The sequence below is a fragment of the Ambystoma mexicanum genome, chromosome 11 (assembly GCF_040938575.1).
Source record: "Ambystoma mexicanum isolate Mex_15411 chromosome 11, UKY_AmexF1_1, whole genome shotgun sequence".
In the NCBI taxonomy this organism is placed as follows: domain Eukaryota; kingdom Metazoa; phylum Chordata; class Amphibia; order Caudata; family Ambystomatidae; genus Ambystoma; species Ambystoma mexicanum.
Genome location: NC_090934.1, coordinates 1,324,974,564 through 1,325,046,652, shown reverse-complemented (window position 1 = coordinate 1,325,046,652; position 72,089 = coordinate 1,324,974,564). Strand labels below are relative to the sequence as shown.

General features: G+C 46.0%; 1 protein-coding gene across 1 annotated transcript; it reads left to right on the top strand.

Annotated features, from left to right (window-relative positions):
• The first annotated feature begins 14,656 nt into the window (after nucleotides 1-14,656).
• On the top strand, nucleotides 14,657-54,389 carry BCL2L10 (BCL2 like 10). Its single transcript, XM_069624841.1, has 2 exons — nucleotides 14,657-15,228; nucleotides 52,495-54,389. Exons 1-2 carry the CDS (start codon nucleotides 14,824-14,826, stop codon nucleotides 52,624-52,626), a joined length of 537 nt encoding a protein of 178 aa, XP_069480942.1. The 5' UTR covers nucleotides 14,657-14,823; the 3' UTR covers nucleotides 52,627-54,389.
• The last annotated feature ends 17,700 nt before the right edge of the window (nucleotides 54,390-72,089 follow it).

The following is a 72,089-nucleotide window of genomic DNA, read 5'->3' as shown; positions in this document are numbered from 1 at the left end:
AAAGGACCTTTAACCCAGAAAGAGCGGGAAAGAAGAAGGCAGCTGCAATTATGCCTCTATTGCGGAAACTCAGGACACTTTCTTCGGGACTGTCCAGTGAAACCAGCTAAGAAGACTGTAGGAGCCGTGGATACCAGTACCACAAATTCTGAGCAGGGAAACAACCTCGCCCGACAAGAGTAGAGGTCCTCTTGCCGAGCGTTAAGATCTGTCCCGTGACCTCGCATTTCGTGATACCCATGGTCCTCATTAGTCCTGAACGTCCGGATCGTTTGCATGCAATTGAAGCTTACATTGACAGCGGAGCAATTGGTAACTATGTGGACCGTGAAATGGTATCAAGGATGAATCTACCCCTTGTCCCTAAGGCAGTAAAAGACGTCATCACTACTGTGGATGGCACGGAGATAGCCTCCGGACCAGTAACGCATGCCACCCAAGAAGTGACGCTAGTGAGTCACGATGGACACCGGGAGAGAATCGTGTTCGATGTAATCAAGGCCCCTCAGTTCCAGATCATTCTGGGAATCCCTTGGTTAGAGAAGCACAATCCTCAGATCGATTGGCGAGCAAAGACGGTTCAGTTTCCAGAGTGTTTTACCACTTGTTATCCTCGGCCTGATGTTTCACTGGCGGCGATCTCTTCTGAGGAGGTTCTCAAATTACCCCCCGAATACCAGGAATTCCAAGACGTCTTCCGGAAGGATCAAGCTAACACCCTGCCTCCTCATAGGTCTTACGACTGTCAAATAGATCTGATACCTGGAACAACTCCTCCTTGCAGCAGGATCTATGCCCTCACCGAGCCAGAGAACCTTCACCTCAGACAGTACCTGGACCAATACCTAGCTAACGGGTTTATCCGTCCTTCAAAATCTCCAGCTTCATCGGCTTTGTTCTTCGTTCCGAAAAAGGAAGGAGACCTTAGGACTTGCATAGATTTCCGCGCCCTGAATCAGATCACTGTTAAAAACAGATACCCGTTACCTTTGATCCCTGAACTCCTGGACCAAGTCAAAGATGCATGTATATACACAAAGCTGGATCTCAGAGGAGCCTACCACTTGGTACGGATAAAAGAGGGCGATGAATGGAAAACGGCCTTCCGCACCAAGTACGGGCTATTCGAATATGAAGTGATGCCCTTTGGACTGTGTAATGCTCCTGCTGCTTTCCAACATTTTATGAACGATGTCCTTAGAGAACTCATAGACGTGTGTGTAGTTGTCTACATTGACGACATCCTCGTCTATTCATCATCTGAAGAAGAACATCAGAGACACGTTAAAAAGGTTCTCGAGAGATTGCGTCAACATAATCTTTTTGCTAAGCTTGAGAAATGCGTTTTCAACGTAACGGAAGTCGAGTTCCTGGGATTCATATTGTCACCTAACGGAGTCCATATGGATTCAAAGAAAGTTGATGCAATTATCAAGTGGCCATCACCAACCTCTGTAAAAGGAGTTCAAAGCATGTTAGGATTCGCTAACTTTTACCGCAGATTTATTCCTGAATTTTCTCGGATAGTCCAGCCCATCGCCGCTCTGTTGAAAAAGAACAAACGTTTTGAGTGGTCTTCTGAAGCAGAACAAGCTTTTCAAGACTTAAAAGCTAAATTCATTTCTGCACCTGTTTTAAAACATCCTCGCCCAGAACTTCCTTACATCATGGAAACGGATGCTTCTAGTCTTGCTATGGGGGCAGTGTTATCACAAAGAGATCCGGTCACAAACCAACTACATCCGGTTGCCTTTTGGTCCCGCAAGTTTTCGCCTCCCGAGATCAACTATTCAATTACAGACAAGGAACTTTTGGCCATCAGATCGGCCTTTAAAGCCTGGCGGCATTATCTTCTAGGAGCCAGACACACAGTCACCGTAATGACTGACCACCGCAATTTACAATATCTAAAGACAGCCAAAGCTCAGTCTTCCAGACAGCTTCGCTGGGCTCTGTTTCTAGCAGAATTTGACTTTATAATTACTTATCGACCAGGCAGTAAGAACGGAAAAGCGGATGCCCTCTCCCGGATGGGAGTAGATGAACATTTGATCAATCCAGATCCAATACCCATAATCCCAGAACAAAGGATTTTGGGTTTGGTCAGCAATCAATCTTTTGAAGACATCAAGACCACGGTTAAATCACTCCTAACTCCGGCCGATTTGCAGGACTGGCAATTAAAGGGAAAAGAATTCTCAGTAGATCAAGACCTACCATATTTCCGAGGACGATTGCACTTGCCCTGTGAGAAACTACAAAAACAAGTAACCTCCTGTTATCACGATTCTCTAATGGAGGGGCACCCTGGCATTACCAAAACCATGGAAAAGATTAAAAGACATTTCTGGTGGCCATCGTGGAAAAAGGATATTAGAGACTTTGTAATCTCCTGCGGTGTGTGTGCCCAGAATAAAAGTCAAAAGCAGAAACCAGCCGGCCTATTACAACCACTTGACATCCCTCCCTGTCCATGGCATACCCTGTCCATGGATTTTATCACGGACTTACCTCCATGCTTGGGGTATACGACCATCTTAGTAGTCGTGGATCTATTCTCCAAGATGGCTCACTTCATACCCCTGAAGGGTCTGCCTTCAGCCTCAGCATTGGCCCGAGAATTCTTGGCAAACATCGTTCGCTTACGCGGTTTTCCTTCGGTTTTAGTCTCCGATAGGGGAAGTCAATTCATCTCCCACTTCTGGCGCAGTTGCTGTCGTCTAGCCCAAGTTGATGTAAGACTTTCGACCAGTCACCATCCCCAAACTGACGGACAAACCGAAAGGACAAATCAGACACTAGAACAATATCTACGTTGCATGCTCCAACAAACAGAAAACCCCTGGAAGGACATTCTTTGGATCGCTGAATACGCTTACAACAATTCGACTCATTCTGGACCGGGAAGACTCCTTTTTTCCTATTATACGGACACCATCCTAGAACCTCCAACCTGGATCCTCCCCAAGAAATTGAAGCACCTGCTGTGGATCACTTGCATTCGGAGATCACCTATGCTTTTAAGGAAGCCACTGCCCATCTGCAAAGAGCTAAAGCTCAATTCAAAAAGGCAGCCGATCGGCACCGTAAAGAGGCCCCTCACTAAGCTGTAGGAGATCAGGTCTGGTTATCCACTAAGCACCTGCCTTTAAAAGGACCCCGCACCTTCATTCCGAGATACCTTGGACCCTACCTCATATCTGCCATAATTAATCCGGTGGCTGCCAAATTGGAATTACCTACGCATATGAAAATACATCCAGTATTCCATGTCTCCTTATTAAAACCAGTACAACCAGAAACCCGATTGACTGAACTCCCAGAACCCGTTTTGGTAGACGGAGAACTCGAATTCGAAGTAAAGAACATCCTAGACTCCAAAATCTCCAGATCTAAATTATACTATCTGGTTGATTGGAAAGGATACGGTCCCCAGGAAAGGTCTTGGGAACCCTCAGAACATGTCCACGCACCTCGTCTGGTCAAGAGATTCCATCTGAATCACCCCGACAAGCCAAAGCCCCCGGAGAAGACACACTTAGGAGGGGCCTTGAGGGGGGGTACTGTCATGATCACTGCTTCCAAGGAGCCAGGATCAGCCCAACGTCCTTGGAAGCAGGACCCTAACCCTAATCCTAGGCACCAGCCGGTCCCCACAGGGACCTTTTGGACCTTGTCCTGGCGCCGGTGGCACCAGGCTCATCAGAAGCATCGGTCCCGGCACTGGAAGCGCCGGGCTCATCATTGGTGTGAAGGTGCTTGGGTGGACTTACCTGCGGCAGACCATGCTGCTTACTTACCAGCCTCTTAGAAGCCCTCAGTGAACAGGGACTACTTTCTTACCTGGGTGGGGCAGCTCCACTCCCTGGATACAGCACTGGAACTCTTCTGGAAGCAGGAACTCTTTTCTTACCTAGGCGGGGCCGTGGAAGGAGACGCCTCATCACTCCAAGGCTATTTAAACCACACCCGATTGATGAAACGTGCTTCGCGTTATTCTGCATCTGCAGCAGAACGCTCACCGAGTCTGTTCCAGCCTTTCTTCTTTTGATCCTGAACCTGCAAGAATTATACTTACCATTCCTGTACCCGATCAACATCAGCACCTGCAAAAGACCAGAAACAACAGGTTAGCAAGACGAACTTTACACGCAGTGCTTACTCACCTGATCCATCGGCAGCGGCCGTGTCTCACGCTGCACCTTCGCCTGCAAAGATAAACAGCATTATTATACTTACCGCCACGCTGTGCATTCCGTATTCTTCACGCTGCATCTTCACCTGCAAAGACAACAGCATTATTATACTTACCGGCACGCTGTGCATTCCGGATTCTTCACGCTGCATCTTCACCTGCAAAGACAACAGCATTGTTACACTTACCGGCACGCGGCGAATTCCGGATTTCTTCATTCTGCATCGTCGCCTCCAAAGACAAAGAAAGAGACATTAAGCAGGTACTTACTCACGCCCATCACGCTCATCGCAATCAAACGCCTGCGAATACTCCGGCGCCTCTTCAACACTAACTAATCTGCAAGGAAAGAGACAGTTAGAGCGCTTGCCATACTTACGAATTTCCAGACGCTTCACTGCCACGCATTAAAAGACTATAAAGACAAAAGGTGTCCAGAAACTTACCGGTCGTGCAGACAACGACGGTAACCATCCTCTGAAGTCAAGAGGCCAATGTTTCACCAGTGAAGGAACTGGCAACGGCACCCTGCACTAGACGCAGATGGAGAGCCCAGCATTCACCTATCTAAGGTGAGCACGTTGACCTGGGAGGGGGGCTCTACAGACAAGCTGGGAAGAGAGAGAGAGATAGGGACATTCAACAACCCAGACCTTTAATCCCCATATTCTTTCACCTGCAGAAACCTCACCCTTCGAGTTCGACACACAGTGCGAAGAGGTTCGACCCCAGAAGCCAATCGAGTCCTGCACATCACTTTTCGAGTCACAGACACCTTCCTGCCAAGACCCGCGCCTCCGTGGGAATCAGGTGAGCGTTACACCTTCAATGCCTATTGGCTAAAGGGGGACCCTCCGGGGCAGACTTCTGTAAGGCTCAGAGAGAGTGCCACTCTCTCAAGGGTCTGAGGAAACAGGCCCTGTCCCAGGCACAGGGAGAAGTGCCTAGGATATTCCGGATATATGGGGAGGGTGAGCTCCTTGTCAGTGAGCCCACTAAGCCTAAAACTGGTGCCCTCAAGAGATTGGTGGTACCCCAGGTTTACAGGTCCTTCCTACTGCAGTTGGCGCATGAGGTGTCCTTAGCTGGTCATCTCGGTACCAAGAAGATTAAGCAAAGGCTCTCGGGCCATTTCTACTGGCCCCGGATGGGAGTAGAAGTGGAGGCGCTGCAGGACCTGCCCAACTTGTCAGTAATCTGGCAAGACTAGAAGCAGTGTCATTGCCCCACTGCAGCCATTGCCAGAGGTTGGCACACCATTTGAGAGGGTGGGCATCAACATTGTCGGTCCCCTTGATCCTCCCACTTCAGGTAAATATTGGTTCATCCTGGTCTTGGTAGATCATGCACCAGGTACTCTGAGGCTATACTCGGGCTGTAACTGCCAAGGTGGTTGCCAGGGCTCTCCTGGCCATTTTCACCAGGGTTGGATTCCCTAAAGAGGTTGTCTCTGACAGAGGATTCAACTTCATGTCGAGTTACATGAAAATGATGTGGAAAGAGTGCGGGTTAACCTACAAGTTCTCTACTTCTTGCCATCCCCAGTCCAATGGTCTGGTCGAGAGATTTAAGAAAACTCTCAAGGGCATGCTAGGTGCTTTGGAAGCGCCCCTAAGGTGGAAGTGGGATCTCCTCCTCCCATGCCTGCTGTTCGCTTGTAAAGAGGTACCTCAGGAGGGTGTTGGTTTCAGCCCCTTTGAGTTACTCTGGACATCCTGGGAGGGGGCCCCTTACCTTGATCAGACAAGGTTTGGAAGCCACCTCTTCAGGTCCTGCCGAGCAAGTGGGGAGCTATGTGTTAGGCTTCAGACGGAGGATGACACATATTATGGGCCAAGCGACAGTGAACCTTAAGGCAAGCCAGGAATTGAATAAATACTGGCATGACCTTAAAACATCACAAGTGGATTGGACTCCAGGACAGGAGATCCTTGTGATGGAGCCTACCAAGCCTCGAGCTTTGACAGATAAGTGGACTGAACCCTTCAGGATCATCTCCAAGATGGGCAAAATCAATCATCTGGTTGACATGGGAGTCCCTGGGGTAGACCCTCAGGTATTCCTCCACATCAGCAGGCTCAAACCTTTCCATAGGCGAGCAGAAGTTTCATGTCTCTTTCTGGCTTCAGAACAAGAAGAGGGTGAGAGTGATCCCCTTCCTGGTTTGCTGCATAGCAACCCTCAGGATGGCTCAGTGGAGGGAGTGCATCTCTCTCCAGATCTGACTCCAGAACACCAGAGGGCCTGCAGGGCTTTGCTCCAGTAGTATGCGCCTCTGTTCTCGCTAACACCAGGCGCAGGCATGAAATTGACACTCGTTACAGCGTACCTGTCAAAAGCAGATTCTACAGGATGTCAGAAACTGTGAAGAACCACGTCCAGGCTGAGGTTGCCAAGATGTTGAATCTGGGTGTAATTGAACCCTCAACCAGTCCTGATCCAGTCCAGTGGTACTTGTCCCATGGCAAGTTCCCAGGCCGGTACCAAGGATTGGCAGTTCTGTGTGGACAACAGAGGAGTCAATGCTGTCACCAAAACTGACGTGCACCCATTGCCCAGGGCTGATGAGCAGTGAACACCATAGGTGCTGCCAAATTTGTGAGCACCTTTGACCTTACCTCAGGCAATTGGCAAATAGCTCTGACTGACCATGCCAAGGAAAAGACTGCATTCTCAACACCTGAGGAGCTCTACCAGTTTAGAGTCATGCCTTTTGGGTTGAAAAATGCACCTGCCACCTTCCAGAGATTAGTCAATTATGCGTTCAGTGGGCTGGAGGCCCTTTTGTGGCCTACCTGGATGAAATTGCTGTCTACAGTTCCACCTGGGAGGGGCATTTGACTCACTTAGATAAGGTGTTGCAGGCCTTGAAAGGGGCTAACCTCACTATCAAAGCCACCAAGTGCCAGATAGGTTAGGGGAAAGTCGCTTATCTTGGTCATGAGGTTGGAGGGTGTCAAATCCAACCTCTACCCAGTAAGGGACAGGATGTACATGACTGGGAGACTCCCACTACTCAAACCCAGGTGAGAGCCTTTTTGGGCCTCACTGGGTATTATCGCAACTTAATGGCGGACTATGGAACCATAGTTGCCCCACTGACAGCTCTGACTTCGCCGAAACAACCAAGGAATGTTAATTGAACGGGAGTCTGTGAGAGGTCCTTTTGTTGGTTTGAAGGAAAGCCTCTGTAGGGCACCTGTGTTGTGTGTGCCTGATCACAGCAAACCCTTTATCGTCCAGACGGATGCCTGTGACCACAGAATTGGAGCTGTCTTGTCTCAGTTAGATGACAAAGGAAGGGAACATCCTATCATATTCATCAGTAGACAACTCAAGGGTAGAGAACTTAGGTGAGCTACTGTTGAAAAGGAATGTTTTAGTATAGTTTGGAGCTTTAGGCGTTTTACGCTCTACCTTCAAGGTCGAGACCATAAGCCCTTAAAGTGGCTTATGCAGATGAAGGGTGAAAACCCGAAACTACTCAGGTGGTCAATTAGCCTGCAAGGGCTAGACTTCACCATAGAGCATAGATCAGGCAAGAGTCATGATAATGCAGATGGCCTTTCCAGAAGGTATGCTGACCATCTGGATGAGGGTGCCAATATCGTGGGCGATTGATTAGAAGCCCTAACCTCAGTCTGGGGGTGGCAACTGTAATGATGGAAATGCTTCGGAGGGACAGGGCCTCCGTATCCTTGTCATTTATTGCTTTATCATGTATGTTCTGTCTTGTTTTCCGCGCAGGAGTTCATGTGGGATTCATGGTGGTGCAGCTCTTCTCCTTTTTGGTTTGGTGAACAGACCCTTGGGATACCCTTATGGCACCCATGGGTGGGAGTACGACCCTGTACTCCTAGTGTATGTTTTTGGGCACCTGTGTGTGGCCCACAGAGCAGGGTATGGGCTGGTGGCAGCTCCATGCTGAACTGACAGGTGCTCTGAGTATCCTCCATTTTGGGATATCCAGGCCCTGCCATTGGAATTAGTTGATTCCTGATTTCCAGATAGGAGACAAGATGGCCCCTGTGGCCTCTTGATTTCTATTACCTTTTACCTTATTTTTCCCGAAGCCCCGGGAAGCCCTTACTCTGTCCCTTCCCCCTGACTGGCTGTTGGGTGGAAGTTCCATTTGGTATTGTGGGGAAGTCCAGGCCAAACTGACTGGAGCCTTCCCAATGACTGTATGTTGTGGGTAAGACCGTGGGTTGGGACCTGGGTGAATGGAGAGTGTGCCGACCATGCATTTCATGTTGTGGGTGTCTAGTATCTGGTGTTTGACACAGTGACGGAGACAGCCCTGCCCAAAACTGGGATGAATGCAGTGTGGAGTGCTGAATGGCAGAGTGCTTGTCTGAATCCACATTATGTGTTGTGAGTGTCTGGATGGAGAAGAATGGCCTGAATGCACTGTGAGCCTGATTGGCTGCCTAACTGCCTGAATGACCTTCTGTATGATTGGTTGCCTGCGCTTGACCCATCAGAGTGAATAGGAGATCAACAGTATATCTGGGGGCCTCTATCTGATGGAAATCGTTAAGAAGCTGAAGTTGATACTTGATGCTTGACCTTGAAGCCCACTGGGAAAAGAATTGCTGCTGCTGTCCTTCACCAATCTGAAAGCTGCTGTGCCTTTAAGGAACTGATCCAAGAGAGGACCTGGCTGGATGACCTCTCTGCGAGCTACGAGGGACCATCGTGCACCAGCTCACCTTCGCTGAAGCGCCCTGGAAGTCAGTCCTCGAAAGGCTGCCGACTGGAGAAAGGGACCGCCACGGAATCATGAAGTGAAGCGCCCGGACATTAAAGTCCATCACTGTCGACGACCGCCGTCGCCGACCGAAGCCGCAGTGCTCTTTTGCCTAAGACATTTGATTCAAGAACTCCCTTGCTCATCAAAGTTGACTGCTTTTGTCCTGCCAGAGAAAGTCAAGGTTATCGATGACTGAGGAGAATCCGCCGGTAGGTTTCCTGCCACCCGAAGACCACAGAGATGCTGATGACCCGATGCCCTTGCTGGGCCAAAGTTCTTCATCGACTCTTTGTGGCAACGAACACTCATCGTTGAGGTGCACTGCTCGTCTCAGCTTGCAGGACGTTTTGGGCCGATCATCAACGAGCACCGCAAGAACCGAAGCTGCTGCCGCAAAGACAGTGTTCACCCTTTTTCTTCACCGACTCTCAACGATCAGTGGCTCCTGCCTTAAAGGGAGTACACTCAAGAAGGGCCTGTCACCGACTCATCGAAGAACTCTATGAAACCAGGTACTTTGGGGGCATAGAACCTTTTAGAAGGAATCGAGAATATATTAAGCATAATTGGACTGGGCTTGTCAATACGCTTTATTTACAGGTTGCCCTGGTGGGGCACCCTCGCACAGAACTGTCCCTAGGTAGACCAGGGACTGTTCTGCCACTGCTTGATTTAACTTGCTTTCTTTCTGTGGTCTATCGTTGATTCATCTGATAATCCAATTCGTATGCCATTTGAACTGTTAGTAGTTGATGCATTTCAAAGGAATCGATAGTTAAGAGTGTGCCACGTAGACCTGTATATATCTGCCATTATATTTATTGCCAGAGTACAAAATGTGTTATTGTGTATATAACCTTGAACCTTATTTATATAAATACTGTTTTCACTAACATAGTGTGTGGACATTCCTTTGTGGGTGCTTGGGGAGTACACTGTACTTAAGAACCAGCCCGCATCACCTCCTGAGAGCTAAGTCTTGATTGCTTGCCACATTTTACCACTTAGAGACTGTTGGCTGGGGTGCTCTGTGCTTCTCCTCTGCCATATAGAGAGCAAGAGTACAGACGCCCCCTTCCGGTGCTTTACACCTACACATCCAAGCTGATCAATGCTTGCAGACGCTTTCTCTCTCCGGACAGTCGCATTACTTTAGTCAGAGCACTCATCATGTCCAGATTGAACTACTGTAATGCCCTCTATCCCGGCATCAATACTCACAATATCAAAAAACTACAGGTTATACAAAATAATGCCCTCAGAGCAGCTCTAATTATACCCCAAAACTCCCATATCTCTACGACAAGAAGGAATGCCCACTGGCTCCCTGTGCAAGAGTGTATAGTCTTTAAAACTCTCATCCTGACACACAAATGCCTTCATAAATCAGCTCCTACTTTCCTAGCAGACAAAGGGCTTGATTCATGGAAGTGTTTTATAATGGTACAATCACATAGGAAAACATTCCATGAATCAGGCCAAAGGTCTCTAGATCTCAATCTAACAGGCCCACGCGCTCAGCACATATACACCTACTCTCCACACCGAGATTCAAATTACAGAAAGCCAGAAGCGTTAGCTTCTCTGCAATAGCCGCTACACACTGCAACACTCTACCAGCCAAATTAAGGTCTGAAGATTAATTCTGGACCTTCCGAATACAACTGAAAACCTGGCTCTTCTCACAAGAAATATCAATCTAAGTTACGCTCGCCAGTTAGTAACCCAGCTACACTTGTAACACCATACCAAGATTACTTTACAGCCTAGCTAGTATTATCATACTATCTGTCATGCATATGTGTAACTATGTAACTATGTTTGTATAAATTTTTTATCGTGCACATTTGTAACTATGTAACCACCGTATTAACTTTTTTTCCACTTCTGTAATAACAGCACCTAGATGCCTCTGGGTTCGGTGCGCTGTACAAATTGCAATATAAATAAATAAATGAACTCAGCACCTTTAAGAGTTTGTTAGCCATCCCATGTGTAATTAATATTAAAACTCGAATGTGGATGCAATTCACTGTGAATCCAAATTGTAGACTGCACTGGAAAGAGCCCAACACAATATAAGCCTGTCAAGGAATTGTGTGAGAATGTTAGACTCTGTTTGCTGGGGTTATGTGAGAGATCGAGTCACATTAAAATTTTAAATCGGATCTTTTCGACCCCTGAACGGTTTGCGGAGAAGAGGTATGGTGCATAATGGTTATTCAGGGGGGTGTTGGCGGCTGCTCCGGGACACCGGGCAGCCCCATACTTGGGTCGGGTGGCACCCGACAAAAGACTCACTGATGCGGCGCCCATGCCGCAGACTCAAGGGTGGGGCTTGAGCCCACCCGCTCCAGATCACTGGAGCTCCGCACACGTGGCCAGGGGGCACCCGGCTCACCGCAGCCCCAGCTCTGGGGGCACCCAGGCCGGGGTCGGCTCCCCAACCCGCCTCACATGGTTGGGGGACCCACAAGGACGGCGTTGCCCTGCAGGGGCACCGTCCGGACGGCGTTGCCCGGCAGGGGTACCGTCCTCAAGCTGGGCCCCGTCCGTGGGCCCAGCACCTGCAGTGCAGCACCAGCATGGTGCAACAAGAACGACGCTGGAGCCAGAACGGGAGTGACTGGCGAGCCGGAAGTGGCTTGCTTCTTTTATTATGTTGGTCACGTGGCTAACGCCACGTGACCCATTACAACATCCTGGGAGCTACCATGCTCCCAGGAGGGTTCACCATGCAACACCACTCCATTTTTTAATGAACAACAAAAACAAAACTTGTGCCACTACACACTACTACTATCACAACTTTATTACCCTGGGTTAGTGGTTCAGCTACCACACAAAACACTAGTGCGCACAACTGGCACCACACAAAGCATTCTCTGGGTAGAGGTACACCACACAGCATTGTCCACCCACTGGGCCATTCCACACCCGGCAGTGTCGGCCGGCCCTCAGACCTCACTGAGCCGTCGATGATGAGGCACATCCTCTGCACTGGTGGAGCTGCAGAAGACCAGTTAGGGTCTTCCTTAGTGTTCCCCTTACCCACCATCAAAAGTCACAACGAGGGCCGGCAAAGCCACACCTGGGGAGGCCCAGGGGCCACATCGGCCAAATCCATGGTCTAGGTGCTCCTGTGATGGCATCAGGGCACCACTGGCGGCATGCTCCTTGTTGCACCTCCTCCTCGCAGGCCCAGCTGGAGTCGGGCCCGCCTTTGTGCTCTGTGACCCGCGGGTGCGGGAGGGGCAGACAGTGCACTCCTTCCTTGCGGCCACAGCCGCTTCATGTCCCCCCCCGGGCGGGGTGCCCATTCCCTCCCCATCGCAGGAATTCTCCCCCCCAGGGGGGCAGCAGCACCCCACACTGCCCCTGCAGGATGCAGTCCACGCTCTGGGCTGTGTCAGTTGATAGGCGGCCCCGGCTCCACTTTGCCTCTCGTTGTTGTTGCGTGGCCAGTTGGAGGTGGGCCCGCCCCACTCTCTGCTTCGTGGCGCCCATCGCTGCTTTCCGTTCCGTGGCTCGTGGGCGGAGTAAGGCTTCTTTGTTGGCAGGCGGGGGGGGCAGCACCTTACTTCGCCGAGTGGGGAGATTCGGCGGGAGATGGGGCTGGCAGTTCTCTCCCTTTGTTACTTTTGCAGGCCCCGGTGTATTTGGGCCTGCATCTTCCTTTTGTCCCCCTTTTTTTTTTTTTGCGCGGCAGGCCCATGTTCTTGAGGGGCACTGCCGCGGGCGTTGCGCCAGACTTTTCCCATTCTTACTGGGGTGTGCTGGGAGCTTGGACCTCCCACCCCATATCACGGCCGACGCCGCACTCACATCTGTTGCGGCCATGCCCCCTCCACGCCATTGCGGCTGAGGCCGCCGGGCAGGTTCCTTTGTGTATTGTGTGGCCGAGGCCGCGGGCAGTCTCCCCGTCAGATGGGGGATGGGTGGCTCACGCGGCCACCGCCGCCCCCTACAGTGTGGCCGCGATGCCGCAGATTACCTCTCCTCCAAACGGGTGGCGGCAGCTCCCTCCTTGTTGCCTTTCCTTGCTTCGATGATGGACGCTCCCTGTTTGCGCGGCATGCTGGTGGGGGAGGGGCAGTGTCTCCCCCTCTTGCGGCCGACGCAGCAGGCCAATCTCTTCGGGCCGCCTCAGCTGTTTGGCAGCCCCAACACGCCTCCCGCGCAGCGGCCGACGCCGCGGACGCTCTCTCCCCTCCAAGGGACAGTCCTCCCCCAGGTGGGAGGGGGGGCAGCCCTCGCGGCCACCGCCACACAACCTCCTCCCCACGGGGAACGAACCGCAGCACCTCCGCAAGCAGGTCGCCACGTTGTACCTCTTCTCGCTGGCCCTGTTGAAGTCGGGCCCGCCACACCTCCGGCTCCCATGCGGGCACCAGGTGCCCCGCATCTTGGCCACCCGCAGAGCCATCTCCACACCAGCGGCCGACGCCGCTCTGCGCACGCGGGCTCCAGCCCTCGCCGCCATTGTTGGGGGCTGCTCCGGGACACCGGGCAGCCCCATACTCAGGTCGGGTGGCACCCGACAAAAGACTCACTGATGCGGCACCCATGCCGCAGACTCAAGGGTGGGGCTTCAGCCCACCAGCTCCAGATCACTGGAGCTCCGCACACGTGGCCAGGGGGCACCCGGCTCACTGCGGCCCCGGCTCTGGGGGCACCCAGGCCGGGGTCGCCTCCCCAATCCGCCTCACATGGTTGAGGGACCCACAAGGACGGCGTTGCCCGGCAGGGGCACGGTCCTCAAGCTGGGCCCCGTCTGTGGGCCCAGCACCTGCAGCGCAGCACCAGCATGGTGCAACAAGAACGATGATGGAGCCAGAATGGGAGTGACTGACGAGCCGGAAGCAGCTCACTTCTTACGTGACCCATTACAACATCCTGGGAGCTACCATGCTCCCAGGAGGGGTCACCATGCAACAGGGTGCTACAATGGGGAAGAAATTAATTCTAACCAAATGGAAATCTGCTATACCCCTGAAAATAGATGTTTGGCTCACAGAAATGCATAATTTAGCGAACATGGAAAGAGTGATATGTAGAAGGGAAACACACTGTTTGAGAAGGTTTGGGGGAGGTTTCTATTGTAGTAGATTCATGTGTTGTGTAGGCCTTGACGGAGGGCCTGGGGGGGTTTGGATATAGGTGTTATTATTGTTAATTTAAATGATGTTGTACATAGTTCTTACAGTCTAGTTCCGTTTCGTTATGAGATTCCAATGTATTCTATTTTGTTCCGGTCCTTTTGTAGTATGTAAATTTGAAAACAAATTTAAAAAAAAAAGGAGGAAGTGTTTACGTCATAGGGCGCTGGCCTTTCCATTCATTAAGTCTAGGCTCCGCCTATCGATTCAACGTGTCCGGTTACAAAGGACGCTGAGAGGCTTTTGTCTGGAACCCTGTGAACATCGCGGCCATGTTGGAGTAACCCACCATTTTTACAAGATTCATATTCAACATTAAATTAGGAGAAAGGTGTTAAGGTGGTATGTCTCGCAACAAACCCTATAAAACGTTTCTTTCGATTGAGCCTGGCTTTTTTTCCCGTGCTCGCGGTGTAAGGGGTGCGAGCTGCGGGCTCGCTCTAGTCCTGACAGTGGTAGACTAGTAGTGAGTAGGGAGTGTGCCAGGTGACGCGCCTCGAGGTGGGCGGAGCCGGAGCCAGCCAAATGACACTGGCTCCCCTGCTCTTTCCTTTGCATTCCGATTGCTGTCAGGGCTGGCTGGGTGGGCGGGTAGGTAGGTAGGCTGTGTCACGGGGGCCACCTTTTGGAGGGTCGCAGGCACATGCTTAGGCGCGCGTACCGCCACTGAGCTGGGCACACAGGCGCTTGTCACCTCTACTACTCGGGAAGCCACCATGCCTGACTCGCTAAGCGAGGAGACCTCCCAGCTGCTGGAGGACTACTTCCAGTACTGCAGCGCCGACGCCTGCTGCTCCCGGCCGCCGGCGAACCCCAAGGCCCGCCTCCTGCGGAGAGTGGCCGGCGAGGTGCTGGCCTCCCACCAGGACTTCCTGCGGGAATCGTGCTCGTCGCTGGAGGCCAGCGGCGCCGAGCCGGGCGTTGTGCTACGGCGGGTGGCCCAGCAGATGGTCGAGGAGGGCGGATTGAGTTGGGGCCGGGTGGCGGCGCTCATCGCTTTCGCCGGGGCGCTGGCCAAGAGGAACAGCGGCTGTCCGGAGACCCCGCGCAGGTTGGCGGCTGTCCTCAGCCAGTACCTGGCGCAAGAGCAGCGAGACTGGCTGGAGAAGAACGCCGGATGGGTAATTATAAGATTCGTTATTTATATAGCGCTTTAGATTAACCAAAGTTGAGGATGAAAGGCTGGGCACATTGACGGGATTAGAACCCGCGACCTGCAGATCTCGCAGCAGTGAGTGCTCAAACCGCTGCTTTATCTTATTGGCTAAGGGTGCATCTGGACCTGGGCCCAGCGCCCTTCATTGATGTGTGGTGCGGTCAAGCTCCAGCCATTCATACGTGCACCGTTCACTCGCGTAGAACGGAGGCTGCACTGTGCATTCGTAAGGGGCGCTAGGCACTTGCTGTGTACGGGTGGGTTTTTCACAGCACCAACACTCGCCAGTGTGGTCCTAGGTACTTTCCCACTTTTATCAATGTGCCACATACAATGCACCATTTAGTTTCGAGTATATAGCTGGTGCCACATAGTCGCATGTTGTGTGACCGGTCTTAATGGCACTAATTTGGTCCAAGGCGCTGTGGCCACGCCATTAAATAGCCGTGTGCTCCCAACACATTAACTAGGCTTCCCTGGATGGCACTCGCTGTACAGTTTAAGTAGCTAATATAGTCACCCCAATTGTCACTTGCACGTCGCTGTTCATTGTCCTGTATGTCATGCGCACTAAACTGTGCGTGAGTTATTCGTATGTCTGTGTGCCTCGCAGCAGAACAAAGTGCTGCCATGCACCGCCCGTTCACTTGTTTTCCCCCGCCCATGCTCTCGTCAGCACAATGCACTTCATTCATCGCTCTCTTTTGTTTACTGGGCAACAAACAACCGCCCCCTGCGCAGTAGGTTCACGTCAGTTCTTGCGCGCACATTGCTGTCTATGCACCCAGTGTTACCCCTTGTTTTTATTTATGTTTACATTTATAAAGGGCACTAAACCCTCGGGCGTCACTGCGCTTCCGATTCAAGTGCATTTTGTCAAGGTAACACTTATGTTGCGTAGCCAGACTGAGTTGCAGGCGTTGTGAACTTTTTTTGGACAGCCCAAGTCAGATATTTTACTGTTCTGGGGGCGGGCCTCCCTACGGCATAGGTAAAGGATGGTGAAAGCCAACTAGGCTGGTCTGATATTTATAGCGGTAGGCAGGACCTCGTACTGAGGACGCTCTGAAATTATTCTTCTCTCAAGAATGGGCTCCGGCAGGGCTATTTACGTAGCATGCCAACTGAGTGAGTAACGCATCCAGGATAGAGCGAGCTCTTTGGTAGCACGCGTATAAACTCCGCCTTTCATCCTTTCAAGATCTACAAACGAGCACTGTTTGAGACACAACATCTGTTAGTAACTTAGCAGAATGTTTTGAAAAACACAGCTCAATTTCTCTATTACCGATCTAATTAACATTATGGCATTGCCTTCTAAAAAAAAAATTGTGGACAGGGCCACCCACTGTGGATGCAGGATTGCCCCTGACCCATGAGTATGTTTTGAAGAGGAGCAGGCATGCTGCTCCAGATATATCGATGCCCTTTATTTCCCATCTTAGTTGTCGGGTTTAGCCTTCGCGTTGCAACTGGAATAAAAGGCACATTGTCAACATCCGAATGATATAAGCAAGGCAGCTTGTCGTGGGGGAGTGGGGGGGGGTCAGAGAATGGGGCTGGGGAAGCTGGTGGCCCTACACGCAAATGAAACGGAGCAACAGCAATGCCTAACATTTTTAAACTCAGACGTATGTTGGGGAAAGCTTTTTTTCCTCTGGCCAGCTGTTAACTTGTTTACAGTAGGTAGGTTACTAAAACACCAAGTTTGTTATTAGTGTTAACCACCTAGTTATCGTTTTCCATTGCTGTCTATTAATTGATTGTGGCAGAATGCCATCTGCTAGGGTGTTCAATACCAAAATGTTTTGTTTTTTAATGTACAAAGGTGTTTTTTTACTCTCAGAAAGCGGCCCTGATAAATGGGCCTGCTTTCGAATGATCCATGCTGGAAACGTGTGGTTGGCCTGTGTACTGTCAGGGCTCGTATATAAGATTCAATGAGCGGGAGTTAAAACCAGCTCCTCCGTGTCCAGCATCACCCAGTGGGCTTGAGCTGCCACTGGGAAACCAGGAGCGAGGACCCAGAGCACTGAGAAGGTAACTTCCACGTGAGATGCACACATTAACTTTGTGTCCATTTTGTATGAGTCATTATGTTTAAATGTATACTAGATGTGCCTTAATTCTTCTTTATAAGCATTCTCAAATACTCAGTTAATGCCACATATACATGTTTGTAAGGCATGGGGAGCCAAATGTTGCTCGTGGTAGCTGTTGGTTTTCAGCTAACCAGGCTCATCCATGCTACAAGCAGGTGCTAAATGGCTCCAAGCTCCCCGCTATTTCGAACTCTGTACTCTTCGCTCGACCCTGTCAACTAAAAGCAACTTCCATGTGACATGGCAGCACCCCTCCTCCCCACCCGAGTAACTGTGCATCCCTGAAACAGCCTCCTGGAATCCAGACTATTCCAACATCTGCTGGCCCTCCTAACAATGGGCACCCATGGCTCAAAGTTCATATAACACTGCATGCTCTTGTCATGTTGGCAGTTCCTTGCTACTGTGTAAATCTGTTTTGATGATAGTGACCTATGAGGAGATAGTTATAATTACCCCGACCCATTTTATGTCATTATTAAGTTTCCAGTGCCTCCTGCAACTCTCAAAGATTTTGTGTATTGCTGTTTGGGGGTGGCTCTGAACAGGCTGCTCAGCTCTGTCCTAGAGGTTCCCTCTGTTCTCTGATATGAAGACGGGTCATCTTCCCAAAGAGCAGGGCAGACCCCCAGGGGGGGTAGGATAAGAGCCAGTGCATCAAAGGAAGCTCTTTGTCACAACAGGGATATTCTTACTAAGGGGCAAGACAACGCAGTGCAACACAGGTTTGAATCACAATCTCGCGCTTAGAAACCACTTGTTGGTATTAAGCGCAACATTTATTATAATTATAAAGGGGGATCATTATTGGATTCTCTTTGAGACGGACCTTGGGCAGAAAGGGGCAGTGGTATAGTGGAGCTTCAGAGTGTCTGTCCCCAGTGTTTCACCATCTTGGGAACGTTCATGCCCGTTTCTTTGTGCCCCCCCCCCACCTACTGCTAATGAGGCACTCTCGGATCTGGCATTCAAAGGGAACAACTCTTGTTGCAGCCATTGAGTTTGGCCCCTTGGAGAATGCTTGAAATTGACCAGCCATTAAAGTGAAGATAAGTTTCCAAGGAGGGAGAAGACCCCCATCCCCCACTTCAAGGGAACATGCTTTTGGAAAAAAATTGCCTGCTTGTTGGACACTGGAACCCAGGACTCTGCCTGTTGAAGTGGCTTTTGTCCCTGGCAACCATCCTGGCTGGGAAGGACAGATGAATTTGCAGGTTATAGAAACCTTAGACGGGGGCCTGTAGCACTCCAGAACCAAAAGAAGCCATTGTTGGCTTTCTGCAATTTTTGAGATCGCCTGCCTGTCCAAAGCTGCTTCAAGCAAAGTGCTGTTGCCACTGCTTGAATTGCACTCGTTGCTCCAGCTCGGCCACCTCGAACCTCGTTTGGGAAAGCAGCCGCAAGGCTGTCTCAGCTAATTATGTCAAGCCCCAAGAAGATTTATAGTGATATGTGCCCTGGCCTGGTTCTAAGGTCCCTAGTGACAGTTAAGATGCCACGCCATACGTTGTTAAAAGAATATACATAAAATGGTACATTGCTGCAACAACTGCCTGCATGTCCCATTGTCAAATCAAGCAGTGCTCCAGATAAGATTTGGAAGTGGGAGTATTCCCACCCCCCCTTTTTTATGGGAGTAAAAATGTAATTTCAATTCCCAGGGAGTATTTTATAAGCAAGTAAACATGTTTTAACTGAAAGGGATTGTTTTTGTAAAATGTATTTCTTTGCCCCTAGTTATTCACGTACATTAAGATGCATATTTACTTCCAATCAGGAAGTTAAAATAAGTTTCTTCCTGTGACACTGTGCACTACTGTTCCAAGCCTATCCATGGAGGCGTGAGGGTGAAAGCAGGGATGCAAGATTCTACATGTCTTTTTCCGATTTTTTTATTTTTACTCCCTATTTTTATTTTGCGGGAGTATTTGCACTTATATAGACAGTACAACATCTGTAGGGCTGATACCAAGGGTTGCCCATTCATGCATATTTTGTGTATTTCTTTACAGGGGTTGGCTGTTTTTTTTTTAAATTATTTTGTTTTTCTTTTATTTTAGTTTGGATTAGTGTAGTTTCACACATTTGATTGGACACTTCTTTTTATTTTGGTACTATTGTTTCCTTGCTTGCTCGCTCGCCGTTGACCTTAGGCCCATGATCTTAGAGGTGAAGGAGTAGAATTCATATTGTCCGTTTCACCTTTGAGATTGCTGCTCGCCGTTGAACTTAGGCCCATGATCTTAGAGGTGAAGGAGTAGAATTCATATTGTCCGTTTCACCTTTGAGATTGCTGCTCGCCGTTGAACTTAGGCCCATGATCTTAGAGGTGAAGGAGTAGAATTCATATTGTCCGTTTCACCTTTGAGATTGCTGCTAGGTTGGTACTAACACAATGCCTAACCGTGGTCGTCTTGATAACTCCGGGGGAACACACACATACCGTCCCCCATAACAATGAGGCGCATGTCTTGATGATTTGTAATCCTCTTGCAGCCTAGCGTCCTTTTTTGCTTCTTGGCAATCTGACAAAATATGTTACTTCGAGGACCCGCAGGGGTGTTGCTAGGGCTAAGCTAATGTCGGGACTCGGGGCTAGCTAGCATTTTTGTTTGTAGCACCTGAGCTTCTATCCGGGCCTGAGCTACAACCCAAAGACCCAGTGCTATGGGCTCCTCAGCCGCCACCCCCCCAACGACGCCTCCGAGGACCAGTATGACCACTACAAGATTTTCACATAATTTCTGTAATGCTTTGTGGAGCTCGGTCCAACTACGTACGTACACTCAAAACTTTCACGGAATGCGAAGTGACTTGACAACAATCTCATTTGAAAGGACTCCTTTACATGACTGGCTGTTTAATTTATGCCACAGTTCTTGCATGTTTTAGGTCATGTTAGCAATGAAACATTACATGGAGACAACCGTTCCATGTCATTCTGGTTCTTCAACCCGATGAGTCATTTCATAGCAGACTATTACAGTTCCATTTCGGAAGGAGGAAGTTGGAATCTTTTATCACTTGATGTCTGTGGCGGCTGACATCACTTTCAATATGATGCTTGGTGGCCTCCTTGCCTCCGGTTCCAGGAAAGCGGTCTAACACCCGTGTACTGCTTAAATAGTAATGCATTTAAAAGAATCTAACAAGAATGTTAGATTATCATGGGGTGGGCAGCCCGCAAGGCGCGGACACACTAGTATTGCTCTTGTCATCAAGGTGGCTTTTTGTGGTCAATGTGTGGATTGCAAACATGTGTACTCTGGTTCTGTACCTTGAAAGCTGCTTATACATTAAATTATATGGGGGTGGGGGTGTAATTCCCACCACTCTGAGAAATCGGAGCCGTGTTTTAGTAGCCAGCCTATGTTCCTCTGGGCTGTAGTTTGGTGTTGCAAAGAATGCTTTGCAAGTATCTATGATCCAGAAAATAGGACGTGGTTGTTGATGTGCTAATGCAACCATTTTTTGATGACACCTGTTGGTTAGGTTTTGTCTTTGTGGTCAAGACTCCTTGCAAGTCGTAATGATTTTACATTCCTTAAGAGTCCCTAAGGAGCCAATCTTAATTCCAGACCAACTCTGGTTGCTGGTTTCCCGGTCGTTCATTTGAAGCCGTGGAATACTTCTACCGTTTTTCGAATGTGAGAACTGACTGTTGCTGCAGAAAATTGTTATGGAGCCATATCCAGCCTCATCTCATGAATGAGCTGCATTGCATCAGTGTCGTCCACCAGCACCCCGACTTTGATTCCACAATAATGGTGTGGAATCGGCCACCTTTCCAGTCATCCGTATGTAAATCTCGTGTTTACTTTAAGCAGCAGCATTTTATTTTATTCTGAATTACTCTCGACGAGTAACCCGGTCCGCCTGACCTTGTCCATCTGATTCACCTGACCTTAACATGCCGGGTGGAACGTGGAACCTTAGTGAGGCTGTGCCTCGTATATGAGCAACTACTTGATCACACATATCCACCAGTAGGCGGATACGCTGGTGGCCACAGACTCAGGCCAGACGAAGGCCCTGTTTGCCGGTGTGAGCCGCAAGCCGCCCTGTACTATCTCTAAGGTGAGTGCCTCCATTTTCATCAGTTGACCCACCCTGTGCTCTATCGCGGTGCTTGCACCCCTTGCAAAGTGGCTATGCGTACATCTTTACCCATTCTTAACGAGGTATATGGCCCACGCTCAGCCCGCCGTCTCTGCGCAACCTCCCTCCAGACATTTGTGAATACCGCCAGCTGAACTTGATATCCCCTACATCGATGATTCCTGCAACATTTGCGCAACCTGACTTTTCTAGTTTGTTTCCAATCGCTTCTGTGTTCGGCACTCAAATGACCTACTTCTCTATTTCACACCATATTGAAATGTAACTGCTGGGTGCTATATTAGCTGTGTTCTACTGCTTGTACTACAGTGTCATGCACTCGTGCCATAATTGCTGCCCTTCCAAGCCTACCCCATGCCATAGTTATCGTTCCTGCTAGCACCATGTTGCAATCCACCTTGTGTCCCATACCATCTACATGCCTTACCTTGCACTCCCCTGCTCACTTGCTGTCTCTCTAGTCATGTGTGTCCAACTGATGCTCGTTATGTTTCGTAGCTGAACGCCAATGCTTTATGTATGCTTACTAGACGCTATGTGTGACTTTTAACTAGCTTATTGCTCGCTGTGTGCCATCTGAACTGGCCTACTGATGACTGTATACCTTGACCTAGCCCACTATCAACTGCATGCTGCTCAAAGAGCCATATCTTCCTCCACAACATGCACACTAATACCCACAACCTTTACTTTATGAGTACACTATGTATAACTAGTCTCCTAGTGTACTGCGACTGGCTCCCTCCCTTTGTTGCACAAGCCCTACCAAACCTGACCAAAATGACAGTAACTAGCCTTCCCACCTAGCTACTCAACCACTTCGAATACTTTCGCAAGTAACCCTTGCACATTAAATTCTAGGAACTCTAGACTCTGTGCCAGACTACCTAAACTCTATGAACCTCTCACGAGATCACTGCCCTCGTCAAATAAAAAAAACAAAAAACTTCCAAACCTGTGAGAAGCTCAACAATACCAACCACGTCACTGTCCCGTCTCACTTGTACGCCACCACTAAGCAGCATACTGTGTATAAACCCAACATAGTTGACTTAATACCGACTATGCCCATTCAGGCTATAGCTACAACAGAGGCCCACCCACTCAAAGGAGCCCTTATAAATGCTAGGTCCCTGGTTGCCCATGCAACAGACATTTCTGACCTCATACTAGGAGACAACTTGGACTCCTTGCCATATCTGAATCATGCCTACATGATGCGGCAGCACCACTACTCTCGCTAGCTGTCCCTCATGGTTACACTATATTCAGACAGTACAGAGATAAAATACGAGGAGGCGGCATTGCGATTATATCCAAAACACGCCTTTCTCTGAGACCAGCTCCCCCACAAATTATGCAATTCTGCGAAGTCCTCACTGTTAAACTCCCCCCTAAACAACTCAGACCCTCACTATCCACTTAATTTACAGACCTCTGGGCCCACTTGGACCGTTTGAGGAGGACATCTACACCCTATTGCCCAACAACCTTAAAACCACCAACCAGCTGTTACTACTTGGCGGCTTCAATCTAGGATTTAATGACCTGTCAGATAAGCACGCCTTAATTATAGCTAATATCATATCCGAACTCAGCCTATCCCAAAAAATTACCAAGCCTGCCCACAATAAAGGGAGAACCCTAGATTGGGTGGGTGACTACAATTATACTTCCAATATCACCTCCGTCACAAAATGTGGACTGACCACTACCTTGTTTCTTTCACACTGGCTACTACTAGACCACTCCCGCTAGCCACACTGATTGCTCCACCTTGTTTAACAAGGAACAAAAAGAAAATTGCAGTGGACAAAGTGATCCCTGCAATTCTCCCGACCCTTAATGCACTGGCTGACAACCTGGATCCAGGCACATTGGCCAATGAGTTCAGCAAAACAATGCTAAATGCACTTAACAAAATTGCCCCACTTAAACTTAGACCTAGTTAATCTAAATCTCACCTAAACAAGTGGTTTACCCCTCAACTAAGGGATTTACAACTCCTCGAGGAGATGTGAAACCGCCTGGAGACTTCTCCCCTCAGAGGATAACAAATCCAAACTAACTAAAATCTCTTCCCAATTCAAGAATGAATCTGCCTAGCTAAATGCAATTCATACAATGAATGCAACGCCAATTCCAGCATGAAGGAATTATTTCCCATACTAAAAAAATTAGAATCTCCTATACCCACACCCGATAGCTGAATCAAAAATAAATCATGGTGCTCAGATATTCAACGGGCACTTTCCAACCAAGTAACCACCCTCCAGAACAAAATAGCCAAGAAAAAAGCCTCCCTTAGCCAGCTACCACAACAGAATATTTCAGACCTCCCCACCAGTGAAACATCACCCGACCCGAACCCCCCCCCCCCGCCAGATTCCACTTTACTAAAACTTCCATATTTGAGGGAGAAAGTCATTCTTTCATTCAAGAAAGCCTTCCAATTGTCAAGGTGACCTATGCCCAGCTCAGATTTTAAAAGACACAGCAAGGGATCTTGCCCCTTTTTATCCCCAAACTCAACACCTCATTTTCATCTGGCACCAACCTGAAGCAATCATGGGTGCTCCCATTGTTAAAGAAGCAAACTCTTGATCCATTAATTCCTATCAATTACTGTCCCTCACGACGGTACACTTCTGCTCAAAATACTTGATAAGGTGGCTTATACTCGGATCCAAAAAAACTCCATAAACTCCTGGGAGCAGACAATCAGTTTTCCACCACCAACATGGGGCGGAAACTGCCCTATTGACTTGAAAACTCAAGTTGATGAGATAAGAGACAAAAGCCAAACTGCTCTCCTCCTCTTACTGATGGACCTCTCTGCCGCATTCAACCTTGTGGATCACATGGTCTTATGTGGCCACCTGGATTCGGCTGCCCACTTATCTATAGAGGCCATTAGATGGATTGAATCATTCCTGAGCGACAAAACCATGAGGGTGTCTCCCCCTCAACAGCATCTGACCCTATTCCTATCACGTGCAGAGTCCCCCATGGCTCCTGTGTCTCCCCTACATTAAACAATATATTCACCAAGCCCCTGTTCGATGATTTGGACCTTCTGGATATCACCTACACTAACTATGCAAATGATACTCAGATTCTCCTCCCACTTTCTGGGGATTACAACAAGGATTTGGCACTGGTGAATGGAGTGAATCTCATCATCCAGGCATGGATGGCCACCCACGATCTATGCCTGAATGATGAGACTGGGCTTATCATCCTGGGCACCCACACCAACCTTAAGAAATTAGGCCATGAATACTCATTCAACATTGACGGGAACCTTATTAAGGTGGCTAAGGAGGTAAAGGCCCTGGGCCTTGACCATGCCCTCTCTTTCGATAAACCAGTGAAATCATTGGCCTCACCACTGCTTACACTTATAAGCTCATTCGGTCTGGCAAACCATTCTTGTCAAATGATAACTGCGTGATCCTGGCCAGAGTTTTAATACTCTCTATGCTAGATTATTGTAATGCCCTCTACATCGGTGCTAATAAAAATATTTTTCAAAGGATACAAATCCTCCAAAATAACGCCTTAAGAGCCGCACTAGGGGTGACCAGAAGATCATATCTCAGCAACTAGGCGCCAAAACAACTAGCTCTCGACGCATAATAAAATCCTTCTAAAAACTGCATCCCTCACTCAAAAAGCATTAAACAATGCTGCCCCTAGCTATCTCGTGGATAGATTCCATGGAAGAACATCCACCAGACCTATGAGACTTGGCAACGCCAACTGTCTCACTATCCCCAGATTTAGGCTCACTAAGGCTGGTGGTAGTAGCTTTCCCGTGAAAGCAGCCAAACTCTGGAACTCCTTGCCACACCCTCTTAGAGAAGATCAACCGTACTTGACATTTAGACACATCAACTTGCTCAAATCCACAGACCTGTAGATTGTATTGCTGTTATCTCTACCCTGGGAATGCTTCTGCACATTCCCTCAAATATTTCTGGTCACATGTTTGCTGCATATTTTTATTTGTATCTCACCTGCTTATAACCTTATTTATTCTTTTATCTTGTATTTCTGTAACCTAAGCCTTGCACTTGCTTCAATTTCTGCGCACTGATACCCTTGGGTCTAGTATGCATTTGAAATAAACAAACATAAAGCCCTCAGGACTGTGCATTTTGCCTATTCGGACCCAGTCCGCCTTAGTTGGAGGCGGATGGGTGGGATTACAAGCTCAAACAAATGTAGGTCTCAAGTCAGTCTCTAGGCACTGCACTTGGAACTTGTCAAGAGCTGCAAGGTGATTCCAGCCCTCTTGCTTCAAGGACCAGATCTCTGCCGGATACGCAATTGCAACCAGGTTTTTGTTGAAAAGTCTATTCCTTGTCGGGTGCACCGGTGCAGCATATTTTGAAATTCTCATACATACTTTGAGCTGGTTTCCGCCCAGTGACTATTTAACAGTACCGAGCGAGTCAACTGTGACCTTTGCCTCTAAGTTTTGTTTAATCACCTGTCTATTTTGCATTTGATAATTCTGAAAACGGACAACACATTATATGGTCTGTTGGTGTGCTCTTGGTCTGGCTTTTTATGGGCGTTGTGCGGAGTGCAGCTTGTTGAGCTTTTTGACCGCTTTCGTGCGTTCTAAATTGAAAGGTTTAAAAATCGGTCTTAAAATATTTGGGATTTTTGCTTCGTGGGTTATTTCTGCTATTTTGGGTGGGCAGGGAGAAGCTGATGGCGTTTGCAGGTGATGTTGCAGTGAAGGGAGAGGACACCGTTGGAATGTCAGTTTTTACAAGATGTGTAGGCAGATGTTTTGACGCTATCTAGGCATGCATGTGTCTGCCCTCTGAAATATAGTTCTGTATTATGAATATTCTTGATAAAGTCGGTAGATTAACCCTGTTGATTGGTGATTGCCGAAAATATTCTAAATTTCAAGCTACTAGCCAGTCCCCTGCTCCCTAGATTCTCCAAATACACAATTTCTTACTTGCCAAGAGTTAATGCTCCCTACCTAGTAGGCGAGTGCACATTTTGAGCCCTGCTATTGAGATGCAATATTGGCTTCTTGATGTAAGCAGGCTGTCAGTTGGGGTGGGGGAGGGATAGATCACATGGCTACTCTACCTTTTTTGAGAACACTTCTTGGTTATCATTCCCGTCCTCCCTGTGCTACTGCTTGCCCCTTCGTCCTACTCGCTCGCCAACACTCGAGCGCCCTGACAATCTCCACTGCATCTGACATCAAGGCTCCCTCGAAGGAGCAACTATCCACGTCCTTCAGTCATACCCGCCCTAATGTCTGTCCATTCATGTATATAGTGCATACTGATCTGAGAGAACTCTGTAAATGCCCCATTTGTTGACCTCCTACTTAGTGAATCTATAATTCACTATTGTACGGCACAGAATCTTGCCATTGTTTATATTTGCAGAGTTTCTCAGCACTTCGCCCTATCCTAATAAATTGAAATACATCTTGCACAAATCCTTCAGCTTGGTTCAAGTAGAAATATTCTGTACTGTCTACTGAAGTAGAAACCCCAGCACGTCCGTGTATGTGCCCCCGCCCCCCCCCCCCCACTCCTCTCCTTTGGACCCCTGTGTCCCAGTTGGCTTCCTGACTGTCCTGTCTAAAAAGTGCCTTACGGCATCATTCGAGGCCGGATTGTTCTCGTTGGTGCTGGATTAAGCGTGTAACCCAAATGGAATTCAGTGGGATGTTCGGCACATGTAAATATTTTTTGTTGTCCTCATCGGGCTATGTTCGCTTGCTTGTTCAGTGTTTGAAAGAGGTTGTTGTGTTGCTACATGTCAAGCATTCCTTATGAACTTCAAACGCCTTTTTATTGTGGGTAGGATACGTTCCAGACTTTCTTTTAATCTTTTGTGTTCTTGTGAAAAGCAACCTTCCGCTGTGTACATACTGTGTTGATCTGATGGAGACCTGACATGTTTGAACCAGCAAAGACCAAGTCAATATGTTCGACTTTCAATCGTGAACTTTTTCTGTAGAGGGACGGGTTGTCACAAGATGAATGAACCCTAGAAGACCTAAAGCACAGCGGAAGTAACGGTAGAGCTGAGAAAGGGGGTGGGGGGGGCAACATCACAGGGGAAGTATAGCGGTAGGAAGAATGGAGCTGAGAAGGGGGTAGAACGAGTGCAGCTGTAGGAATAAGAGCTGAAAAGGGGCAATAACCCATGATAAAGGGCACAGAGCTGGGTCGCGAGGGAGAATTGGAAACGGAAGCTAGCACAGTATTAAACACAGAAGAGGCACGTGACAAATAGGTTCTATGGAAGAAAGGGGGCTCCTTGGAGAGGGTGGTGGGGGGGGAAGACAGGCGCAAGGTTCACATTAAGGAATGGTCAGTAAACCGACATGCAGAGAACAGGGTGCAACAGGAAAGGACACTTGGGAAGGCATCACAGAGGGGAAGGACGCATGTTTGATCCCTTGACATGCATAGCTGGTGGGAGAACTTGGGTCACGGATGCATGATGGGGCACATGGGCCACGTGCACAGAGAGCAGGGATCTACGTTCCTGGAAGCCGTTCAGCTCCTGCGTGTATCCTTGGAGTAGTAGCTTTCTACACTTTTCCTGTGATGTCAGTCAAGTACATCAGTTCTGTGACATTAACTGTTTTTTTGGGAGTGAATGTATATGCATTGGGACACGTTTAGATCGGCTCTAGTTTGCCTTTTTAATGTGCACGTTAGGTATGCAGCATGCTGATACTGGCTCCTCACCCTCAAGAGGTTGCACCTGTTCACTAGTTAATGGCAAATTCCCAGATGTTGCTTTTAGCTCCATTTGTAGGTACATGGGTGTGGGGAGTCTATAGCTTGAAGTAGAGGTTGGGGAAGCACTGGGTTACTATGCAGTGAACCAACCACTGGTTGTGGACGGTGGGAAGTGTACTCTGCGTGGCAAGTGGCTTTTGTATGCATTTCTAATAACTTGCATTTTTCACCTCGTGCACCCACAACAGCGCTGGACTCGATGCATCCTATAAACCCAGTTTAAAATCCTGAGACCAGGTGTCCCATTTCTAGCCCACCTAAGGGCAGTAACTCTTGGTCGCGCACACACAGGTTTTTTTTTATTAAATATAATGTGCACCTGTGGTTAAGGAGTACTACTAAAACAGGAGTGGCACTGCTGCTTCTGCTTTATTGAACAGCATGACTGTCCAGACTAAGGCAACTTTCTTTTTTTTAAAAATGTATTTATTGACTTTAGTTTGATAAAAGAAAACAACTTTTTGTCATTCCTATTCAAATTCCTCATCTATTCCATCACAAGAAAGGCAAAGAAAGAAAAGGGAAAATAAGACTTTCACGCTTCTCTATTCAACATCATATAACAGGCTAACACCTGTAGTGTGCTAGAGTGCCAGTAATTTCCACATCCATACGTGAGCTCATGTGAGGCTATCAGGCAGCTCAGGTGATCGTGGTAGAAGCATGTCTATAAAGTTAATGACATCACAAGTTAGCTGGACATTTATCCCCGCGATTAGATGGCTCCACCATTGGATCATATTTCCATTTTTTGGAGCATAGCGTGCTAGATGCATGGAGCGCTGGGCGGCGATGTTAGGGCACTCGATTATCAAATGTTTAATTGATTCCGCCTCTGTCTGACAGAACCGACAAGTCTTGCTCCCTGTCATTGGATCTTTTATTTTCATCAACCTCTCATGGGTGAGGTATAGATTAAGGCGTAGTCTTAAACTGATTCCGATGATAGACGGAAATTTTGCAAGATACTTTGGCAATTCGCCCACTTTTTGAGATGTCAGTCCCAAGTCTATCGCTGTTGCCAATGAAGCTCGTTTGTCTGTTAATTATCCAATTCCATTGTCTGAACTTTTCTTTCACCAATTGTGGAATGTGTAGCACCAAGGACCTTTTTACATCTGCTGCGTCTAAAATTGCCATCAGTTTCTCTTCCCATCTATTTAGTAGGGAGGCTGATGCATCATTACTTTTGTTGTTTAAGATCAGGTATGCTTTTGTTACAGGTGTTGGTCTCATTTTTCGGAGGACTGTAATGGATTTCCACAGTACAAAGGAATATAATGATTCAAGTCCCAGATCGTGCCCAATTGCCACCATTGAGACACACTGCGGTAGTTTGAGTACTTTTCGCCAAAGGCTCCCTTCCAATTATGACCAGAAATTGCCATCAATATTCCACCCGGTTTCGCAACCAAAACATACAGCTGGGGTCACTCTTTGCTGGTAGAAGGTTATTAGTGGTTGTAGGGAGAATTTCCCATATTTTGCATGCAGTTTTTGACCTTGCAGTGCAAACATTCACATACGAGAAGAGACTTCATTAGTCCAGCTCCACACTCTGAGATATTGAATGAAACTCCCAAGTAACGAATTACGTCTGTTTTGGTCAGTGACTCATTGTACACTTTCCACCTGAAAACCTTATTCTTTTTGGTTTTTGGGCCCAAAGCGACAACTTGCAACTTCTTCACATTTATGGTCCGCTGGTTCGCCGTTAGATATTCTTGTAAAGCTGACAGCAGTCTTTCTAGACCTATTTCAGTGCTGTCCAGAAGCACCACATCGTCCGCGTAAATTACGTGGCTTAAATGATTTCCATGACTTTGGGGGGAAATTACCTTGTTTGTGCAAATGCTGCTGGAAGATCTGCTGTGAAGAGTTTGAACAACAGGGCTACCAACGGGCAACCCTGTTTCACACCTTTTGTGGTTTTTTATTTCATCCGATAGTTCACCCTCAGCATTTAAGCGCACCCGGATGCTGACGATTGATGTTATCAAAAGCTAATTTAATAACATCAGATTGAATTCCACTCCAACTCCTTTTGTGAACCCAGTTTGTCTTGCATCATATAACTTGCCACCTTCTGCCCATATGGAGATTTTCTTTTTTTTTTGTTTGTGTTTTGGAGGAAGTAGGCAAATATTTTCCCCATAGTGTCCAATAACGCTATGGGACGATAATTTGCACGGTCATCCCGATTGCTGGGACAACCACCGCACAGGTCCAGGAGTCTGGGATCGGCTATGTGGTTGAATAGCACTTTGATAAACTGCGCCCAATTTTCTTTATTTATTTTTAGCATATAGTTTGAAATTCCGTCTGTGCCAGCGGCCTGCGAGGTCTTACATTTTTGAATTGCAGTTTCAATATCTTCAACAGATTCGATAACATTCCAATCACAGGCTTCTAGTATAGGATTGGCTAGATTATCTGCGTCATAGTTGTTGAAGACTGCCGTGTAGTGCTTCACCCAGCGATCGGCATGCACTCCATTTGCTAGGGTGGTCACCTGATTTAGATGACCAGAGTTTATGATTTGCCTGATATTTCGGCTGTCTTTTGGATCAATAAGCGAATCAATTCAGCTTGTTCTTGGTCCCGTATGATGATAGATGACTTGAGCCAATTCTGGTAGTGTTGACGTCTCTTAGCCATCAGCAGATTTAGGTTTTTTCCCACCAGCCTTCTTTAGCAGTTTCAGATCTTTTTGTAGTGTTTTCTTTGCTTCGCGTAGTTGATTTAGTAAAGACACATATTCGACTTGCGGTCTCTGTGTGCATGTGTGGATATAGTTAGATGTCAATCTTCTTGTTTATTCCCAGTCGATTTTGGGAGCTGTTGATGCCTAGTGGCGTTGTATAGCTGGGTTGCCATCTTTTATGAGTTCTCCCAAGATAGCACAAGTGCATCATGATCGCTTGTTGCTGATTTCTTTATTGATAGGGTTGAGATATGGAAATGTAAATTTTCGGACACCCAAATTTAATCCAGAGTTTTATTTAGCTCGCCTCGATGCCAAGTGGCAGCTGCAGGGATGTCGCCTCTGGTGCATCCGTTTAGCAATACACAGTGATGCAACATTAGCTCATATTCCCATTTAGTGCCACGGTCTGAGAATTCAGTTGGAATTTTGAGCATGTCACAGGGGTTGCACACTTTTGTTTCATCGAACCATGTGTAGTTTAGATCACCACACACTATAAATGGATCGATTTGGAGTGTTATTGAAGCTAAGTAATCGGACTCTGAGGTAATTGCAGGATTCCAGTAGGTGTTTATTAACAAGAGTTGTTGTGTATGTCCTGGCTGGTCAGCTATGGACATTTGGAGAGTGAGCGCTTGGACGAACAGATTGGGGTTTTGAGCCTTTAACGCTTCCCATCGTGAGGAGTTCTTTATCGTTGATAGTAAGCCAGAAAAGGGACGTCCAAATAGATTTTTGCCAGACACGTTTAGTAATATTGTGTAACCATCACATGAAGGGATTTCGCGGAGCCACGTTTCTTGTAGGCAGATGAAATAACTTTTTGTTTCCTGTGGTCCTCCTTCTTGAAACAAGTGGGCAAATCCTTGCATATTCCATTATCTTAACAGTTGGGTCATTCCTCTTGACCCAGAGTGGTCCTAGATATTCCTCACTTTGTAATTTGGCTGGGTGAGAGGACTGTTTCAGTTGTTTCAACAACACTTCTCTTTTAGTATTGTTGGACGAAGGATGCTGGTTTTTCTCATATGTCGTGATTTGGAAGAATAGCTGCTCTGCACACACCGATAAATCGAATCCAAAGAACAGTAAGTCAACTTTAGCGTCTAGCAGTGGTCTTGCTACGGTCTTTGACCTCATGTAGAATTACCCAGTCGGATCTTTACTCCGTTTTGTATTCTACAATTGCAGTGTCATCTGATCTTCTATTTCGAAGTGCAGGAACATAATGAAGCAGCCTCATTACATTTGCTCTATTTAAATTTACTTCATTTTTGTCCTCCAAGATGTTCTCCAGTTCCAGTTACACCAGCCAGCTTTTATTGGAGCTTGCTGCTCCAGACTTTCTCTGCTTCTTTGCTGCTTTCGTTTTTGTGATTGCGCGTTTGTATATTTTGGGTTAAATTTCAGTACAGAGTTCCCTGAAGCTCCAAGTTGATCATTGGGAATGGCACGCTGATCCTTGTCGCGCCCAAGTAGCCGCAATCCTGAAGGGCCCAGTGGGTAACGATCGCTCTGCACAATCTTACCGGTGGTGTCTTGTTCTAGTTTCTCGTCGCTCTTCGTTTCAGGGCCCTCCTTCATTGGTTTCACTTTCTTGTTCATCGTCTTTATCTGCCGTGTATGTTGAAAGATCACATAGATCTATAGAATCATTTGCAGTGAGATAACTGATAAACTTGTGTCTTCTCGCTCAGGTTTTGATGCATTATGTGAGATAATTGCTGATGCCTTCAGTTGGTTTTTTTATCGCTGTGTTGCCTTTCTGGCTGATTGGCCGTCGAGTTGATTTTAGCGACTTCTAGCCGTGGTGGTGTTGTCAAGTTTCTTAAACTTTTTTGCATTGTTTGTGCGAGGGCGTTTCGGAGCTGGGCCCTTCCTCGTAATTCTCGCAGGTCTTGATTGCTTGGACTTCAGCAGCGCTGGATTTACATTTGCGGGTTTAATTGATTTGGCCAAGCCAGAAAAGATTCCAAATGAGGCTTTTTGGTCCACTATTATAGCGATGTTCTTTTGAGCTTTCGGGGATGTGGACTTGCCATCGTTGGTTGACTTGCTAGGTTGTATAGTCGGTGCTTCCGTACTGACCAAATCATAGTTTGCAAGTCAGTGAGAATATTCGAGCTCGCAGCCATTGCCACTCCGTTGACCAACCCTGTTGTAAATCTTGGAGCCACTACATTCTCACTGTTTTTGTTTCTCATGTCAGAGTTCTCTGTGCCTATTTGAGGCTCTTTAGGGGAGTTTACCCCAATCACCATGTCCGGTATCGCAGATTGACCTAGTGGGATGTTGCATGGTTTGTCCACTTGTCTCCTTGGGCACCCACGAGGTTACACTGCGACATTATGCCTAATCCACTTTGTGCATTTGACTAAGGCCTCTGCAAGATCTACTTTTTCGTGGGCCTCACGTTTTGTTATTTCGTTCAGGCGAGAATGCACCTGACATGAGGTTGCGGCTTCTAGGTCCAAATGATTGACTAAATGCTCGTTGAATTTTTCTAGCGATGTGAGTTTTCTGTTCACTATGGATAATAGAGTTCTGGTCACGCATCGCGTCCAACGACTCGTATAGCTTCATAAATGGTATTAGCGCAATAGAGGTGGCTGCTAAAACGTTATTATGAATCGAATCTGGATGCCTGCTGCAATGGAAATGTTCCCTTTGGTATTTATGGGGTCATCTGCTTGATTGCTTGAGCTCGGCTGAGATAATCTGCTACTTGTCGAGTTGTTTGCAGCCAGCGATGTTCGAGCTTCGTCAAAGTGTACATTATCTGTTGGTTTACATGGGCCGGTTGGCTGACCACCATCTGATAAGTCTAGGCTGATGGAACCCACTGTAATTGCTGGATCATGTACGAAGGCTGCTTTGTTAGTAGCCTGATTAGGTTCTTTCATCATAGTACTCACTTTCCAAGCAGATGCACGCCTCTTGTCATGATTGTTAATAAAACTGTCATTGAGACGCTCTCGCATAAGCATGAAGTCAGCTTTTAAACGTGCCGTCCGCCGTGCTTCGTGGGCGGCAATGCCATGATTCATTGAGGTGCTTGCCTTATTTGTTGGAGAGGGTATTTGATCCAATACACTGCATCCGTTTTTTTTGATTCAGCGATCGTCAATACTTAATGCCTGCAGTTCCTAAATTGTCTTTGTGATGCTCGCTGCCTTCGTTTTCTGGATGTTTTGCTGAATGCTTTGCTGTGGAATAACAAATTGATTGCCCTGTAAATTATTGGCTGACTTGATGTTTTTGGAGCTCTCTAATTCTTCAGTGGATCGTCGTTGCCCTTCTTGCGCTGGTGCCGAATCTTGCGGTTGTATGGGACTTGTCTGCGGCACTGGAGAATTCAGCATTGCCGACTGACGGTGACCGCATCGCCAGCAAGTCAGCGTCAGTAATATCGAAATATAAGGTTTTGTCTGATGCATCCAAATAAACAGTAGGCGGCGGCGGACTATTGTGCGTTTGGTCTTTAGCGGAAATGTGCTTTTCTTCCTTACTCCTTGAGTACAACAGTCAAAAGAATAGACGTGCCGCCATTGCTCAGCGGCTGTTCTAATATGTTGGTCTGGGGTGCAGGGATCAAAATGTCCAAAACTGACTGTTGTGAATCCTCGGCCGCTGCTGTTGCGGTATTTCCATTTGCCGCTTCCGGCGTGGCTGACCTGTTTGCTATAACGATGCTAGACGGCTCGGAGAGACCAGCCGCAGACAACGTATCACTGCCATCTGCTATGTAAACTACAGACTTGAGTTTGGGCGGAGGCGCGTAAGCTGCTGGGCACAACTCGCTTACCTTAGCTTTTGCAGATTTAGAGTACTGCCTCCGCATCTGAAGCAGGCGATTTCGAGTGTGGTCCAACACCCGTCAGTCGCTTGGGAGTAATTCCATCAGTGAGCCTTCACGGGTTCGGAGGGCGTCCTGAGGCGGACTGGGCAGACTGGACTCTTTGCCGGACTCCGCTCGGGCGATTAGTTTTTATAGATGCAGAAAGAGGACTAACATGCTGTAGCATCCTCAGCACACAGGCCACACAAGCAGAGTTTCAGGCAGACTGGACTCTGTCGGACTCCGCAACAGGCAACATTCACTATAGATTGTATAGATTGTGTTTTGTAGCCTTCAAAATGCATTGTCAATATATCGCTGCAGAATGATTTAGTGGAAACTTGTGAAGAAAGGCGTTGATGGACACGGACCACTGCTTATAAAAAGTGGCTGGGCCGAATACAGGTAACTTCGGGAGAAGGCAGATGATGCAGAATAGGGTTATAGACTTAAGAGGGGACAAATGCCGAATGAAGGATGATGGTCGTGGTTCAACAGACTAGGTGAGCTGTGGGGTCTGTCTTGTGGAACAGGGAAAAAGAGTAAGAGGATGGCAAGCATTGCAATGTCAGTTGGAAACCACTTCTACATCGCCTGAGCAAGGGGAATATACAGGCCAAGGGTGACGTTTATGGCTTAACTCCCTTGACACCATTGGGCCTGGTCTAGTGGCTTCTGGTCAGGTGGTGACTGACCAGGACCTTGTTTTGTGCTTTCACATCGCATTAGGTCACATAAAGGATATCTTCAGTTTTGTTTCTTGAGGACCTGCACACTGACGTGTGCAGGTGTGAGTGGCCGCCTGTCTGTACCCGTCCATGTTCCGGCCAGGCTCTCCGCTCTCCATGACGTTCTGTTGGTAAGACTGGTGTCTACTCCCTGGATGCCTTGTGTGGGTTGGCACCTAGTTCTACTAATTGGCTTCATGTGTGGGGTTGCCCAGCACTGGTTTGCAGTGTGCCTTTATGTTTGATTCTTCTCCTTTGTTTTGGTTACTATGCAATGCCTGCTAACAATTGATGTCATACTAGTGATGTTTTTGATCTGCTTAGAGATAACAACCATGACTTTGTTGCTATTACCGAAACCTAGGCTTACCAAGAATTTGGTTCTTGACATAAACCGCTATTCCATTTTACACCTTGATGGTGCTCGCCCTGGAGGTGTGAGGGGGAGAGGGGGTGGGGGGGTCACTTTCTTTTTTTTAACCATCATGGAGCTGTATGTCAATTCCTGTTAAACATTTGGAGTCGAGGCTAGTACGGCTTTTTCTCTCCCTCTATAACGATCTATATAATCACCCTCCCTCGTTTGACGCTGGTTTTCCGTTGGCTTTTTCCAACTTTGTCGCAGCAATGTAGCTTCATTGAAGCTTCAATATTGCTGTTTTCAAGATTTTAACCTTTTGGGTTGATGACCCATCTGACTTGATTGCAACCAATTTTTTGGCCTTGGTGGATTTTCATTTAGATCAAATGCTGTGGCTCCACTCACCTACATGGCCATACTGTTTCATTTTCTCCGAGCCTGCTAGTGACTACTCGCCCTGCTCTTCAAGTCGATGTCATCCCTTTCTCTATCTTTTTACTTGTCTGGGTATGAAGCCTACCTGTGCTCCTTCTCGTGACTGGAGGTGGCTTGAGCCTCCAACTGCTTGCTTCTGTTTTTGAGTGCTATGACTGAGTTGTGTTGGAGTCTGGTGTGGATCGGCGTTCTGCTTTTAACGGTGCTGATGATTTGGCACCCCTTGAAGTCTTGTAAGGCTTCTAGAAGGTCCCCCGCCCCCCTGGTCTAAATTCCACCTGCGTGCCCTTAAACTGCATTACGAGCATGCTGAACGCCATTGGTGTCATTTAGAGATCGACCATGCCCTTCTTAGAATAGCTTGCATTAGTATCATAGCGCTAGTAAGGAAACTAAGATATTACAATTCTCAATCTCTGCTGCAGGGAACCAGTCGAAATAACTTTTTGCTGAAGTCTGGGGAATTTTCGTCTCCTATGCCTGCTGCCTCTAACATCGCGGCTTAATTTTTTTTTTTTTTTTTTTTTTTCAGTTCGAAAGAACTTTTCACAAGTAAACCTACATTAAAAAAAAATAGAAAATAGAAGTCAGAGCAATTCACACAATTAGTCAATAAGATGCATTACAAATACCTACATTTACATGTATCATAAATACAGATACTATACATTATTAAAACTGAAAACCATTTTCTTCTTTATATGCACTAAATTGTAGAATAAAATAACAAACCTACATGCATATCTCCCGCAGATAGCTAAATCTCACTCAATTCATTCTCAGGAATAACGTGACCAGCATAAGAAACAATATAACTCAATTCGACCCCTACTCGGAGGGGAGACAGACTCATGAATCTGCTAATAATTTCACATTTTCTTCGAACTGCCCAAGACGATTCCATATCTGAGTAGTTGCAATTATTCGATTCTTATTCCACCCTGCTAAACATCTCAGCCAAAACCTTTCACTGGCAATGTAGGTAAGGTCATATTCATATTCTACTAGGTATTTTTCAAAATATTTCTCATATGGGACTCGTGTTCTTGCAGCAGGTAAGCAAATGTCTTATAGTTTCTTTCTCTTTTTCGTTACCACACAATCTGCACATTCTCCTTTCCTCCGGAATTTGTAGCCAGGCACCCCGTACACCAAGAACATTTAAGTCGATTTTAACCTCATATCCAGGAAGATTTTACGATTGACCTTTGAGGGCATAAGCTTTAGATAGAACTGAGATTTTTTTTGTAGAAGAAAGGAAGTTTTGCAAAGGAAGCTAATGAGCCAAATTCATCAACCCTATCGTTGCTATATGCCCAATCCAATTTTTCCAAGGATTCTTTCAAAGACTTCAACACCGCCCCCTCTCCGTATTCCCATTTTGGGACAAAAGCAATTCTCTCAAAGATATCCTGGATTTTTTGTCTGAAAGCTATTCAAGGCCCCCCTATTTCCTCCCTTAAACCCTTCATGACCTATGTGCAGTAATGAGCCTTCCTGTGCTTGCTTTATTTTGATGTAGAGCTTTGCTCTGTTAGGTCGATTTGGGTAGATAGAGAAATCAGCCCCAGTTCTAGCCGAATGGCCTGGATTGGTGTATAGTTAGAGAGACCTAATATTCTCCTCCATATCACACCTTCCATCGCATCCGACCAATCGGAGAAAGATGCTTCCAAGGCGTACGGGAACATTGCCACCAGCTTTTGCTTAGAGATATTAATGATTCCCAGTAGGCTAAAGCCCGCTGTTTTCTTGGAAACGCTTACAACAGCTGCTAAAATTGCCATTATCTTAATGAGTTCATTTTCTTCCTTTCATCACATATTTCCTGGCCTAGATATTTGTAGCTGTTGAACTTTCTTTATTGTTCCCAATTGGACATAGGATGGTGCGTGTTTTTTTTTTTTTTTTGGGCCCCAAAGCTCATAAATTGTGTATTTGTTTTTTTAAAATAATTTTATTCTTATCTGCATATTCACACAGTGCAGAAGCACTATTACAGATGCCCACATTCACACAGTGCAGAAGCACTATTACAGATGCCCACATTCACACAGTGCAGAAGCACTATTACAGATGCCCACATAAGTATTGTCCATGATTATGCATCTGAAATCGTCCTCCCCTAAGGATCCTCTTTTTCATGAGATGATAGTGTGCTAGTGAGTTAGTTCCAATCCTCGCTAATGCGTTGAACCTTTCCATGTCCCCTAGATCTATTCCTCTGGCTTTGTGTGCTATGGTGTCCACATGTTTGGAAACCCAGCCTGGATCCTGCTGTGTTATCTATCTACCTCCCTTTTGGGACTTTTTTGACTCCTCTATTGAGGGACTTCCTTGAACAGTTTGCTGTTCTGGATGTCTTCCAGTCTGGCTTATGCCCTGCAATGTGAACAGTATGTGTTATTCTCTGTCCTTGAGGATTTCTCTGGTCTTTGATCAGGGTGGCATCGGACTGCTAATCCTGTTGGACCTATCTGCAGCGTTCAACACAATTGATTATGCTATTTTTGTGTCAGCGCCTTGAGGAGATTGGTATTGATGGGACAGCACTCGTGGTTTAGGTCTTTTCTCGTTGACTGGTTACAGATGCTTTCCCATCCTCCTTTCGTCTCTGCTCCTTCACTTAGCCAAACTGTGAGAGCCCACAACTATTTCGCCTTTGCTGTTCAATATACAAGTCTTTCTGTTAAACTTTTGCATGCTCATGGTTGTCGCTTCTTCGCGTATGCCACCCAATTGAGTCCCTGCATTGACCATGATTTGGTAGCCTCGCGCTTGAGCACTGATCTCACTGATATAAGCAGTTGGATGAACGTCAACTGGCTCATTCAATTCTGAAGAATGAAGTGCTGGTGAAATCCCCTGCCGCTCAGGCTATGTGGGTGGCAGACTTTTGGCCTACTTATTGCGGCCATTTGCCTACCCTGGTTTTCACAGTAAAGAATTTGGGAGTCTTACATCCTTGCTCACTATCATCTGAGATTAGTGTGTTGCAGCTCTGGCAATTTCAAACTGAAAACCTTGAGGAAAATGATGGCCTTTATTACAGAGAATCTGAAATGTTGGTTTCTGCTACCATCTCGGGTACTCTGGATTATTAATTCTATGTTTCTTGCGCAACCAAAAATTCTTGACTTGGCGCCTGCAGGTTTTACAAAATTTCACAGCCCGCTTGAATGCAGTCTTGCCTAAATTTGTCCACACTTATGGGACCTCCACTGGCTCCCCATGGAGGCTAGAGTTAAGTTCAAATCTTTGTGCCTAGTCTGGCTCAGGAGCACTGTACCTCAGGGAAAAGTTTGTTTTAAAAAATCTGCACCTTCACGTAAACTCTGCTCGGCTGATTTCACTGCTTCACGTTGCTTGGGTGTCTAGAAGCAAGATTGGTGGCTGGGCTTTCTCAGTGGCGACTGCACTTCTTTGGAACTCCATCTTCCTGCCTTTACAGGTGGGTGTACGCTAAAATAACATAGGACGAGAAGATAGGATTGCAAAATGCCGAGGCCCACTATGCCACATTTTGCAGTCAATCTTGCTGCTTAAAAAAAAAAGCCACCCACGTTCACTTTCATTTATGCAGTGGGCACCCCCATCTATATATGTATATGAATTCTGGATACAACCTTTTGGTCAATACTTTTACCGGCTACTCCAGACCATTTGTCTTTTTGAAATAAACTTAACTTCTTTTTGTTCAGTAATGTCTAGTAGGATGTTTCTCCTATGCCTCCTGTTAACTTTGGTTATCTTGTGTCTTGCGCCAAGATACCCTTGGGTGGTTGCTCCGGTTATAACTGAATGGAGCAAGCGTGCAGTAGAAGAATGCCGCTTGTCGCAGAGAGGCAAGGCATGTGAGTGGGCAGCAGCTGGAAGATGGTGTGCAGGGTAGAGCTGATAGAGGTTGGGCTGCAGGAGGCAGGTAACATTGGTGAAACTTACCCCTTTACTAGGGGTAAAGTGCTGTGCTCACCAATGAGGAAGTGCCAGGTCACCAATCAGGATAGTATTTAGTTCATAGAAGCTGTGATATCGTACATCGTTGCATGTTTTCCACTTTTGTGTTTGGAAAACCACTTTTCAGTGATAGCATTATTTTTGCACTGTCCAAAGCTAAAACGGGTGTATTGATCAACTATTGGCGTTGGTGTAATATTTGCACACTATATGCAATCCACTTGCTGATTGCATGGTTAAATAGTACTGCAGTACAATACAGTAGGTTTCCAGAACTAGTCTTGATATTTGAAGCAAAGCTTTTTTACTCTTTAAACTAAAAAAACTCGTGTTTCAGAGAACTTGTATACCCCTTATTTTTGCTGGTAAAGTCTAATCCCAGCAGTTTGGGCCTAATATTACTATGATGCCTGTTGTCTTCATCACTTCCTGACCTGTGTCAACCCCAGAACGTATTACTTTGGGTAACTATTTTACCTTGTCCTTTTTAAATGTTTTATTTTGTTTATGGGTGACCTTTTATGTCTCTCCATAGAGTATGGTTGAAGTTAGTTTCCTACAACTTTTGGACTTGGGCTGGGTTGCCCCTACAGGCTTCCCTCTTTCATGTACTTGGGTGAACTATAGTTCCCAAGTAGTAGAGAGGGATTTTCATCCCCCTCTACATCTTATATAGTGAGCCAGTACACCCCACCTTATGTAGATTGCTGTGGTGGATGGATGCAAAGTATCCCCTTTCTTACGGTAACATTTCAAATTTTTTTAGTCTTTATTACTAGCAGGCTGTTAATTCAGCCTCGGTGGAACGCTGAAGGGACACCATTACAATGGTGGGCTTTTTATTTATTTTTCTTTTTGCGTTCTTCCCCTGCCATTCTAGAAGGGAACCACCATGGCTGCTTGTTATGTCTGAACGGAAATCATAGTTTCCCTGCCCAGGCTCTGAGTCTGTAAAGGCAGGAAGCGAGGGAGGAGTCCAACTCCACAGCCCTTGGTCTTCCACCTTGCCTGAAGTGGAACAACTCCCAGTGTGGGGCTGGCTGTCGTGACTGGATAGCCAGACCACCCCTTTCTGTAAAATGCAGGAAGAAAATGAAGAGGTGGTGCTGTAGTTCCTGATAAAAACTCTGAACCTGGACTGCTGACAAGTCGATCACTGGAACCAAAAACCAAAGGGAATGATGAAGGAAACGCAGCTGAAATGATTTCCAGCGACTGGAGAGCTGCTGTGTAACCAGAGCCTGCTGTAGCAAGTCCTTCCTTCCAATTGACCGGGGGATCTTGAAATGGATGACCCTTCTCTCCACGCCCTCCCACTCTGGAATCCTCCTAGGGTGTCTTCTCTGAAATCCCTGGACCCTAACTAACTTTCAAAGTGAACTACTTGTTTGCGCAGTCTTCCTCAGGAACTCTGACTTTGCCTGCAACTGAGCCCTATCTCACCCTGCCTACTAGACCACTAGTTTATCTCTTCTACCTCTGAGCGAACTTGTGTACTAGAATTGGGAAGGGCTAGATAATTTAAAGGGTCTGCCTTGAAAAGTAGAACGAGTGTTGAAAAGTGTACTTGTAAAAGAGTTAGTTGGTAACTTTAAACTCTCGGTAACTACAAAAAGCTATTACTTGCCTTAGGGATGTGTTTGTGTGTATATAGGATTTACTTACCTTGAATAAGCTGTGTGCCTTAAGTAAATATTCTCTGTCTTACTTTCCTTAGACACGGTCTCGCCATTCTTACAAAGTAAATAATCACTCGCCTATGAATTGGGTTCCCTTCTTCCCAAAAGTAATGCTGCTGGTTTCACTTTATTATTCCTGTTAGGTTGATTGCATCAGTGTCCTCGGTTGGGTCTTGCTTCCCCTGACCTTGCTGTTATCCTGGCCAGAATCTCTGCCTAGGTCATCCAAGTATATAGAAGTTTTACTTACCTTGCATGGCTGTGTTATTGCTTCCCTTAGTATATGAACTGAAAAACAACTGTAGTTGAAGATTACACCCCAAGGTCCCAACTCCCCTAGAATAACTGTTATCCTGTATCAGTTAGGTTCATACTGTTCCTGGAATAAGTGTTTCAAAATTCTGAAAAGTACATTGTCAGTTGGCTTACTATTTGATTTCTTGCTGAGCGTCACGGTACAACTAATGGGGTCTACTACACTGTTTTTACTGTAAGTAATTCAAAAGTAACTATTGGTTTTGACTTGCGTATAACTACTTTTGGGTGTTCCACATGAGGTTATATTATTTGGTCTGTACCTGCAAGCAAAGTGTGTTTTTATAACGTGATGGTACTTATCCAAAATAAGTACCATCTGCTTGTAATTGACATAAAACCCTTTATTTTTACAATACATAGTGTTGGTGTTTCTTTGGACCATATGTGTACTATTTAATTGTACTAATTCTACAGCCCTCCTAAGATGAGCCTGGCTGCTCTGTCTGCTACCCTGAACTGCGGTGGTACAGCCTTATACTAAGAGTGAAGCCTTGTACTGCCTCAGTTGACTGGTTTTACTTGGCCCTTAGCTGGACTTCAGAAAAACCGTCCTAACCATGCCTTGCTGTTTACTATGCTGACTATGTAGTTCACGCGATGCGACGAGCCAAAGCTTGCAAACCCCTCCTAAGATGCAAGTCCTGGGTGTTTAGTTAACACAAACTTATATTTCATTTGATGGCATAGAATTGTACAAGGGCGACTATAAACTACAGGGAAATATTCCACCAAGAAGTTATGGATTACATCTGGCAGAGAACAAATCTCTGAATGTGAACCAGATCTCCCAAGTGTAATATGTGCAGTTATTCGATATAGTACCTGATTTAATTCATGCACTGTTGCAGTTTGTAGTGCAAAGGGGTGGCCAATGGTGATAAGTGAATGGCCCTTGCCTCAATTACAGCCTTGTTTCCTATTATGGCGCTTGGGCTGCCTGGGTAATGTAGAGTTCAGATGGGAAGCATTGGCATATGAGGAGGGAGACGCTGCTTGTAGGTTTTTTTTTTGTTTTTTTTTTTTGCCCATGCTCATCTCTAAGGCCATTGCCACCCAGTTCCTGCCCCTCCCAAAACCCCTCTTTACTTCGTCTGCTTCAGCCACTTGCTTTTATCACTAGGCGTGTCCTTCACTGAAGTCCTGTTCAAAATAAACCTTGGCAAAGCCAACAGCTTTGGTTTGTGTATACGAATTGGGCATTTGCCAGGTACTTATCAGATGCCCAGGTACTCGCACCATTTTGCACCTGCTAGCGACAATGGGTAGTTAATAGCGCTACGACGGGGTGCCTGGCAAGTGCCTTTCCCATGCTTACACAGAAGCCCAAACTGTTATGCTTGTCTGTCTTTATTGGAGCTGCTTGTACAAAGAGTTGGAAGGAGCAGGGATGAAACGCTGAGGCTGCTGTAAGAAGTGGCGGTTGAGGTGTGCAACTGCTGCAGCATTCATGAAGGAAAGGTGCTTGGGTTAGAGCGGTGTTGGGAGGTGGTTGAATGAGTTTGACGTCACCAGAGAATTGCCTTTCACTCGTTTCTACAGGGTCCTCGGTGTGAGGCCATCTACAGTTTTGGAAGTTCCTGCTGTGGCAGACATCAGTGCATCAATATGTAAAGATCTAGTTTAACCTCCTGGCATTTGAGAATCTGTGATTCCATAGTTTTATATATATATATATATATATATATATATATATATATAGTATGGCATTTCAATTTTACTGCATAATGTATGCAGGGCAGCCACCCCCACATACATTTGAGGTGAAATTCGATGTAAAGAATGTGATTCAATCGAATTGGTCAAATCTACTGCGATGGAATCTACCTATACCATTTACGTTTTACATGTAAACGTTACCATTATTCGTACTGATCAATCGGACAGCTTTGTGCTTGGAAAGCTTAAAGACCATTGGCTGACAGCTGGTCAATAATACCTTGAAGATGCAAACCAGAAGCATCCACTCCCCCTCCCCCCCCCCCCTCTTTCCTGACCTACAAGAAATCTGCTGACTGTTATTAAACACTGAACAAGACTATGAAGATATCACACACTTTTTACATGGTGACCTCTTGGAAACCTATTGGACAACATAAATGCTTCGGCAAACCACCTCTTTCCTAACTTTGTTACAAAACAGCAGGTTAGTATCATTTAGAAACCCATTAGAGTCCCAATATTGGTTAGGAAGCCATCCCACACCCTTTTTTGGTATTAATGGAGGATATTTCCAGTAAGTTACATAACTCCTACCATCACATCTGGTGAATATTGCTAGATTGTGAAGTGGCTTCGTGCTTGCTAACAGAAATCTGCTACACAGTGTTTGCTTGCTGGCAGGTCGATATCTACAGGGGAAAATGGGATCCGCACAAAGCTCTCTGCATTTTTCATATTGCGCAGTTGACCTCAGTTTTCGGTTCCAATAAAATGATTATCAAATGATTTCCTGGTTCAATGTTAAACTATTTCAGTAATTTTATTTTGAAGGCAAATTCTCGCTGATGTCAAATGTAGAGTGATCCTCTTGCGGTTCTGCTGCAGCTCTTCACTTAGGTGTAATTGACTGAACATAGTACTTGTGTAGCTAAATTTTATTGTACCATTTTTCAAATTCCAAACAAATTAAATGTCTAGGATACCCGAATATTGCTCCCCCTCTCCCCTCCCCCCAACATATTTGATCTTCATAATCATATTGAAGTACTGGCGAATATGTTCATGTTTGCTGCTAGAACTATCCACTCCGGCACACTTAACTTTAAACACACCCCAAGGCATTTTCCCTACCACCTTTGTGTGTGTGTGTGTGTGTGTGTGTGTACCCACCTACTGGGATTTCTTGAACTCCACCCAACTTCTCCTCGTTCCACCCACCACAGACCAAGGTGGTCTGGATTTGGGCATAATGCAAAATATCCACTTGCACGGGCCTCCGCGGCAGGAGATTTTCGTGCTGGTAAGGGGTACAATGTTAAAGGCCTATTAATTTCTCTCACTAAGTGAAGAGTGAATGCTTTTAAGTTTTTTCAAAAAGACCCAACCTCAGATTTTATAAACTTGTATCAACCATTTCTGCTCTGTGGCCACAATTTGCATTGATGTTATTGGCCATACTCTAATGCTTACAACTGAGTAAAATGCACTGGGAATATTAATGTCTATATAGAATTGTTAAACTTGCATCAACTGGAGGGATGGAAATTCTGATGAGCAGGAGCGATCTGGCACCAGCCAGTAAGCAGGAGCTACCACTGGAAATGTTATATAGTGCTTTGGACAGATGTATATTGTGTTATATCTTGTGTCTATTATCAATGGCCCATTTATTCAGTGTCATCAATGGCATTCTTTCAATGTCTTTGTGATGTGTCACAAAGCTAATCTCCCGTAGGTCTGTTTTCTAGGACTTCAGTTGGCCTGCAGCGGTAAAAGTAGTTCCTGGGAGCTATTGGTGTTCTGCAGGGAGGCCTGAAGTACCCTTCATGAACTTCGATCCCAGAATTGTCCTTTCTGTCAGTAATTGTGTACCCTTTTGAATGTAACTGATGACATTTACTACTTCGAGAAATGCAATTGTACAGATTGCTGAGTTTGGGGCGTGGGGGAAGTGCTTCAGTCTGCCCGCCACCTGTTCTGTTCCCTCATGTTGGGTTTTGAATAGTGCTCACAGTAACAATTGGAAGCTGTTGTAGTCCAAATGGGTTTTACCCAGTTCATTTGTGTAGCGCACAAAACCCAGGGGTATCTAGGCGCTTTTACGTAAGAACATGGTTACAGTGCTTCAGGTTACAGAGAGGAAACGAATATGGTGATTACAGCATGACGAATGGCAGCACACATAGATGCAAAAATCAATATCAGTGAGAGAGCGCAAAATACAGCGGGGTACTAGACCTGGTGCGTCCTGGTAGTGGACAGGGCTTGGCCCATCAAGGCAACCAATGGGAGGGGGAGCAAGGCCAGGCAGAAAGGACCAGCAGCAGAGGCTGTTATTACAGAGCAGCCATTTTAGAATGGTAGTGAAACAATGATGCCGAAGGCAATCGTGCTCAAACATTCACAGAGTACTGGGTTTAGGCCAGGACTGGAAAAACCCTTGGATCTCTTCCCCAAGTGGTGTTGTGAATAATGACATTGTTGAACAGCTCGCGTTGCGAGCGCAATGAACACCACAATATGCGGGGCTTACCCATACATAGTGCGCGCTCTTCGAGATGGAGTTCAGGCAAGGGATGATGTCCAGCAGCACCGACGGCGAACCTCCTTCATGGTAGCTGTAGAAGAGCAGGCACAGCCATTTGCATGAATTGGTCTCCTTTCAGAAGGGGACCAAGGCGCCGTTGGCAGGAGCAGCTGGAAACAATAGCCATACGCAATATTGCTCCACCGTAGTTTCCTCCATTTCTCTTCAGCACCACACGTTCACCCCCATGACGGTATCTTGGCGATTTTCCTAAATAACAGATGTTGGCCAACTCAATGGTACTCTTTGAAGTGCTGTGTGGACCTGGTGGGATTCGAACCGGTGACCTTGTGGTCCAACACAGACCCTCTATGAATGCTTTAATAGACTGAACCAGACCCCTATTGAAACATTCTCCTTTGTCGAAATTTTGTGGCCTGACACGGGGCACTCGTTCGATTTCCAGAAGAAAGGTATACTGTGTACAAGCAGCAGAAGACGACATGCATCACAGTATCTGTCCTTGACGAGTGTCGCTTGGCCCGCAGCAGTCACATGCTCTCTCCAACCAGGTTAGATCTGCTTCCGTTTGGTCCGCACGAATAAAGTACACCGTATCAGTTCCCGGAAGAGATGGGGTATAAAACGTGTATACACAGACAGCTGCCAAGCGGACTTAATGCGAGACCATCTGGCGGGCTGACGCCTGCATACTCGTAACAGCTGCTCGTTTCTTTGTTAAAAGCAAACTGACTATGAAGTCCGAGCAAAGCAGGATGTGCAATTCTAGTTTTCATTCTGGGACACTCGATGCAACGACACGATTTAATTCAAAATCCGCAAGTTTTGTTGCATTTGGTCTATCGATTGCAACGTCATAGCTGTTGAAGTGGGCGGTGTGCAATAATAGTGAGATCACCCCTTTATTGGAACGCTCTGGGTGGTGTAGATGAGATTCGTAAGTGTTTTTACTGCCTTATTTTATTTTGGGGAGAACAAAGTTAATTCTCTTGTTTGGTAAGTAAAATATATATTAAGTCGGAACAGTCTTTTTTTTTTTTTTTTTTTTTTTTTAATATATATTTAAAAAAAATTGTATACAGCCTTCTTTACACCTACCATGGAAACTGAGATTCATGTGTACATTTAATGAGGTGCAAAATATGCACTAGACGAGGTCTTGTGATAATGACTCTTGGCGAGTAAGACACGCTGTGCATGTGTAGAATTGAGATTGCAAGTGACTTTGCAAGTTGCAAGCTACTAGCCAGACAATCGCCCGTTCCTTTTCAGGCAGTAACCAGGTTAGAGCTGCTTTCTATTGTAGGTCTCTGCTGGTACCACTGGTCCAAATGTATCTGCAGAGTTTAGTGCTTGGAAGCAAGGGACTGGCTTCTATTTTGTATTTATTTTTGTGAGTATTTTTAATCCCTGTTAGCATTTTTAGGGCCAACAGTGGCTGGTACACTGCGTCTGTTGGGTGGGGGTTGTTGGCAGTTGGGACTGCTCCTGCCCTAAGGAGGCATATGCATGATTTGCTGTAGTCCTTGAGGGAGATCCTTTTGAGTGCCTAATAACGCTCGGTAATGTTCCGCTACCCATTGCTGCAGCCTAGATTAACTTTAATCAGTGACCCCCCCCACCTCCCAATCCATCGTAGAACTTTACAACCGTACACTCCTACTAGCCATCAAAATTGCCCCCCTCCTGAGGATATACAATCCCAAACCACTAGCCCACCTGAATTCTTGGTACACCTCTAATCTCAAAATGTATGCTCAACTAAGTCAGCTACTGAGACCATGTGGAAAGTCACCCTCAGCCGCCAATACAGAACACTTCATCTATTCAGCCAAATACTACAAATGAGCCATCCTCTTAGCCAAAAGCTCAACCTACAATGAGCAAAATACAAAAGGCCAATTCGAGCCCCAGAGAGCTCTTGGTCATCCTGCAAGAACTCGAATCTTCAGTTGCCCGCCCAGACAGCAGCCAAAGTGGGGCTCCAATATTCAAAAGGCCCTATTGGACAAAATCGCCCTATTCCAAACTAAAATGGAGACCACCATTGGCCACCACCCCCACAATCCCTCGAATATTTCAAATTTAACCTAATCTCTACTGAAGTCAGGAAAATGTTCAACGGCCTAAAGCCATCTGGGTGCCAAGATGATATTTGCCCAGCATCCCTTATTAAGACACTGCGACTGAATTTGCCACCCTTTATCGCATCTCTTATCAATTGCTTTTCCTCTTGGTAACATCCCGCCAACCCAAAGGATGCATGGATCCTACCACTCCTAAAGAAGCCAAATATCCCTATTAATTGCCAACCTATTACAACTGTGCCCTTTCTACTTAATTACTGGGTAGAGCAGCCTACCTACAAAAATACTTGGAAATCAATAACTTCCTGGGCTTGGGCCATTCAAGCTTCCGGCCGGGTCATAGAACTGAATCCGCACTACTGGATTTAAAAATCAGACTGGATGATATCAGACCATGGGAATCTGGCCATCCTACTCCTACTTGACCTCTCCGCTGCCTTTACTAGTCTACAATATCCTATGTCGACACCTCTCCTCTGCATCCTACTTCTCGCTCGGTCACTACCTGGATAGAATTCTTCCTGTCTAACAGAACAATGAGGGTTTTTTTCCAATATTGCGGCAGCCCCTCCCAATCCCCCCCCCCCCGTCACTTGCGCAGTACCCCAAAGCTTCTAGGTCTACTCGACCCTACATACTATCTTCATCAAGCCCTTCTTTGACCTGTTGGATGAACAGGGTGTCTCCTACACTATGCAGATTCCACCCACATCCTCCTCCCTATCTCCGGCAATTATAATTCTAATACCAACAAAATGAACAAAATATACCAATCATCCAAGCCTGGATGGCCCAGCCAACAGTCTGTTTAAATAATAGATACTTTGTAGGAACAGATACTTTGTAGGAACATAAACCTGACTAAACTAAACAGGCTAAACAGCTGCAAGTTCTTTTGTCATAGCTGGGGGAACCCCATTTGAGTCTCTAGAATTATGGATGCTGTGGTTCTACTTAAGACTCCTCGTTCTCTGTAATAAGACATGTGAATGCGATAGCATCTGCGGCTGCATACACAACCAAACTTCTTGCCTGCAGACCTTTCCTCACCTCTGAGAGCTGTATTGCAATAGCCAGATTACACATTTTGTCCAGGATAGACTACTGTAATGTCCTCTTTGCAGGCTCAACAGCTTGCACCATACAAAAACTCCAGGTAACCCAAAACAATGCCCTAAGAGCAGCCTTAAACCTTCAAAAAAGAGCACATCTCGGCCGCTAGAAGAAATGCCCACTGGCTGCCGGTTCACAATCTCATCCTGTTCAAGTCTCTCACTAATGCATAGATGCCTGGCTAACACTGCCCCTCCTTGTAAATTCACCATGTCTCAATCTACCAGACCCACTTGGGCTGCCCATTCACACCTCCTCTCCGTTCCCCAGACTCGGAGCAAAAAAAAGCAGGGTGGCGCAGCTTCCCTGTGGTAGCAGCTTAACGCTGCAACACACAACGCTCTCCCTCCTTAAGATCTGATTCATCCTTCTGCAAAAGTCTCAAAACCTGGCCGTTCATGCATGTTCCTTCAATCACAGGCCTCCATCATGGCCCGGCTATGTACGTGGTGATCTTCGCTTTGTATAGCACTCGCTGTCTGTCATGCTCCCATGTAACCAACAACCCGACTAGGGCTATCCACGTTAGTCTATCGTCTTTTCTTCTATGTAACCAAAGCCCAGCTCCCCCTGGGTTCCGAGCGCTCTACAAATGTCAAATATAAAAAAAAAATGACAAACAATTGGACTGCATGTCCTAGTGTAGACAAAAGGGTGGTGTTGTGGTTGTTAGATCTGATAAAAGTAACACTGCTTGTCCAGGGTACACATTGGTGCTTTGCATTTTGACGATTCCCACAAGGAGATAATTAATTTATTCCAAGCAGCACTTCACCTCTGCCGCTTAAGCAACTGGACTGTCCAGTGGGGCTCTCTGATGACTGATGTTTTGGTATTTCCCAGCACCTATGATATTAATTTTCCTAGCTCCTCACTGGACCACATGTACAGTCAAACAGAGTTTGGGTAGGGAGTACTGGTGCTGAACCATCAACCATGGTCCTAATAAACCTCCTGAACGGCAGACCGAGTGTGGATTACAGTGCACACGTTATATACTACCACAAGTGTCTGAGCGTTTGTGAAATCCACCAATGAAACCTTGTCTTTTGTAGGGCAGATAAGCAACTACACAAGCTAATTGAGGATAAGGACGTTCGAAATACTTTTTATGGACGGTTGTCTACCATGTTTTGGTCCCTCAACATTTGTATGTACTAATTTCACGGTATTGCTTGCTGCTAGGTGGCCACATAATACCAGTTACTGTCAGTCTCTGACAATCTGCGTTTCAGCCTTTTGGTGAAGCTATCCTAGTGTTGGCACTGCAGCATCTGAAGTTGATGCACAGCGAGCCTGCCTGGATGTTGTCTGTATTTCTAAGAGGTGATCACATGAGCACTCGCTGAGACCTGGAAGTAGTGCGCCGAAAAAGGTATCCATGTGGATTAGAACTGGTGTAGTACAGTGGAGACCTTGCATCATGCCTGCCACAATGGACCGGACCCTCCCCATCCCTCAATGTCCACACTGCAACTTGTATGGAATTAATTGGATTTTGTAAATGTGTTTTGTTGTAGCATTGGTAATTTAGTCAGAAAAAGGTCTGTGGCTGGTGTTTACCAGCATCGATATGTGTGGAGTTGGGAGTTCCTCCTTGCAAGGAGACCTAATATTCAGAAAGGAGTTTAATGGCTGGCTGGTTCTGGGTACTTGTGGAATTCACGTTTTGTGTCTCGGGTTGCTTGTTGCCTCGTACAGAAGGGATGTGACCAAGGAGTTTGTGCTGGACATCCCTTTTTGGTTTTGGGACCAAGCCTGATTTGCATATGGTATTTTCCCCCCTTACTTTAATGGCTTGGTAGGTTGAATGATGGTCTGGAGGGTTGCTCAGAGGTGAAGATTATTGATAAACCTTGCAGCCATCACCTTTTGTTGTCAGATGTACCTATACATTCAGAAACCAGTATGCAGCATGGTGAATACACTAGTTTTCCGTCCGTAGTGGACCACACATCTAACTTTGCTAATTATAAATTTGTGTACATTTATGTATGACACACTGCTTTAAATATCCACTAGTGTCCTTAAGCTACCTTATGCACATGCCCAAACGCAGTGTTATTAACTGTATAGCACCAATTGGCCTGAGGGTAGCTAAGCTAGTTCGTGACAGCTGTTTGCAGTAAGATGACTGCAAGGAAAACCTCTTGTCAATTTCGATTCCTGATAGCACCATACTTCATACACGGTTTGACAGTACTGATTAGTACAGCAAGAACCACCTGATCGCATGTAGTTAACTTCTATCTTGGTTTAGGTCAGGGGTCTGCAACCTGCAGCTTTCAAAATGTGTTGTACTACAAATCCCATGAATGTCACCGTTGGCTATGCTGCGTAACGCTGTCAGAAGTTAATAACCCAACACCCCCTGCCTGCCAAAGGTTGCAGACCTCTGTTTTGGGGCTGATCCCTGGTTAAGATGGGAATTGCAGCACTGCTTCACAATGTAAAGGTCCCCTGCATTGTAATGCCCCCCCCCTTTTTCTTTTTTTAATTAGAGGCTTGGGTATACATGATGAAATTTAGATTTTCCATGGTGGTGCGATCACAATATGCAATTGGAAGATGTATTAAAAATCCTTCTTACTTTGAAGCCAGGCTAAATAACCATTAGGTTTGCATGCACAAACTTGCAACACACTGCTCAAGCATTTCGTGCACATTTAGTTCTAGGAGTGCAACCAGGATGTACAATGTTGTGATCTGCAGTGGATTTATAAATGTTTGCATCCTGTATTGCTTAACATTAATATTTTATTTTTCTTTTGTCTTTTTAGGACGGCTTTTACCATTTTTTCAACAAAAGTAACGCCCTTCAGGAGAATCCGAACTGCGGCACTTACAATGCAATCATTGCAGCTGCTGGCGTTGGCTTGGCGGGGCTGGCGTTTCTTTTATCTGTCAGATAATTGGATTTGTCATGGATGAGCAGAACTATGAACACCTGCAACGTTTTTCGATTTCAATTTGTCCTCTGAAGTGGATGTTCTGGAACTGGTTCCATGCAGTTCTTTTAGAATTAATCTGTACACCAGACCACTACAGTGGCCACCAAAGACCTTCTGAAAAATGGCAAAAGATCAGACGGATCTGCTACCCCACAAGTCACCAGAAGACGAGTCTACCGAGGAGCTTATCCACCCCCAGGATATTGCTCTATGAAAGTCTTGCGTTTGTTGAATATAATGTATTCTGTAGGTTTCCTTCAGTGGGAGGCACTTTGGAGAAAGAGTAGAGTAACGTGAGTCCCAGGAAGCAATGTTAAATCCTGTTGGAGGCCGGTGTTGGTGTAAATGTGTCTAGACTAGTCTTCTGTTCTGGTGCGTCTACTCTCTTGACCAGTGCTTTGCAGCTTCTCCCATTCATAACCTGTGAAAATGTTGGTTCGTTGGATACTGTTTTTTCGACCTGGCCAAAAAAAATTGCTTTTTGATTGTTGCACAGGTGGACGGACTGCACTGATCAGCGTTCAGGAAACGTTTGTTGGTGCCTCGAACCACTAGATGCAGTTTCTACTATACACTCAGACTATTGCGTTGGTTGAACATGAAGGCTTGCAATCTGTTTTTGGATTAAAATAGTTCTGTAGACATCTAGGCAGTTATTGAGTAACTTGGACTAGTACAGTAGACTGATCTCATGTATTGCGAGTAAGTGGCTACAAAATGTGTATACCACAGGGACGTTTCAGTAACGAGGATGCTTACACACACGTACATATGAATTCAATCAATTGAAATTGGATGCAATACAACTAATTTTTTGCAACCAAATTGGCCACTGAATTATTCATTATTCCCAGGTCCCATGATCTGTTAGATTTGTGTTTTGGCTCTGCTGAATATGCTGCAATTTCTGAATTCCAGCAAGAGGATCCAGTTTGCCTCTAGTTTTGTTACATGGGTTTTCATAAAGCACACCACTGCCGTGGAAGAGCTCTTGGTGCTAGAACACACTGAACTGTGCTGGAGATTTTAATTGGACCTGCTTAAGGGAGGTGGTAAGGAATACCACGTTTTGACTTCTGTCTAACTCAAGGTGGTTGGTCATGGATTTTTATTTTTTTATTTTTTATTATGGCCGTAGGGAGTACACAGTTCAGCTGCAATAGACATTGAAGCAATGGATTTTTGCTTGCACAGGTGATGTGTGGAACTTTCGGAAGCTCATGTATGTGAATGTTGTTCAAAAGCTTGCCCATTTTGAGATTATCCAAGTGGTGGCTTATTTGAAATGAATGCCATTAACAAGTGCACCTTTTTGTTTACATTGAATAGATAACTGCTACAGCTGGTTGCACAATTTCTTAATTATCCAACTTGGCGTGCATTGCAATTTAGTCCAGATTTCCATCACAAATGTATGCCCATGCATTGAATTACATGGAGAGTGAACTGATTCATGAAAGCAATTACCATGTAGCTGTCTTTCAAAGCTGTGCCTCGAGTCTCTATAAATGCAGAAGTCATAATGATGCAAGGCATTTTAAATATTTGCAATCTTTGTAAGTAATCACTCAATCATATTTTAAGATATCCAAAGACAGCAGGCTTTTCTTTGGAGATCCATTTCAAAATTACATTTTCATAAAAATTAATATATTCTCCAAGCAATTCGTGTACAAAATTGTTTTTCTTTTTTTAATTTTAATAAAAAAGTTGATCTAATAAAAGGTCTTGTCTTCTTCAGAGCACATTGAAATATTACTTTGCTGGCTAATAGGATGAGTACTCATGCTTTGTTTTTTTTGTGAAAAAATGTGCCTTTGACCTGTTGATGAATTCCCGACTCCCCACTTCCTTCAATATGTGTTATTTAGTGCTTTCACCAAAACACTTTACATACAATATCACCCATTGAAAGGGGGTAATCATTTACTGACCTCGGGAGGATGAAAGGCTGAGTTTGCCTCGCTGGGAATCGAACCTGTGACCTGCAGACCACACTCGCAGCAGCGAGCGCTCAACCCGCTGAGATTTTACCTGATAAATGAATCCTTTTACCAATGTGACTAAACCCATTACGAAACTAGCCAATGCTTGGTTCCTTTTTGGCTGTGTATCGTGGTTTTGCCTTGTTTCGTGCACGAATATGACCACCCAGACAACTAAGACCAGCACAACAGTACTAACTGTACTAGATGTATCGACGGTGTGTCACAATGGCCTTCATTCTCTTGTACAGTTGTCATTTCAGTGCTGTCTCCGTTCTGCCTCGTTTTCCACATTTCACTTCTCGTCTTGATTCTTCCTAATGTCCTGCTCCTCGCCCCTTAGTTGATAGATATTGGGCATTAAAGGATGAAGATTTGAAGATGTGGAATGGACATTTCCTTAAATTGAATACACTAATGTCAATTTTAGGACATCCTACTTTCTCCTCCTCACTATGTCTTTGTCCATAATCCTCTGCCTCACTTGGAGCCTTCTAGTGCAGGGTGTGATCGTCTGGCCTTTAAAAAAAAATAAAATATTCAAACATGATGCAGGTAATTCTGTTTCCAAATGTGAGCTCATTTCTCACTGCTCAAAGCCCAAAAGGACTTCCCATATGGTTACAACACAGGGGGCCTTCCAAACCAACTCCCACATGCAAGACAGCACTTGGATGCCAGTTCCTCCTGATTCTATCCCATTCCACTAACGCATCTAGCCCTCCTCACTTGCAGGGCCATGTGAGCGCCTGGACACGGCCCTTGGGTGGTAGTGGTGCATGGTATAAATCAACATAACAGAAGTACATTACTGTAACAGTCTACTGACCTCCTCAGCAGCTGCTCTGCAGTGGCAACTGGCTGACTCAAAGGTTGCGTGCATTCCTGAACACAGCTGCTGGAACCCAAAGTTCCAACAGATGAGGTGGCGTTTTAACTGATTGCACCTATGATTACAAAATTTGTAACCCAGCGTTTTATAAAATGTGAATGTTTTTGGGTTTGACATTGTGGCAGCTGAGACTATGCAATTGTACAGCCACACGCGTTTGTCATTTATTCTCCGCTTGGGGCTGTCTGCTTTGACTCTACCCACAAGAATCCATGTGGGTACCATCCAGGAAGCCTACCCTTTGATCCATTCGAGGGCTTGTCTCATCCTCCAGGGAACAGGAATGCTCCATGGTGGTCCAGCTGGGAACTGGTACTTGAAAGTCAGTCCTGTCATTGCAATGACCACTTCACTGGGGGGCTGATTTCTGCAGTCCTTTTGATGTAGGTATACTAAGGAAGGGGTGGAGTTAACAGTAGCCCAAGAGAGGGCTTCAGTCCATATAGAGGTCTCATCATGGATTTTCATGGGCTCCTTATCTTCCTGTCTCCTCCCCCCCTCCCCCTTTTCCTGCAGACAAAGCATGTTTGGTATTCTATTGGAAGATGATGGATATTGGTTACAACAGCCCCGATTGGACCCTTACAACAGGCTTCCTCTGGACCAATTCACTGTGGTATTTTGCATGTATGTAATATGCAGCTAGCCAACAAGGGTGTGTATGTATTTGTATATATACTCCATTTAAAAATACGCACACCTTTAAAATGCAGTATAATAACCAACTAGGGTAAAAGTGTAAAACAGTTGGCATGATACATCGGTACCCATCTACTAGTTTGCTATGCATATGTTCACTGTTAATAAGGTTTAAGCTGTAATTCCTTGCATACGCTCTAACACAGCCACTTGTATTCTTCTTTTCCCGCAGTGCCCTCATAGTCTTCTCGTTCCCTTCTTGACAGTCAAGGATAGTATTTTACTGGGCGAGTACCATATGCTACCCCACCCTTGGCACTAGCATCCCGTGTGAGCAAGCATGCCAACTCCACGTTCTATGTCAACTATGCATTTTCAACCTACGCACAAAGGTTTTTTACTTTGAATAGAGGCTGTCATCCGACTAGTTAAACACGAGTATCATGTTATTCTGTTCGTTTAAGGTCGTTACCATTAGCATGATGCAGCTGTAAACTATGTACTGTATCCTTAGTTTAAGCCTGGCAGCATGCTGCTGTAAACTGTATATATATGTACCGCTTCCGTAGTATGTCGCCCCTCCTGCTCCTCCTGCCACCCAATTGAGAACCAGTCCTATCCCACGGAAAGAAACACAGCCATAGCCACTACTACACGTGTTGCAGCAGTGTATGATTCTCCACAATTTCCCACCTACCTGTATTACCCAGCATGGCTAGGAAACCTCTGAAATTGGAGGACATTACCCCTACCCACTTACTGCCATCTTTCTTTTGCAAACCTCCTGACCAAAACGCCCCACCCACCAGGACTTCCACGCCCTTCCTCAACAATTTAGTACACAGACTTGCCAAGCTTAGGAGTCGCACCAAACCTCCATTTCGACTAACGACCCAGATCCACTGGCACTAGAAACAAACTATTAGGCCTGCGCTCCTACCATGTTTAAGAAGTAAACCACTCAAGCCCAATATTCGATGCAAGCACCCCGGGGTGCACGTGCCCCAAGTGGCAGCCATCTCTATAAAAGACATAACAACCACCCTGCCTGCCACACACCACAAAGACAAGGCCAGAGCACTGCCCCTTGCAACTTGCTTTGATAAACGCTAGGTTTCTCCCAGCTCGTGCAACAGAAATCCATGACCTGATCACCAACTTGGACCTGGATGCATTAGCCATCACTGAAACATGGCCATGAAGCCTCCGGACCAGCCATCTCGCTAGCCCTTCTGCCAGGCTACACCATCTTTTGACAAGACCGCCAAAGAGTAGCCCTCATAATCAAAGATACTCTAGCAGTAAAACGAACCACTCCACTTCTTGGTGAGAATGTAGACTCCCTCTCGGTCAAACTCTCTCTCGCCCAACATCACTGTTTCTATCCGTATAGCATACCACCCGCCAAACCCACTCTGATTTCCAAGACAATTTACTCCATAAAGAACACCATAAAATCTCCTAGGGGATTTTAATCTGGGTTTCAATGATGACCAAGCTAAGGCCCTAGCCAAGCCCACCAGGACCTTAGCTTCCAGCAAAAAGTCACCCCTAGTCAACCCTACCCCCTCCAAACGTTGTATCCTAGACTTGGGTAGTGGGTAGTGGACCACAATTGCGGGGGGCGGGGGGGTGACATCCGCTCCAATACCCTATGGGTCTGCTTGCTGCTAAAAAAAAACTCCCTTCGACCCAGAATCCCTTAACGACAGACCCATCACCACGGTCCCTTTACCAATTCTGGACAAAGTTGCCTATGCTCAAATTCAGCAGTTCCTTGAAACCAATTGTATCCTGGCCAAGAGGCAATCTGGTTTCAGACGGGGCCATGGAACAGAGTCTGCATTACTTGACCAAGATCCAACTCACTGATATATTGGACAAAGGTAACCCGGCACTCCTCCTCCTGGATTTGTCGGCTGCATTTGATCTTGTTGACCACAAGATCTTATGTAAACAGTTCAAAAATGCTTACCATTTGTCCCCTGAAGCTACATCCTGGATATTATCCTTCCTTAAGGAGCGACTTGAGTGGTCTTGGACCGGGCTTGCGCTGCGAACACCGCCATCCACTGGTGTCCCTCAAGGGTCATGCACTGCCCCCCCACACTCTACAATATCTTTACCCTATCACTTTTCAACAAACTGGATGATCTTGGCATAGCCTAAACAGACTAGGTTGACGACACCAAGTCCTACTCCCCCTCACACGCTCTTATGAGCATGATGCTGTGACACTAGCCAACATATACTACCATCCAGGCTTGAATGGTAGCGAATGGTCTTTGTCTCAACAGAGATCCTTCTGGTAGGCACCAAGATACTCAACAAGCTCAACACCCCCCCCCCCAGCCCCCCATACAAGACCTTTATAGATAATACCCCCATCACTGTTTCGCCAGCAGTCAAAACTCTAGGGGTTCACCTTGCGTCAACCCTGTCATGATTTTGCAGTGGATTTTGCAGGGATTTTGCAGTGGCCAAGGTAAGGAGTCTCCCGACCCCCCCCCCCTCCTCCCCAAACCCTGCAATGCAATATTGCATAGGTTTCTTAAAAGCACCATAGCGCACTCGGCGCGTGGTCCCTCTCCCCAGTCCACCCGCTTCCTGGTTCCCCTGTGCCCGCCTCCCCACTGTCCCGATTGGTCCTTTAGAAAAAAAGAGAGAAAAAAAAACGAGGCCGCGGCGAGGGTCTGCAGCCGGCGTCCCCGCCATTTGCAGTGACCCAGGCCAAGGTAAGGAGTCTCCCGACCCCCTCCTCCCCAAGCCCTGCAATGCAATATTGCATAGGTGCTTAAAAGCACCATAGCGCACTCGGCGCGTGGTCCCTCTCCCCAGCCCTTCCGCTTCCTGGTTCCCCTGTGCCCGCCTCCCAACACGCCCACTCCATCCGGATTGGTCCCCATACACCACTTCAAGGGCAGCCCTCTGGCGAAGGTCCCCAAGGCAAAGGACGGCCCCAAGATGTGTCTGCAGGTATCCGCAGAGGACGCCAAGGAAGCCAGCAGCTAACAGACACCAACAAAAACTGTGAGTGTGACATGGGTGGGGAGTAGAGCAATCACTCTACTCCAGAAAACCCCTGTCCCTCTATCTTACCTCCCTTATTAGCATGTCCACACCTAGATAGAATTGTGAATAATAGCGTATCCACACTTAGATAGAATTGTGAATACTAGCATGTCCACACTTGGATAGAATTGTGAATGTTAGCATGTCCACACTTAGAATTGTGAATACTAGCCTGCGTCGCATCTAGATAGAATTGTGCATGTTAGCATGTCCACACCTAGATAGAATTGTGAATGTTGGCATTTCCACACCTAGATAGAATTGTGAATACTAGCATGTCCGCACTTAGATAGTATGGATCAATCGGAAGTATGGACACTAGCAGCTGCGCTAGTCATGTGGAGGGGGTGAGGAGCATGCAAGATTATTAAGGGAGCGGGTGGAGGGGACAGCTAAATCCTCAAACGGCCTTGAATGCAAAAACGGGCACGTACCTCCTGAGGCTCAGGGTGTACAAGCATCCCGTCATGTAAGATTACACGAGCCCAACCGGTCCACTCCAGGATAGAGATACAAACTAACTAATACCACTAACAATTTCCTTCTCTGCATACACCTCTCAAGCTCCAAACCAAACACAACCATAAACCTCTAGCGCAGCAAACCGCACAAACCTCACTACACTGCAACAACAAAACAAAAAACACACATAGACTCGCACATCAGCACACGACTACCAGCCGTATACACCCCAGGCCCAGCCGACGGAAACACCGGGCTGAGGCTGCCAACAGCACATCACTGCAATCTTGCACTTTTCCAGCCTCCACCCACTAACCCACCCCTTCCTCCCTCTTTCAGAGCCGCCAGAGCGCCAGGGGACCACTCCGGTGGTGGTAGTGCGCGGTACAAATGACCATTAACATTAACATGACGCGCCATTGCGTCCTCAGCAGCACTCGCCACTACAGTCATCAACGCGGGCAAACGCTACCTGTCGACCGTCAACTGCCTCTCAATAGCCAGGGCTACAATGGGGGCAAAACTGGATTACTGTAACTTTATTCCTGGGCACCGCTGCAAAAAACATCAACAGGCTACAAGTGACTCAAAACAATGCCTTAAGAGCCACTCTAAGCATTCCTAAAAGGCGACTTCTCTTGCAGACTAGAAGAGAAGCTCACTGGCTCCCAGTTAAGAGTGCATCCTATACAAAACCATGACCATCGCATAAAAGTGCCTCTCGTACAGCCCCCCCTACCTGTCTGAAAAAATAACACTAACCTCTGCCAGACCCATGTGTGCGCACCATTCCAACCAGCGCTACGTCCCCTCGTTCAAAAGTCAAAGCAGGAGGCTCCAGCTTCCTATATCTAGCACCAAAAAATTGGAATGCCTTGCCCACCTCACTCAGAAATGAAGCATCATAGTGTTCCGCAAAGTTCTCAAGACCAATCTCTTCAACTAGTAACAGACGGCAAATCCAACCTCGCCATTCCCTTGGAAGCAACCTTAATATTGTGTTCATCTTGGGTCTTATATCTGCCTGCGCATGCTGACCTTGGGTTCCCCTGTAACCAAGGAACCTTGGCCAAACACATTACCACTTTCCATGTAACGCTTATGTCCGTGTTCCCACTGTAACTAAGGAACTAAGACTAACGCCGCCATGTAATTCTGTCTGTGTATTCTATGAGTGTCTGTCATCATCCTGTAACTAAGCCTTACTGTAACAGCACACAATGCCCAAGTGTCGCTTTGTACACTTTATAAATGTAAATAAATGGTTGACTGTTACTTCTGAAAATATACCTTCAGATAAGAATAACTAAACACTCAATTCATCATATGAAACCTAACATTAAGGTCCTTAGCTTGTAAAAGCCTCTCCCAAACTTTCTTCATGTTACCAAGATCATGCCCATTATCATATGCCTTGACATATTTGACTCTGTCAAGACTTTCACAGTCACAGATGTTTCAATGTGTAGAATCGCACAGAATCTACACCATCTGTTACTTCTTGGTATTCCCATTTTGCACCCATTATCTCAAGACAATCGGAGATCAAACTTCAATAGTGTGTACCGTCTGTCTTTGGGTCAGGAAATGGTCATATAAACTGGCTTTCCTTGATAATTCTCCCACTGTTGAATAAACAATCACTGTTAATTGTAGTGGCTAACCGTATCATATCTCTTTTATCAACGTCGTGTATGGCATTTTTCAGAAGCAGTTTAATGCTAGCTGGGGAGTATTAATGCCAGACACGTTCATTTTGTCTAGCCCACTTTTGAAAGGTGGTTCTCATATGTCCTAAAGCATCACGTCTACCTCTTTTCTTGTTTCATCCTCTAAGGTGCACACTTTTGCATACAATGTGGCATAATATTGGTGGTCTGCATCAAGTTGCATTCTAGAAGGATATATTCACCTGTCGGTGACTTTGGCATTCTGAGTAACATTTTAAAAAAATTTCCTTTGAATCTCTAAATCGGATTTCTTTTTGTACCCCAAATTTCAGTTCCATATAATAAATTGGAGACCACCTTTGGGGAGTATAACATGCTTACAGAAAACCCAGATTGTTTTCCAATAAAGTGGCTTAGAGCCATGCTACATTAATGCGTTTACATTTCACTTCTAACCATTGCTGTTTCCATGACCAGTTCTGATCAATGATGATCCCTATATCTTTATAGCAGTCAACCACTTCCTGACCATCTGAGCTTTTTGGCGGCTATGCAAAAGAAGGCAATCGCTTGTTTTACTAATATTTATTTTTAGTCCATTGTCAATTGCAAATGTATCTAGTGCTGACAATTTTATCATTAGACATGGTGGTATTAAATGCCAAAGATCTACTAAATAAAGGTTAAGTAGTTATCTGCTAGATTACACCCCTGTTTAACTCCTCCACAAGTTGATAGTCCAGAGACTTACCCTTTTCCGTATAATTGGACTCTCTCTCAGATGTATTTGAGTATAGCAATCTTATCATACTGAGCAGATTGGGTGGGATCTTCCACTGCTTTCAGTTTATTTCCTAATTTATGTCTGAGGATCATATCAAAAGTGGCAGAATCTATGAATGCCCCATAGACTGCCAGCTGACGCCTTGACCACGCATACTCAATAGCTGAGATCAGGATGGTTATGTTAATTGTCTAGGATTTTGCACTAGGAGACCTTAAGAGTTTACTGGTCGCCATAGTTGTGGACCAGGCTGGAGACCTATGGGTAAGGGCTGGGTACCCTGGGATAATTCTTGTAAATAACGAACATGATGGAGCAGCCTTTAAGGAAGTAAGGGCAAGGGTATGGGATGCCCTATGAAAGATGTCCCCAGATACCCCTGACTTACATTCTTTAATACAGTGCACAATGGGTGATGCTGAGGACCAAGTTAGGTTTATTCTTAAGTTACAAGAAATGTGGAGAGTTGAGACAGAGGGCAATGGGACCATTTGGTACCATGCTTCTGTTTTTTCATGAAGAGGGGATTACCAAAGGAGGTCAGAAGGCACTAGATAAAATTGTGGGAGCTGAAGCCAAAGGGTAGGTGGAGATACAAAGTATAATAGTCCACCATTGGAAGAGAATCAAGGACCGGGACAGGGTGATCGCCCAGACGTGGCAAACGGACGAGGCAAAACTAGTGGAAAAGAAACTAAATAAGGTTGTCGTCCAAGCGTAGGTGATGGCACTGGCTCAGGGGCAAGAGATGGGGGGGATACTCAACAGATTGTGAATGCCACAATTGCGGTACTATGTGACGAAGGAGGACCAGTGCAATGGGGAGGTAACAGTACCCCACCCACAGTGGCAGTATGAAAGAGCACTAAGGGGAAGAGGGGGATTTCGAGGAGCAAGAGCAGGAGGCTTTTGGGTGGGACACTCGCAATTTGGGCTGACGGGCAAGGGCAATATTGGCAACAACCGCAGCAGGCTGAGGGAACACAATTTAACAGGATGGCAGGAGGAGCGGGCGCCTGTTCCAAGGAATTACAATGGCGGGGCGGCGCTTTTTCATTCCCTTGGACAAATACATATTTTGATTAGGACAGCCCACATTGGGCACTCGCGTGTCCAATCTTATTGACAACGCAACACCCTGAGGTGGAGCCGGAAATGGGAAACGAGCAATTTTATATTTATGGCAGATTCAGGTGCAACTAAATCCTGCATTATGGAGGGGAACTTTTCTATTATCGGGTAAAACTCCTGACCTGCAGGGATTTTCTGGGTCTATTTCTACGGTTCCATACACGGAGGAGCTGGATATAAAAGTGGGAGGGAAGGTAGTATGAGCCCCCTTGTTGTAGTCAGAGTTCCCCTGTTAACATTTTGGGTAGGGATCTGCTCAGTAAACTAAATGTAACTATATCATTGCAACTATATCATTCACAGATCAAAGGGTAGAGTTTTCCACTCCAGGTACGTGTGTAGCTCGAGCAATGGTAGTAATCAATGCAATGCCAAGGGTGTCAGTAGTCTGTGGAATTCTTGTGTTCCTGGATGTATGTGTCTATGGCATCAAGGGACTAGCAAAATCAGTTCCTCAAATTGCGACAAAATGTTGGAGAGTGCCCACAGACTTTATTTTGTGACCCATGGTGCCACCTGAGATGGTGGGGACAATATTGTCATTAGAATGGTAAAGACTAGTAGTGTCAGACAAAAACAGTAGTCCTGATTGGAACAGGACAGGTGCGAGTGGCGCATGGTACTATGTCTAAACCCGACAGTACAAGTGAAGGAAATGACTGATGAGGAGTTATTTGAGGACAGTGAGCAAAATGGGGAGATGCATTTGGAAATATGCATCCCTGTGATATCATGGTGCAGTATACAAAGGTACAGTGACCGCTGATGGCAGTGGTGACCCTGTCTTTATTTTCTGAGGAGGACATGCAATATGTGCCAGCACAATTATGGACTGTGAAACTAAACAGCACTACCGGAGCAAGGCATAAAATAAGCAGTATCGCATTGCAATTTGCGATACGATACTGCTGGTTTGCCTTTTAATTTAATAAACATGTTGAAGCAACTGCGATATGAATGATGGCACCGAGCGCAGAGCTTAAAAGTCACAGATTACTGTGCCTTTTTATTTAAGCTCTGCGCTCGGTGCACTGACAGTGTGCAGGCAGAATCTCCTGGGCTGGGCTAAATACATTGTAACAATGTATGCGCCCAGCCCAGGTGCAGCGTTGATGTCATGTGGAGTAGAGGCTATGAGATTGCAGCAAGAGCACCCCAGCTCCACTCAGACCTGGCTTCATTCCAAGGTCAGGAGTCCTGCTGGGGTGCCTAGGCAGGGTGAGTGGGGGTGGGAGGGTGCAGGCCTTCTGCAAACTCCTTGTGTGCGGGGCTGGGTGCCGGCTAGGAAGAAATATTTCTCCCGCCAATTCGGGTGGGAGAAATATGAATTCCAGCCACTTGCTAGTACGTTTGTAAGTTTTGAGGAGAACCATCTCCGGTTCAGGAAGCACCTCAAAACCTTCCTCTTTGCTTCTGCTTTCTCTCTCCCTCTCCCATGCTAAATTCTCGACTGAATCTGCACCTAATCTGCAACTGGGCCACTCTCACCGACCTCGGTCCTGGGCCCAGCCACTCTCCTCTTGCACTGCCTCCCTGGCAACCCCTGCACTGAGGGACTGTTTCTGTATCCCTACAGCCCCCCCCCTTTCCCAGCACTTGTCTGCACTTACCTTGCACTTGCCACCAGCTAGCCCTATTTATTTACTTTATTCTACTTACTTGTACTGCACTTCCCCCCCTCCCCTTCCACTTTTCCCTTCCCCTGCACTTGCGCGGTCTGAATGACACCTGGCCTAGTAGGATCGTTGTCTGTCTTCCCCCTTGTTCCCCCCTCCCTGCCTCGTCGCGCCTTGAAACACTTGTGTATAGGCGCGTTACAAATGCCATATCATATCATACCCAGCCCCATATGGCATGCTGGCAAATCGTCTTTCAAATATTCTTTCCTTCTCGTGATTCGCGAGGAGGAAGGAATATTTAAAATTACCTCTGCAAGCAGGCTTCATTATTACTGCGGGCCTGGGTGCTTAGAAAGTGGCTGGAAATATTCTTTACCGCCACTTTCTAAGCACCCAGGCCCCGCATTAATAACACAGCCTGCTACAGAAGGCCCTTAAAATACTCTTTCAGTATCGTGAAAAGTGCCACAAGTGCTTTAATCACGAGACTGAAAGAGTATTTTAAAAGCCCTTTGCAAGCAGGCTATTACTGCAGGCCTGGGTGCTTAGAAAGTGGCAGGATATAATATCCTTCCCGCCCGGATGGGTGGGAGAACTATTTTTACCGCCACTTTCCAAGCACCCAGGCCCTGCACTAATAACAGCCTGCTACAGAAGGCCGTTGTTTTTTCAGAGCTCCTCATTGTCCTACAAGGTAGAGTAATCCTTTTTGAAAAGGAAAGCAATGCCTCTGATGTCACTGACTTGTTGGCCTGAATTGTTTTGTAACTGCTCTGTGATTTGTGGGTTTGCCTCCTTATCCCAAGTTGGTAAGCCTATAATCGCCGTGATTTTTCTTTTTTTCCATGTTTGTAGTTTTGACGAAATTAATGAAAGTCCTTTGTCTATCTTGTACTCCAGCAGTTTTAATTTTCAATCTGATATGTCATGTAATTTTTGAGATTTCCATCATACTTCGTTAATTTGTGACTTTCGTTAAGTGTTTTCAATTGTTGTAAGAAGCTTGTTAGTTCCTGGTCTTTGGTCTTTTTTTATATGAGGCATGAGAGCCAAGATTCCCACTTGGAGGGTGTCCCACAGAAGTACCAGTTAATTACTGTTATTGTCTGTTATAAAGGCACTGTATTGTTCCTGAAGGTGCCATATGTTCTTGTTATCTCTCAGGAGGTGAATAGTAGCCTCCATGATGTCTCTTTCTGGTCATCCCAGTCCACTGTTGCTGCCATTGTGTGTGGTTTGCAGAGTTTGTATTCAATTTTCCTCATTAGGCTTATTCATATCGTGCCATTGGATTGATGAGGCCCTGAATTGAACGCAACGTTCCTACTATTAACATGTTCCTTTTGCCATATGTCACCAGGGCGATCTCTTGTAAGATTTCTTTTAACATTATGGAAGCTAACGTGTGGCTATCCTGGTTCCATTATCACTCCTGTCAAAGTGCGGGGTCATGGACTGTATTGAAGTCTTCCTCCATCCCCCTATCAATCTGCCCTGTGGCTGTTGTGTAAGCTTTTTGTAATGTGGAAATAAAATGTAGCTCCTCTATGATTCGGTGCATAAGTGTTGACCAGGATCACTGCTTCTTTTTATATATCCCTTTGCACAACAACAAATCTGATTTTGGGGTCGGACAGTGTGTCTTTCCCTGAACGTTTTAGCCTCCTGTGAACCATTGTAGCCACACCTCTCAATGAGCTACCGTCTCCTCGTGTTTAGATATGTCCCACTCATGGTCTACAAAGTCTTCCTTCATCAGTAAGAGACATTCTGTCTCTTGGACTATGATAATGTCACCCGGTATATTTCTGAGTTCACCTAGAAGTTTCTGTGATTTTATATTGTTGGTTAGGCTGTTGACTATCATTGTAATAATGAATATGACCCCTATATGTCAATTGGTGTTTGTTGCTGGGTTCTATTATTAAGGGTGTTCTCAGCATAAGACTCCTATTCTGTGATCAGGGTCTTGCCACCCCCACATCTTGGGTCACATAGATGGGTAATGAAGAGAGCAAGGGATGTCACAATACAGCTCATTGAAGAGTGTGGTTGATAACATGTACATTTACTGACCCAGACTAGACTGTAAGCTTGGGGGTGGCCGCACCTTCCTACGTGGAATGCTCAAGTCTGGTCCTCAATGGAGGAAAATACATCAGTTAACGGCACAATGCCGTTAAAGAATAGTGGGATTGTATTAGAAGAAAGGGAATAGGGTTACCACCCTCGCCCACCTCAGTAAGGGAGAGAACGATGAGGGCTCTCATTGACCACTCTCGGGTTCAGGACATTTGCCCCTTGCTGTTCCAATAAGAGTTGATCTCTGTCTGACTTTCCTTGCCCTGGCTCCAGTTTCTGGTTAGTGTCTGTGTCTTTGCAGGGAAACTTAGTTTACAGAGTGGGATGCCTGTGTAAACCTAAGCATATATGCTATATTAATGAACAGTTAGATAAGGTTTCCACCCCCTGTAGTGAATAGTCTGAACAACACCCGTAGGGTCAGGATCATCTGTTAATGCCTTGGACCCTCAAAGCTCGGTGCAACACATTTTTAAATAAATGGTTTGGATTGGTCATTCCTCTTGATGTGAAACCTGTTCCATTTTGTTTCTTGGTACTGGTGTATTTGATCTGATTTTGTTGATAATTTAAGTTTGTCACAGCCTCAAGAACACCCCCCCCCCCACTTTTGAAGACTGTTCAAGAACCTTTATTGATATCCTAACTTGAGAAGGGGCGCACTAAGGGCCGCCCCCCTCTCTCGTCTCCCTGAGGTGGTTCCCTCCTAGTTGCCCAGGCATCCGAAACTTTAGGTTGGTAACTAGAGCTTGGTAACTCCGACTGACTGACTGGTTGTGATGTCCTATAGTCAAACACCCTTTCCCAAAATAATATAGTACAAGAACATGTGGCTGTCAAACACACGCACAATTGCGTCTTTATTGATGTCTTGTTGACAATTTGATGGACACTGCACTATGCATCACTGACTGCTGCATGACCCAGCTGCAGTGCACCTGGAACTGGGAAAAACATTTTATTTTAATCAGATCTATTTATGTGGTCCAGTCATGCAGTGAACCTTTACATTTTACAAACACTCATTGCACTAATGTATTACTTCAGGAGGTACATAGAAATGCTGTATTCTTGCTAATTGTATGTGTTGGGGTAAAACTAACTTCTGGTGACATTTAAAATAGGAGTAGAACATTGCTAATCTAATACGTCTATTAGCTAATCAAAAATATTTTCATTAGCATATTATGCTAATCAATTTTTAAAAACAAATGTATGCCTTGCCGGAGGGATTCTATTACATTATTGCAATTGCTGGCTCACAAAGGGAACAAGGTAGATAAAAAGAAGCTATAATGCTGCCAACAGGAGGTACTATATTTGGGCAACTTTCTGCAAACAGGAAAATACAGGAGTTTGCTCTCTTGCCTTTTTTCTCTAGAGTGGTGTATTTATTCTGGGGTGAGCGTAATTGGGAACACCCTTACAATATGCTTCAGAGAGAAGATCTTCTACATAGCATGTCCTAAGGGCAGTCTAGTTCTCAGATCTACATACCAACTTCTGGAGGAAACCGTTTGGACATGTCTGTCACTTTATTTAATCAAACTGATCTAAAAAGAAATCTATCAGGCTTTTGTGTAGCACTTCATAGTGGACCTCCCCAGCCCTCTTGCAGTAATAATACCTGTTATTTCTACCCAAGCTAATTGTAGCGTGGTGCTGGCCTTCTGCATGCTGAGATAGAGCACTGTGTAGTCTGGGACGGAAATATACTACTCAAGCTTTTCTCATCACTTTAATCTCTTGATTATGCTCATCCTGATGTCTGAGGACCGCCCATGGATTGTGCTATGGTGGAATAGGGTCAATGTGCAGAAAAACAATGTATGGAATGTCAAGCCTCAGGAAAGGGTCCCAACTCTCCTAAATCTAAATATATTAGCATGCTGTAAGAAGATTGTTATTGTGTATATAATTATGTTAAAATGTATCATGGGCAACTTGGTACTGTGTGTGTGTGTGTGTGTGTGTGTGTGTGTGTGTGTGTATATATGTGTGTGTATGTATATATATATATATGGGTCTATACCTCTGTGACACTGCATAGAGGTATACCTTGCCGCACAGTTCACTGATCCTCTGCAAAATGATGTGGAAATTGCGCTTCATCACAAACGGAAGTATGCAGACTACGGCAGGAGAGAGGCGCTGGGTTTTAAGTAAAAGCCAAAAGTTGGCGTAGGAGACGATTGGCCTGGGAATGGAATGCAGCAGTGATCGCCACAGGCACAGAGCAGTGTGTTGTCAGGACTACATAACAACTAGATAATTTTGCAAAATGGGGGTGCCTCAACACCATAGTGGAGTGCTGGCTCCATGGCCCTTCTGAATGGAGGGACTGCACTAACTGCTCAAATGGCACATTTCTGATTTTTTATTTATTTTTTTAAACTAAGCCCTGCACTGTTCATATTTGGAAAGTGTCACAAGCTGTGGGGCTGATTAATTGGGTGCAGCACTGGCTGTATTTTTGTTTCACTTGTTCAGCAATAATAACACTCATTTATTGGTGTGGGGGTGGGGTGGGGTTTGTTGGATGCTCCCGCCCCTTTCGGACCTTTGTGTCCCCTAAGGATCTCTGTTGTCTGAGTAATGAAGGCATCTAACCAGATGTTGCTACCTTCCACCTATCTCGAGTACCTCCCACAGCACCCCTGAACTCTAGGTATTGGCTTAATTCACTGAAAATGGGTGAAGCAGACAACATAAACAACACACCTTACCATTGGGCATTGATGTAAGTTTCATAGCAGGTCTAGTCTCCTTGAAGGTACAGCCACGACCAGCAGGGACTTCCTTAAGGATCTCCTGCTTAACTGGCCAATGGCTACTTCTTAAATCGGGGGAATAGCCATCTTCGGTAGAGGTTTGTAAAAGGTATTTATTTGCATTTTTAAAGCACGCAGCAGCCCAGAGGCATAGTGGCACTGATGCATGTGAGCATTTTTGGATACAAAGGAATTCATAGTGGTTACATAGATTCTTACAGTTTGTGATACATATTGTGGTTACATAGTATGATCAGGCATAGCGTGCATTCTAAACTCTTATCTTGGGGGGGGAGGAGCAACTCTAGATAGCACGCTGGTAGATATGTTACGGTGGTTAGGTCCTTCAAAGTGATAGACAGGATGTAGAGTAAGGGGGGGTTATGTGAAGAGAGTGGTTTTAAGTGATTTGCGGAATGTTAGAAGGGAAGGCTCTGCCCTGCGATCGTTGGGGAGGGCATTCCAAAGCTTCAGAGCTATGTAGGGGAAGCTGAGGCATTCAGCGTTAGCTCTTTTTATGGATGGGACGCAGAGTTGGTTAACATGATGACTTCTTGTGGGTCATGTGGAGGTGTTTTTGGCTAGTGTATCAGAAAGGTATGATGGGGCGGCATGATTGATACATTTATGCATGAGGGTGAGGATTCTAAAATTGATCCTTTCCTTGACAGGGAGCCAATGAGCTTTGCGTCTTGCTTGGGGTATGTGGTCATATTTGGGGTTTTGTAGAGCTGCCCTAAGAGCTTTATTTGTGTTATTTGGAGCCTGTTCATGTTCTTGGTGGAGGTGCCTGCCAGGAGGGCATTGCAATAGTCAAGTCTGGCTCCAACTGTGGCTCTGGACAAACAGTTTTGAGTGGTTAAGAAAGGTTTGATTGCCGTTATAAGTTTAGTGGTGTGGGCAGAGGCGGAGGAGATGGCACTGACCTGTCTAGTCATAGAGAGAGTAGAGTCTAGGTAGACACCAAGGGTCTTTACCGAAGTAGAGACTGGTATAATTGTGTTGTCGATGGAGAAATGTGTGTTTATTTTTTGTTGAGTTTGGCGAGGATTTCCTTGGGACCTAGGGTGGTAATCTCCGTTTTGTCCCCGTTTAGGCAGAGGCCATTGATTGCCATCCAAGTTTGAATGGTGGTGTATATTTGGTGGAGGGCTGTTTCATCTTGCTCATAGTCTCTAGTGAGAGGGAGAGCACTTGCGTGTCGTCGGCATAGTTAGTGTAGGCCATGTCTAGTAGGTCAAACAAAGGTTTGGTGAACAAGCTAGAGGGTGGGTGTTGTACAGGATCCTTGGGGGACTCCACAGCTGATGGTGATGGGGTCTGCATTGGATTGGATTGGTCTGAGTAAACTTTCATTACACTTCCTTCTAGGAAGGAGGTTATCCAAGAGGTGGCCTTGTCAGAGAATTGGGCTGCGTTGGTGAGGTGGGAGGTGAGAATGTCATGGTCAACAAGATCAAACACAGCGGAAAGATCTAGGAGGAGGAGGAGTGCAGGTTTACCTGTGTCTATAATTTTGGTTATTTGGTACTTAAGATCTAAGAGGGCAGTTTCACTCCCATGTCCTTTGCGGCAGCCAGATTGTCTTTTTCCTAAGATGGCATTGTCTTGCAGGTATTGTTGGATTTGTATGTGGGTTGCTTTATCCAGAATTTTAAGAAGGGAGGGCAGCGTGGTGATGGGGCGGTAGTTATTGTGGCAAGTGGGATCTAGACTTGTGTTTTTTTTTATGAGAGGGTGAACCCATGCTTCTTTTAGGATTTGTGGAACAACTCCAGATGAGAATGACGCATTAATGAAAGCTGTTATGATGGGGTGAATGAGGCTGTGCATTCTTTGATGATAGTAGGTGGACATATGTCTCCTTTGCAAGTGGAGGGTTTGATGAGGTTGGTAACCTCAGTCTTTATGACTTCTTTGAAAGTGAAGAGGGGTGTTTGCGAAAGTTTAGGTGGGAGATGTGGGATGAGGTGGTTTATGATTAAGAAGGGCTGAGCTTTGATTGGATATTTTTTCTTCGAGCATTTTCACCTTGTTTATGAGAGCGTCCTGAATATTGGGGCACCAGGTTTTGTCTTGGATTATGTCATCTGGGGTGGTTGTGGGGGAGGTAAGATCTTTGAATAGCTTAAAGATTTCTCGGGATTTAGATTGAGCTTGGATGATTCTTTGGTTGAAGGATTCAGATTTTGCAAGGAAGATAGCTTTTTTTTATATGCAGTGGATATTGTGGGTTGGCTAGGCGAGGATTGCCAGTTGGACAGAGCTTGGCGCTTCTCGATGCGTAGGGTGGCAAGTTCTTCTGGGAACCAAGAGT

Coding starts and splice junctions, on each gene's coding strand:
- BCL2L10 (XM_069624841.1), top strand. CDS start 14,824: ATGCCTGACTCGCTAAGCGAGGAGACCTCCCAGCTGCTGGAGGACTAC. Junction 15,229..52,494: donor TGGAGAAGAACGCCGGATGG/GTAATTATAAGA, acceptor TTGTCTTTTTAG/GACGGCTTTTACCATTTTTT.